The sequence below is a fragment of the Nansenia antarctica genome (genome assembly GCF_963989245.1).
Source record: "Nansenia antarctica genome assembly, chromosome: 4".
NCBI lineage: Eukaryota > Metazoa > Chordata > Actinopteri > Argentiniformes > Microstomatidae > Nansenia > Nansenia antarctica.
The window spans coordinates 69,671,043-69,742,621 of record NC_137689.1 but is presented as its reverse complement, the minus strand read 5'-3'; the positions used below and the strand labels follow the sequence as shown (position 1 = coordinate 69,742,621).

At 43.5% G+C, this 71,579-nt stretch overlaps 7 protein-coding genes across 8 annotated transcripts in view; 2 read left to right on the top strand and 5 right to left on the bottom strand.

Moving 5' to 3' along the window:
• sptan1 (spectrin alpha, non-erythrocytic 1) overlaps nt 1-13,969 on the bottom strand; it is a 45,169-nt gene extending 31,200 nt beyond the window's left edge. For both annotated transcript variants that reach the window (XM_080528356.1, XM_080528357.1), the window contains exons 1-3: nt 13,915-13,969; nt 3,099-3,338; nt 2,138-2,263 (exon numbers count right to left, since the gene is read on the bottom strand). In XM_080528356.1, the coding sequence (XP_080384482.1) occupies nt 2,138-2,263; nt 3,099-3,335 (363 nt within the window). In that variant the 5' untranslated portion in view covers nt 3,336-3,338; nt 13,915-13,969. The remainder of the gene's footprint in view (nt 1-2,137; nt 2,264-3,098; nt 3,339-13,914) is intronic.
• Nucleotides 13,970-23,384: 9,415 nt separating this feature from the next.
• Nucleotides 23,385-30,245, bottom strand: LOC308156698 (protein SET-like). The gene is made up of 8 exons (XM_080530107.1): nt 30,011-30,245; nt 28,975-29,032; nt 28,052-28,194; nt 27,283-27,386; nt 25,935-26,048; nt 25,170-25,340; nt 24,408-24,524; nt 23,385-24,207 (listed from the first exon to the last, which is right to left on the bottom strand). The coding sequence occupies exons 1-8, from the start codon at nt 30,081-30,083 to the stop codon at nt 24,187-24,189; spliced, it is 801 nt and encodes a 266-aa protein (XP_080386233.1). The 5' UTR covers nt 30,084-30,245; the 3' UTR covers nt 23,385-24,186.
• Nucleotides 30,246-32,697: 2,452 nt separating this feature from the next.
• Nucleotides 32,698-48,204, top strand: pkn3 (protein kinase N3; the record flags this gene model as incomplete). Its single annotated transcript, XM_080529658.1, has 22 exons — nt 32,698-32,769; nt 34,064-34,340; nt 34,685-34,839; nt 35,420-35,549; nt 36,059-36,216; nt 36,900-37,122; nt 37,265-37,447; nt 37,699-37,808; nt 38,295-38,438; nt 39,000-39,075; nt 39,600-39,798; nt 40,278-40,380; nt 40,754-40,824; nt 40,975-41,044; nt 41,142-41,233; nt 42,710-42,886; nt 43,413-43,475; nt 43,559-43,635; nt 44,202-44,344; nt 44,946-45,053; nt 46,994-47,074; nt 48,004-48,204. The coding sequence occupies 22 exons, from the start codon at nt 32,698-32,700 to the stop codon at nt 48,202-48,204; spliced, it is 2,913 nt and encodes a 970-aa protein (XP_080385784.1).
• Nucleotides 48,205-51,052: 2,848 nt separating this feature from the next.
• Nucleotides 51,053-55,074, bottom strand: zdhhc12b (zDHHC palmitoyltransferase 12b; the record flags this gene model as incomplete). Its single annotated transcript, XM_080528390.1, has 5 exons — nt 54,939-55,074; nt 53,733-53,872; nt 52,494-52,586; nt 52,066-52,232; nt 51,053-51,368 (listed from the first exon to the last, which is right to left on the bottom strand). Exons 1-5 carry the CDS (start codon nt 55,033-55,035, stop codon nt 51,053-51,055), a joined length of 813 nt encoding a protein of 270 aa, XP_080384516.1. The 5' UTR covers nt 55,036-55,074.
• Nucleotides 55,075-56,393: 1,319 nt separating this feature from the next.
• Nucleotides 56,394-63,441, bottom strand: uap1l1 (UDP-N-acetylglucosamine pyrophosphorylase 1 like 1; the record flags this gene model as incomplete). Its single annotated transcript, XM_080529992.1, has 9 exons — nt 56,394-56,501; nt 56,951-57,017; nt 57,846-58,034; nt 58,338-58,478; nt 59,037-59,230; nt 60,283-60,455; nt 60,928-61,103; nt 61,538-61,742; nt 63,162-63,441. 9 exons carry the CDS (start codon nt 63,439-63,441, stop codon nt 56,412-56,414), a joined length of 1,515 nt encoding a protein of 504 aa, XP_080386118.1. The 3' UTR covers nt 56,394-56,411.
• A 995-nt stretch (nt 63,442-64,436) lies between these two features.
• Nucleotides 64,437-66,956, bottom strand: LOC308156678 (tubulin beta chain-like; the record flags this gene model as incomplete). Its single annotated transcript, XM_080530079.1, has 4 exons — nt 64,437-65,494; nt 65,722-65,832; nt 66,298-66,406; nt 66,900-66,956. 4 exons carry the CDS (start codon nt 66,954-66,956, stop codon nt 64,437-64,439), a joined length of 1,335 nt encoding a protein of 444 aa, XP_080386205.1.
• Nucleotides 66,957-70,728: 3,772 nt separating this feature from the next.
• Nucleotides 70,729-71,579, top strand: part of LOC308156318 (NACHT, LRR and PYD domains-containing protein 3-like) — a 7,948-nt gene continuing 7,097 nt past the window's right edge. The window contains exons 1-4 of the mRNA XM_080529657.1: nt 70,729-70,846; nt 70,948-71,031; nt 71,156-71,263; nt 71,503-71,579. The exon at nt 71,503-71,579 is cut by the window's right edge and continues 37 nt beyond it. Of these exons, the coding sequence (XP_080385783.1) occupies nt 71,021-71,031; nt 71,156-71,263; nt 71,503-71,579 (196 nt within the window). The 5' untranslated portion in view covers nt 70,729-70,846; nt 70,948-71,020. The remainder of the gene's footprint in view (nt 70,847-70,947; nt 71,032-71,155; nt 71,264-71,502) is intronic.

Below are 71,579 nucleotides of genomic sequence, written 5' to 3'. Positions count from 1 at the left end.
TTGTTTTGGAGTGTTGGAGTGTTTTTAACACAGGGACAATGTTCCCAATTCACTTGAAGCAGCAGAATGTAAGATTTTAGCTTTAAAAACCTCTAAATGCCAATGATGAATCAGTAGGATGAAGAGAAGGAGATTCAGTGGGAGAAACGTATAGAAATGTCTATAATCCCATCATCATCACATACTCGTATAGCCCTAAGGCCCCTGACTAACAGTCTTAATTTTGCAGTGTGGCCATAGAGAGGAACAAAACTACGTTCTAGACCTTTAAATGACTTCCCTTCTTGGCCATATTTTAGAGTGACTCGATTTACTCAAGAGAAACTGTTACATGGTAAAGACCATGTTCATAATGGGGGCTAATTAACTGTTAACTAACAATTAGTTTTAACTAATTAATCAAACAAGGCTTAAAATGTTGAATCCTTCAGTACGGTATTATCATCATTGCTTTTACTTTGGGTTCTTCTTCTTCTCAGCAAATTAGATTTGTTTCTTTTTTTTTAGCCGCTAGCATGCGCACTGCTGAGTATTGCCAGATCAGCACACCGGTAGTGTTGCAGTATGGTGTGTGTGTGTGTGTGTGTGTGTGTGTCAGGGTTTCCGTTAACCGGTAATTACCGGTCTTTGTCCGGTAAAATTTATGGAAGTCCGACAAAATGAAAACTCGTCGGACATTTATGTCCGGTGAAAATAATTCCCTCTAAGCACAATTTGAATACAATTCGCTAAAGTTCACATTCTGATTCCTTCTATTTTAAAAAAGACGAATATATAGGCTATGTATTTCTTTTATTATGATATGATTTGACACCGGCATGATGATGTCTCCTAATGTGTAGGCTGCCTATGCGAAACAGCGGTTGTTTCCGGTGTGCGCTATAACTCGTGCACAATCGAGTCGAGGCAGAGAGGAGGATAGCGATGTTTCTCTCTGTGATAGTGTGATTATGCAAGCCTTTTCTGAAAGGGATGAGAACCCGATTGTTTCAGCTTCTCCCAGGGAGAAAGTGGTAGAGTTACCATCCTCCCCGAGTCCTACCATACCATCCGCTGACAGCCTATCTCTCCCGGTAACCGGCGAGCGATTGCGTGTCGCTCAAGTAGCTGATCAGTCATTAAACAAATGTTTTTTACATGCAGCTAGTGAGGAATCTGAAATAGGGGGCAACGTAGTTTATTTCCTTAACGATGGGATATTAATGCGTAAATGGTCTCCTCCTAATGCAAATGGTTGTGAGTGGAATACTGTAAAACAAGTGGTTGTGCCTGTGGGTTATAGACAACAGGTGTTATCTGTAGCACATGAGAGCCAGTGGTCAGGACATTTAGGTATAACTAAAACTTATCAGCTGATATTGAAACATTTCTTTTGGCCCGGACTGAAGGCGGATGTTGCCAAGCACTGCCGCTGTTGCCATACTTGTCAGATGGCGGGTAAGCCTAATCAATCCATTCCACCCGCACCATTGCATCCCATTCCTGCTATAGGGGAGCCATTTGAACGTGTAATAATTGATTGTGTTGGACCTTTGCCTAGGACTAAAAGTGGAAGTCAGTATTTGCTCACTACTATGTGCGCTGCTACTCGTTTTCCCGAAGCTGTTCGGTTGCGTAACATATCAGCTAAACGAAATGCGTTCCCAACCAGCGAGACCTGGTTATAGAAATGACGTTGTTTTATTGATAAAAAAAGGGTCAAACTGGAAAGAGAAAATAGAAAACTCACATTAATCCCAAACAATTTAACAAACTTCAGTTAACGTAATGTGGAGTCCGTTCATTGATCGATGCTGTCTGTTCAGTTCCCAGAGGCGCCCGTTCAGCGCTGGACATATAGCGCGCATGCGAATCATGTTATATTATTATATATTATATAGCTCGCATCTAATCGTATCGGATGAGAAATAGACATTAAATGGCATATATAGGCCGCTACACAACAGTAATCACTGCGACAAACAGCTATATTAGATTTGGGAAAAAAAATATATAATTTTGCAAAAAATTATTTTTATTATATTTTAATATGTCCGGAATATATCACGTTTGTCCGGTAAATCGAAATCTTCCCGGACACGATGTCCGGCGGCAATTTTTTCTAACGGAAACCCTGGTGTGTGTGTGTGTATCTTACGCGGATGGTCTCTGAGGCGAAGTGGCCCTCTACGATCATGAGGTTGCCAGTGTCATCCAGCTTGATGATGGCGCCAGCATTGGCCTGCACCTCCGCCTCAAAGGCCTGGTGTTTCTGGAGCTTGCCCTGCGGAGAGGAAGAGGTAGCAGGTTGGCATGGGGGACAACAACAACAGCAGGCGTAGGGGCACACCTAGCCAACGGTCAAGGCATTTAACTCACCAACTGCCAAAGCATTCCGGAACACTCACCACCTAGAGTGCCGAGTGTTTTATGTGATATCTACCTAGCAACAACACTTTGATTGGCTACAAAATGAAGCATCATAATTTATACACTTTTGGTGAATTAAGTCACCGTTGGCAGGGTAAAAGGGTTTAGTAAAAGGGTTTACTACAAACAATTTTACATGAGTTTAATGGCCATGCAGCTAGGCAAAATGGTGAAACCAGTGCAGTATATAAGGCAGCCAATTCAGCCAAAGGAGTGGCTCAAATATCATAAAAAAGCTTTTACTACTCTCTTTCATAGTAACCTTACAGCCCCAGTACGGACTATGTGAGAACGGTTAGGATTCATCAGCATTTTAAGCAAAACCCAAGTCTAGCCAAAGACCTTAAGTAAAGACCTTAAGTAAACTTATGTCAAGTTTATTCTGACGTCATAGAAACCTGAGACGTTCCTCAGTAACCCTAACTCTCAACTGCCAAAGAGTTCCGGTACACTCACCACCTAGGGTGCTGAGTGTTTTATGGTTCTTGCTTTCTGAAGTTGTTTTTCACTAATTGCAAATGTGAAATATAATGTGAAATATAATGTTTGTGAATATATTTCAAAATTATACTTCCAACCCACTATTGATATGCACTAATGGCAGACTGGAGGATTAGAAACAAGAACCCTAAAATCTAAAGGGGGGTGCCCCCCCAGTGGCAGGAAGACTGCCAGACGGACGGACGGACCTGCAGATTGGTGGGGTCCTTGTAGTTCTCATCAGAGGCAATCTGCAGCTTCTCCTGGATCCACTTCTCCAGCTCATCGGCATCTCGGCGGAAGAACTGGAAGCGGTAGGAGTCCTCCAACTTCTGCCGACGCACCCCTGACAACTCTTTGAACCGCCGGTACCGGTCCAGCACCTGCTGCCGACGCTCCTGGATGTCGTCAGCAGACTCAAGCACTTTCACCCCACTGGTATCCATTCTCTGAAACAAAGAAAGACAAAACAATGAGATAAAGACTTAGTAGTCTTTGTAACCTTTGTAGTGTATCTTTTCTATTTATTACAGCCACTGTGAAGGGCTCGTAGATAACATTTCCAAATCTTTTTTCCTATTTATCATTAAGCCATGAGTCCAAACACAAAGGACGAGCAAATCTGGGCGGCCATCTTGGCAGATGCATGCATGTTTCCAAGATGGCTGTATGGTAGACACTGAATGGTCCCTCTCATAGTCACACACTGCTATGGCTACTTAGCATCACATTTTGGTATTTCGTCTTGGCCATGTTCCCATTTCTCTGAATTTGACTGCTTTGAGGCCTTAAACAAGGGGCCACTGTGGATGAGTTCCAAAAAAGGTCTGTGTAGCCTAGTTGTTGTAACCTAGTTATTCTACAACTCCGCCTTCTCCGCTCTCTAAGGGCATTTTAACACAGCAGGCTCTACTCAGCCATCCCTCAGAAGAATCTCAAGAAGTCAGACAGCACGGAGAATAGAAGACTATCAACTATCAAGAGAGGGGTGGGGAGGGGGGGGTGGGGGTTGTGGGGGGGGGGAACAGACCCTCTCCAGCTGACTAGCCATGGGGCCCGCAGCAGCTGGGAACATGTGAATGCTGGGGTCCTGGCGGAAATTCCACACAGCTCTGAACAAACAGTCGCTAGTCCCAACAGTACAATGCTATTGCTGCCGTCAGCCTACCACAAATAAAACTGGGGGGGGGAGGGGGAGAGGGGGGGGGGGACGGGGGCATGTGGTGGCCAGCAGGGAAAGGGAGGAGTAGGGTGAGGTAACCAGAGTCAGTGGACTTTTTCTCAATTGTTAGAAACTCGATTCCTCGATGGCTTTTTCCAGAAGGAAGTGAGTGGAGGATACAAGGAATCGAGTTTCTAACGACTCTGAAATGGCCAGCGTCTCTGCCCCCCCCCCCTCCCCCCCAGCCTCTCCTAACACAGTAGTGGGCACCACCTGGTGACCACCGTTAAACTGGCATAGCCAGAATGCTCCTCTCTCACACCCACCCTAGAACATGTCTGGACTGCTGGGAATGTGGGCTACAGATGTGGGGCTATTTATGATCGTCAGAGAGTCGGGGGTGGGGGAATATGTGACACAAGTTTCTTTATAAGCCTACTGTAAAAGAGGGGCTTTCAAGATGATACGACACAGAACTGTAGGCTATGAGCTGCAGAGTATTAAACATCAAGTTGGGCGACTCCACTGTGAGGCCGCCTCCAAATCCCCACGAGGCTATGAGTTCAGCGTTTGTACCGACACTGCACAAGCACATCCCACGCATGCGGACCACCTAAGCTTAAGCTCACAGTCACTTTACTACTGTCACTTATGTCCTGTACTATCGGCACTTTTTATTGAATTATGCCTTTACTGCCTTATTGTCTACAAATTGCAAGATACTACTAATTGTAAATAATGTTTACATTTTTTTAATTACCTTCAATCATGCCTATTGCCTTGTGCTGCAATGTCAGGAATCAAAGCCTAAGAATTTGACTCTCTTACACTTGTATGATGTGACAATGTAACAATAAACATGAAACTTGAAACACGTCGGGTGCAGCAATGTGATGCGTCCTCCTCTGGTTAAGGCTGAGCATGTGGAGTCAATTTTCAGGGTGGTACGACCACAACATTATAAAACCACTTAAACAGTATGTAGGCTCCAGAAACACACCATGTCGGTCAGCAATTAATTAGAAAAGTAGCCTAGATAAACCTCAGCTAGATGGGAGTCGGAAATAACCAAGAGACTATATTACAGTTTGAAAAAGGCTACTCTGTACAGTTGCGTTAAACTGTTACATTCAAAAAAGGTACATTCAGCTAGGTGCTGTCCATTTAGGTTGGCCTAATTCCTCCTCCCTGCATTTTTCCGCAGACCTTTACTAGGCCTAATCAACATCAGCAGTCACACTACATTCCTGTATATTGAAATCTATTGATCAGTCTAGTCAACCAGGGGTCACAATCAGCCCATGAGGAGAGAGCGAGCTCCAGAGTCAATGCCCCAAGGGGGGGACCGCTAGAGCGTATGAAAAAATAAACTATTGTTAGTCCTGGGCCAGTACCGGTCCCATTCAGGGAGAAAGAAAGAGAACGAAAGATGGACAGAGGGATGGGTGGATGGAAAGAGAGTGAGATGGTGCATCTATCACAGTAGGATCAGTGGAGTCAGCACAGCAATGGCATCCAATTCAGCAGATTCAGGAGAGACAGGCTGGTCTATACAGGCGCCGCTGTCTCACATGTGCAACCAATAGGCTGGACACTCAGCACAACATCAACACAAACAAACAACTAACTGGCTGGAGGATACTAAGCATAACATCAACACAACCAACCAACAGTCTGGATACTAAGCATAACATCAACACAACCAACTAACCAACCAACCAACCGGCTGGATACTAAGCATAACATCAACACAACTAACCAACCAACCAACCAACAGGCTGGACACTAAGCACAGCATCAACACAAAAAAACAACCAACCAACAGGCAGGACACTAAGCACAACACCAACACAACCAACTAACCAACCAACAGGCAGGACACTAAGCACAACACCAACACAACCAACTAACCAACCAACTAACCAACCGGATGGCGACTAAGCACAACATCAACACAAACACCGCAAAAGCCTGAATACACACCAAACACCAACATCTACAAAACACCAATCAATGTGCTTATCGCCAACCTAACCCATCTTAATTTAATCTAGGGATCAATTTCTTGTTCAGAAATTAAAATTACATCATGAAAAACAACACAAGAGTGCAGCACTAGTCATAAGCCGATTACTAACATCTAAACTGCTCTAAATCATCCAGCAAGCAGATAGCTCCCCCTCCCCCTCCCAGATCCATTCCCTAATACCACTCTCATTTCACTTAGGGCTTAGCCTGAATCACCCTGGGATCTGTCAAACCATGTAATGTCAGGCTGAGAGAAAGGCGGTACAGTGCAAACCCTGAGACGAGACACACAAGTCAGTGTTATTGAAGAAGAAGAAAAATGACGCAGCAAATTTTTACAGCCGCATGAGATATCATCACCCCAAAGTGTGATCCTGGAGTCAGCAGACCGTGCCGAGCCAAGATGTAGGTGAGGTAACTAGCAACGAGAACAGCATTTATAAATTGAGATTAATGAATGCGGAACGGATCGGGGAGTTCACAGGTCACAACGAACCAGGAAGTTCTGTCGTCGACTGAGGACCCAAGTACAGTGCATCTGCAATAGCAGATAGGGCATTTGACTATTTCAGTGCAAGTTATAGATAACACTAACTCCCTCTCCCTCCATCTCACCCTCCTTCTTACAGGCAGTCCTTCCCTCCCTCGCACACTCACTCACTCTCTCTCTCTCTCCCACACAAAGTGACACTAAAGCAGCAGAGCTGGATCCTTCTCTCTCCAGCAGGCTCACTCTATTTTAACTCATCCAATGCCGAGGGTGAATAAAGAAATCGCCCAAATTGTCAACATTCTACAGTGCCAGGGGTGACTTTATTCACCTAAATTGCATAAATGATGATGCTTAATTTTGTAGACAATCAAAGTATTGTTGCTAGGTAGACACCACATAAAACAGTTGGCACTCTGGTTGGTGAGTGTTGCGGAATGCTTTGGCAGTTGGTGTGTTAACGCTGAGGAGGTAACTCTTGATAGCTCCCATTACAAAAGCTTTGGCTGGTCAAGGTCTAACCACCTGGGTTCACATGATGCAACCATAAATGTGTAACAAATGCTGACCTGGGGGGTATTCCATCATCGTCGCTAAAGGAAAAATAAGCCTGGATTTTCCTTTACACATTGATGGAATACTGCTCGTCTCTTGTTTTTAATGATTAAATACAATTGAGCGGGTGTTGTCAGGAGGGACGCTGTGGATTGAGGTGGTGTTTTGTGTTGACTACAAAATGTCGACCAGTAGTAGACCACATTACGGGTAGTCTTAACTACAGAACTTAAGATATGACACTGAGTTGTGCATGTAAAATACTGACACTCGAGCAACAGTGACGCCTCAGTTCCCATCTACTCAGATCGAGGTCTATGTAGGATAGAGACGCCTCATATTCGTATGACCCATTCCGACTCTCTCTTCCTTTAATCAGGTTTTTCATAAATGCCACAGATTCCATTGGAAGAGGGCAGGGATATTTATAGAGACCTCTCAGGCAACCATCGCTGCATAACTATGCCGAGTGAACCAGCTCTGCTGAGAGAGAATGCGACACAAGTGGGCGGATGTGTGGGGGAGGGAAGGAGGAGAGGGAGGGGAGGAGGAGGAGAGGGAGGGAGGAGGAGGAGGAGAGGGAGGGAGGAGGAGGAGAGGGAGGGGAGGAGGAGGAGAGGGAGGGGAGGAGGAGAGGGAGGGGAGGAGGAGAGGGAGGGGAGGAGGAGAGGGAGGGAGAGAAGGAAGAGAGGGAGAGAAGAAGGAGACAGAGGAAAGGAGGAGAGGGAAGGAAGGTAGAGAACAGGAAGGCTATCGATTTGCTCCATTAGTATTACTGGCCACCCTTCTCCATTACAACCTGTATTATTCATTGAACAGTTTTAAAAAGAATTCTGCTTACCAATACAAAAACTAAAACCCTCAGCTGATTCTGAATGTCCTACGTGTAGCATGGTAATGCCCTACTATGAGATGGGAGTCACAAAGGTTACAGAAGGATTAAACATTAGGCCCAACTTATTCAGGGGGACCTGAATTGCCTGAAAAGCCTCTTGCTATCCAGATATCATCAGGCCCAGTATAGAGAGAGACAGTGGGAAACGGACGAGGCCCCGCAAACAACCGCCTCACAGTTACCACGGCAACACATCTGTTCAAGATGACGCCATACTGGGAGGATGCAGGCCGGAGGAATTTACAGGAAATGGGAGGTGGGCCTATGTCCCAAGTGAGAAGGGGCGTAGCGAGGAAATCGATAAGGTCAACAACGCTTCGTCTCCCTTTCTTCGGAGTGAATATACAGTAAATCATTTTTCGCGGACATCGCCAGCAACGATGAATCTGAGCTAACAGCTAGTGAAAGTACAAACCTAGACGCTGCGGAATTTGTATACCGCGACATTGAAATTAGATATGACACACAGAAACGTCACAAAGACAATGATGTATGGGATTAAATCAACTGTTGAACACCGGTCCATGACGCACATTGGGAAAACTGCACATCCGAGAGGCTCGGTTGACCTCTGAACGTACTACCTAAATAGTCCTTTCATTTGTTTAGGATAAATAATAGGACTAATCAAGAGCTTGATTTAATCCACCTCAGTTCAATCAACAACAAAAATAACTCAGTTTCATGCAACCCTCCAGTTTCCTACCCCCCCCCCCCCCCCCCCCCCCACACACACACACACACACACACACACACACACACACACACACACACACACACACACACACACACAAACACAAACACAAACAATAAGCAGGCCTGAATTCAGTGATTCAATCACCAAGGAATTAAGAAATTATAAAATGACCTGTATGATTAGACAAGACTCAGCCAAGTCAATAAAATAACCATAGTAATTTGTTTTCACAGACACGCAGTGCATGCAATACGTTCAAGCCTGAATTCAGTTAGATCTCTCTAAAAACATTAAATCAAAACATATAAAATAACAACTTCTAAATTAGGTAGTAACTCTACAGCCAATACTTATTATAATTAGCCTACTTACAGCCTGTGAAAGGAGAAAGTACACCACCACCTACATAAACCTGATGTTAACCAACACCATACCCTACAAAGCCACACCCTACACCGGTGACTCAGGAGATTCTGGTCTCCTTATTCAGCCCCTGGGTTCCATCTATACCTGTGGTGGAGAGGATGCAGCCAGCAGCCGTCAGTCCAGTCTAGGCTCCAGGAAAAGACTCAGCTGATAAAGGAAGAATGTGAAACGCCTCTCTCCCTCGTTCTCTCCCTCCTCTCTGCAGCACAGACAGACGCAGCAGACTGCAGTGACTAGGCCACTTGGGGAGCAAGCCAAGCTTCAATCCAGCCCTGCGTATCTCACTTTGTACCTCTTTCTCCCTCCCTCCCTCCCTCCCTCCCTCCCTCCCCTCCTCCTCCTCCTCAACCTCTATTCAGCAAAACAACATTACCATGTCCTTCTCTCAAAATACCAGAACCTTCCGTGCATCCGATGAACACCCGACACACACAACCCTTCAGAAGAAAAACACACAGAGATGCATACGAGGCATGGGCATGAGTACTCGAATGAATGGATGGATGGGAGTAATAGTGTTGTCACCAAATGTAATCAGCATACCAGTTTGTATTCAGTGATTCAAAGACATAATAACTGCCATGTCACGCCGGGCCATAGTGAGGGATCTGAAGGTGAAAACTGGCAGTTGCAAAGGTATTGAATAGGCCCTTATCTATATCTCCCTTGTTTTGCCTTTTCTCTGCTCAAGGGCCCCATATGTGTGCTGTTCCTACCTCCTGACAGAGTCAGTTATGCTCAAATTGATTGGGCTTCTGACTAGCAGTCAGAACAGACACTAGCGTGAGTCTAACTAGCGTGAGTCTAACTAGCGTGAGTCTAACCGTTAGTGTGTGTTCTGATTCGGTTTAGCAGCTTGGTTAAGTAGCTTCTATTAGGCTACAAATGAGGCAAATTAGTTATTTGGATACATGTTTTGATAAGACTAATTCATTAATTACTCATTAATTCCCATATTCGGCTGATTGCTGAAACCAGGTCATATTTTCTTTCATCTCCGCTCTGTCTGTCCGTTGGATACACACATCGCCACAGTGCTGGCGCGCTAACGCTGGCGCTGGCCTGCTAAGCAGAGGTGCTAAAGCTGCAGTTAAGTGTTATTGTTTTTTTCTTTTAGGCCTAATAGAAAAAATAGCATGCGAGTACTTGAACAGTTAGAACCATTCAAATGCCCATCCCTAATGCATACACACCATACCACCACAAACCACAACCATGACACACGTTACCTACTGGGACATGATGGAAGGTGCCTGTGCTGGCTGGCTACAGGGCAACATTGAGCACACACCAGTCAGTCAGTGTTTAATGTCAATGTGTTATTGTCAAAAAAAAAAAAAATTTAAATCTGTGAAACCTAACTAGTAGAATTGAGTGACGATTGTGAGATTACTTTGAATGAAATACGTGATCATACGTGATCACATCACCATGAGAACAAAACTATCAACAGGCCACGTTGATGGAATACCCCCCTGGAAGCAAGCAAAGCTTGTATTCTAATTCCCATAGAAGACTAGTGAATATAGCTATTTTAGCTATATAGTTTATTGAGCAATATTATAATTTGACATTGACATGTGTACGGAAAAATGGCTAATGTGACCAGGTGCTATTATGACAGAAAACCGAATGTCTAAAATAAATCGAAATTTCTTCCCTCTGTCGTTGTTTCTGAGATGGTGCGGAGCAAGTTTAGCTGACAAATATCAACATTTCAATATATATTATATATATATTTATAGCACTTCACCCTTGTTTGTGTGTAGAGTTGGCACGGTAATCATAAGAGCCTGAAAATGCTGCTAAAATTCTTAGCAACGCATGCTAATAGGTTGTTTTTCTCACTTGCAAAAAAAACAACACTGTCTTAGTATTCTGAACTGTCTTGCTGCATTTTACCACAACATCCTACATGGCCAACTTCATCTAGCCGCGGCTGCTATCAGCTGTACGGCCTGGTCTCCATTTCTAGACACTTTCACCGGCTAGCCGCAGGCCACACTACTTTGGTAGTTTTGGTGTAGTCTGACGGACCATACAGCTTCCACAACTCACAGTGAGTTAACCCACGCTACGGTGTGGGCCGTGTCACCCATAACTCAAACTAGCATGATGACTGTTTCTCTGTTCTCCAGTGTCTTAAAAAATAAATAAAAATAAAAAACGTTTTCCTTCTAGCACGGAGACTGCCAATGGCCCCGGGCCTGAGCTAGATTACTCTTCCTGCTACGACTGGTGGTGGATTGATGATTCACTTGCTTAGTCAAATGTATTGATTGTAAGTCGCTTTGGAATAAGGCGTCTGCTAAATGCCAAAAATGTCAATGTAAATAATGACTGAGGAGAAAGGCTAGAACCCCTGCGACGCCAGAGACGGATCTGTCCAAGGTCCCTCGCTGAGGAGGAAGTTGCAGGTCTAATTCAGCTGAACACAGGCCTTGCATGCTAATCTTTGAGGATAAAAGGTCTGCGCTTGTTGCCTGGATCCCTCCTTGAGAATCCAGACGGCTTTTGGCATGTCAACAATTTGGCTAGCCAGAGCATCCGCCCCTGGGGTCAGGAAATCTGTGACCTTGCAGTGTGATTGTTTTAAACGTCGTGTCCCGAATGGAATAAAGGAATTTATAGACTTAAAAACAGATATTGCATAAAACCATTGCTGAAAGCTAGATATTTCTATCTTCTTCAGTGGTTTGACAACATCCTGTACTGTTGCCACAAGGCAAAGTTGAAAGATGAAACCATAGATAGTATGGATATGGATGAAACCATCTAAAGCAGGCCGGACGCAACGCAGAGGCTCTGACCACCCCCAATGGACTGAATGACTTCCGCCGCAACGACGTCCGTTTGACCGCACATGGTGTACACAGGGCGTATGTCTAAAGCTTGAGGGTGGAGTAGTACTGTTGTTTTTCTCAATAAATTGAGAGCAGCTGTTGCATGATCCACCCTTATGTGCTAATGCAACTGGAGACAAGCGCAGACATTCACAGTGTGTCATTCTGTTAGTTTGGCTCCAATTTAGTGAATTCGAATCGTGGACTCGTATAAAGCAACGCGCCAGACAGAGGATGATCAGCCGTAGCAAGGCGCACCTAGCCCGGATGAAGCTAGCCTCCTATCCTGGGCTATTTATACATGTATAAATATATAAGAAATTTATATATAAGCAAACAAACAAACCGATATAAACCTTAGATATAAGAACTAAATGGCACTCCTCAAATTGAGAAAGTGAGAAGACAAAACCATTGGTTGTCCAACAATACTGATGATGGGGTGGGTAAAAAAAAAAAAAGAATCAATGAACAGACTGATGTAGCCTAGGGCAGGGCAGGGAAGCAGCACCCACTAGTCAAGTAGGGCTGGGTATCGCCACTGATTTCCCAAAACGATTCGATTCCGATTCACAGCTTGATTCACAGCCCGATTCGATTCGATTCACGATTCGATTCGATTCGATTCGATTCCGATTCGATCTAGTTACAATATACATTTTTTGCTTGAATATGAAAGAGATTCTCTGAACTAATGCTATAAATGGTTCAAGGAACCCTATAACATGTAGCATTGTTAAACATATCAATGAATTGACTCCAAAGCAGTTACATGAATGTACTTTTTATTTACATATGACTTTGCTTTTGTCCAGCTCATCTCTATCGTCACATTTTTTAAATCCAAAATGCACCCAGACATCTGACTTTAAGCCTGGTGGTGACTTGAGTGTCCCTGCCATCGCCATGTTTTTAGATTTTAGTGTTGAGACCTCACGTTGCGTGAGATATGATAAATTCTTGTAGCGCGAGATCTGGCCACGAGATCTCGTTGCGGGTTGAAGCTGCAAGCAAAAAAAAAAAAAAAAAAAAAAAAATCGATCTCGGGATTTATGAATCGATAATCGCTCATTTTAATGAAGATCGATTCAGAATCGGGAAATCGATTTTTTGAACCCAGCCCTATAGTCAAGGTTAACCTTGTAATGTTGAGCATGCTACGGTGCTTAGCTAGGAATAGGAGAGGTGTTCAGTTGTCTATTATATTTATGCTTCGACTATAGCAGCTGATCTGATGCCATTAGTGTCGAGGGAAGTGGTGTAACATTGTGTTGTGTGTAAACGGCAAAATTATTGTGTGTCCAGGCGGGTGGGTCCTGCTTCCTCCATGGCCGCCGACATCTCTGCTGTCCACAACAACAGACTGACTACTGCAAAACCACTGATTTTTATTCAAAAGCACTTATTTCTCGTAAACCTTTGCGTGAAATTGCGTGACGAAATGTATATCGAATAACATAATTAAAGAATGGACAGCTTGCTTTTTTAAATAATAGATAATATTATCTTTAGATCTGTGTTAACTGTGCTCACTGGACCCTGCCCTGCTTTTTGCGTCTGAGTCTGGGCGCTCGAGCAAACGCCTTGCTAGCTATCTAGCTAGCCTCCTGAAGCTACAATTCTTTGGCTCTGGTAGTGTAATATCGACCTGGCATCGATATTGTCAAACATACAGATGTACAGGGACACTGTGAAATGTTTCCTAATTGCAATATCATTAGTATGCGATTAATGTAGCACACAATCGGTGGGTAATTGCACGCAGCTTAGCTAGCTCCTGGAGTGAACACGGCTATGCAAAAATGCTTAGTTTAACAAACTAACTAGCTCACTAACTAGCTGAAACAAACCAGTGCATGGTGGGATAATTAGTCGTTGTTATTCGTACAACATTCGTAATCATCTAGTTTTAGAATAAATAGCACTTACCGCTGTTTTCGCAGTTAGCGCTGGTCGGTTTCTAGAATGAGCTACGAGCCCCTCGACGGTTCGCTGGAGTGTGGGCTCCTCCTGACAGATGCGGTGACATCATCACGCCCTGTAGCAGCAAAACGAGGAGTGGCGGAAATTACCGAGCCTTGAAATTAGATAATCTATAGAATAAAAGTTTATATTTTTCTTTATACATTACTCATATCAATAACTGACGGTACAACTAAGCGCATCAAAATGCTTAGGACGGTAGGATAGTTCAAATGTATTGTTAATTTATTATAGAATAACTTTGGTGATGGGAGTAATGTGGGATGTATCAAAATGTATTTGTGTCTGTAGATAACAGATCAACACATCCATGTGTTGTGTGTAGTGAGCTGCGTATAAAGGATGGCCACATATCTATGGAGGGAGGGCCGTGAATGGCAAAACATATGTTTAAGTGTTATCCAATGCTTCTAGTTGCATTACGTATTATTCGTTTTACAATAACCAATGTGCTATACATTCTACATTGCTCAATACATTTGGCTCTGCAATATGATTTGTCATTTGAATTGCATTGCAATGTGATCTGCGACTTGAATTGCAATATGATTTGCGACTTGCTTTGTATGATTTTGGACAATAAATGTGTCTGTGTGGTTACATTATTGTAACCTACTTTGTGATTTGTAAAGTAGTGTAATTTGCCTTTCCACCATGTCTTCGTGCAAATGATCTTGTCCAGTCTTTCACGACTTTTCGTCTTTAATTGTAACTGGTCCAGTGGACGCTCCTCAGAGCTCAGTGATTTCAGAAATTAATTTCACCAAATACCTGATTAAAACATACTGTTTTGCAGTGAAGGTCTGAAGTAGTGTCAACAGCACCCTCTAGAGTGGCACCATGGAGCAGACGGATTACAGCTATGTTGAATGAATGAATGAATGAATGAATGAATGAATGAATGAATGAATGAATGAATGAATGAATGAATGAATGGACTTTATTGTCATTGCTACAGTACAGGTACCAAACAACGAAATTTAGGAGGGGTGGCTCACCTGGTGTTAGGAAAGGGAAAAAAAAAAAAAAACTTTTAGAAAAAGAATAAAATCACAAGAAGGTATAGGAGCTGGTTTACATAAATAAAGGCTATGTACACAATCCACTGTACTATACTGCACAGATAGTCAACTAGGGTTGTCATATTGCACAAAAGTATTTTTTCACGTTATTTAAAGTGTCACAGTTTGCAGGCTTGAAATGTACATGTTTGTGCCTCAGCACTAGCTGCCATACAATCCGTCCAGACTGTCCTGGGCCCAGAACTTAGGCCTTTGCTGTGTTCAGGGCCTTGACGGCCCTGTGGTAGAAGCAGTTCTTCAGTCTGTTTGTCTTAGCGGCCGGGGTCCTGTACCTCCTTTTCGAGGGCAGCCTGATAAAGTGTACGTGCCCAGGGTGGGTCGGGTCCCTGGAGATCTTGGAGGCCTTCCTGAGACAGCGTGTGTTGTACAGCTCTTCCAGAGAGTTCGATGTTCCAAACTCCTCAGGCTACAATGACTTCAACACAATTCTAGGAGGCCTGTGGTTCTCCCCGTTCCATAGACTTATGATGACTTCTGGAGAACGTTCTCCAACCTGACAGAGCTCTTGCAGTATGAATGAACATATCCCCCATTAAACAAATAATCAGACAGTGAATCTAGTAAAATAAAAGCATAAGGAACCGCTAACACTGTTAGTGCACAAAATAAGACAAAAGTTGAACACAGTTTTGAAGAAATGTATTTATTTTGAAAATTAGGGAGACGGTACAAAAAAAGAGAGAGAGAGAGAGAGAGAGAGAGAGAGAGAGAGAGAGAGAGAGAGAGAGAGAGAGAGAGAGAGAGAGAGAGAGAGAGAGAGCGATAGATAGCTACAGTATATTTCATTGTATTTATTTTCTTCTTCTGAGTTTACCTTTCCTATTAGGGTAATTTTTTTATACGGTGCCATTTGGACTTCATAACATAATAAATTGTTGATTCATCTATATTTTAATGTTCTATTATATAAAGGACATATCTAGCTTGCTGAAAAACATAGTGGTCGAGCTCAGGCACCTACATTTTATTTTATTTAGAATACCCTCTGTAGTTGAATAGGGCGAGTGTCTCCAGAACAGAGTGGACACATAACAGAGTGGACATGTTGAGTTAAAGTTAGCCTTTAGCCTGCCTGTGTTAGCATAATGCCTAGAATGACCATGAATACTTGATGAGGAATCTATTTTGCACTAAATACTTTTTTTTGAAATTATTCAATTTGATTGATCTCCTCAATATTTAGGCATAACAGGGTGGACACGTTATGGTCAACCACATTAAACTCACTGGATAAAAACATAAAAATCAGATGGTAAAAGAGGTAGAAAATCACACAGCTTACCACATTTGAAATCCCCTCCACTGATGTGATGTCACCTCATGAGAGTGATGTGATTGAGAAATATGGTTTTCTTTTAAAAGGGACATTAACACAGCATAACAGGGTGGACAGTGATCGCAGGGGCAAGCAATATTGTAAGCAAAACCTTAATTTTTTGTACAAAATAAATTTAAAAATGGATAAAAACTATATTTCATTTCAATAGATATTGATCAGGAAAATGAAATAATAATAACATATTTGGAAATGTATATGTTTTTAATGATGGGAGAATGCGATTGAGAGGAAGGTGACCTGGGCTGAGCTTTGGAAAGCCGAGCCTCACCGCATCAAATTCCTCATCCAGGCAGTCTATGATGTGCTTCCAAGCCCGTCAAATCTGCACACATGGGGCATAGCAGAGACACCAGCATGCCAACTGTGTTCCAAGCGAGGAACCCTGGAACACATCCTCAGCTGCTGTACAAGGGCCCTTGGAGATGGACGGTACAGGTGGAGGCATGACCAAGTCCTGAAGACCATTGCTGAAGCCATCAGCGCAGGACTTGTGTGGGCAAAGCAGTTCCGACCCTCCAAGAAAACCATCGCCTTTGTCAGAGCTGGGGAGCAGCCAACCCCTGCCAGGAAAACATCTGCAGGCATCTTGACCTCTGCAAGAGACTGGCAGCAAGTACGCGGGACTGGTCAGTGACTGCCAGCAGGCTGGTTGGAGAGCGAGGTGTTTCCCAGTAGAGGTTGGTTGCAGAGGATTTGCAGCCCGTTCCTTGGCCAGAGCCTTCAGCAGTTTGGGCATCGATAGAGAGAAAAAGAGGAGAGCCATCCGCAGTACCACCAATGCGGCAGAGAGAGCCTCTAGATGGCTGTGGCTCAAAAGAGGAGAGCCATGGAGTCATGGTAGCTAGTTAGCCATCTGGACACAAGCTGGGGTCTGATCAGCCCCGGCTGGGTCACCTGGAGGAGGGTGTATGATGTTGAAAGACCCGAAACGCCCGATGATTCCAGGAACATCACTGAAGATGTGTCCAGAGGCATCAGTAGATGTATGTACACAGTTAATAGTTATTTTTGGGATTGAAGTTGAATGAACAACACTGGGGACATCCCAAATCCCATGCAAAATCAAATTTACATCTTTAACCAAAGCTTTTAAAATGTAGAAAACAACAACTTAGAAGCCCATATCATTGTATTCATAATAAATAACAATTGACTATACATGAAAAACCTAATGGAATTAGTATTTGTCCAAATTTAGACAAAATACAACATGATTTAGTACTGGGGACGGAAAAGGCACCGTATTAAAAAAAAAAGACCCATTAGCTGATGCAGCTAATTTACCCTACCCAACAACCTGACTCAAAGAGAGAGGAATGCTTTTTAGGAATGCTATCCAACACTGCAACTCCTTCGAATCGTCAGTGTAACTGCTAAACTGTAAACTTGGATTGGAATTGCAGGTTACGCACGTCAGTTCTACGTCTTTATTAATGTATGTATGGTCACAACGTAGGCTATGTAGCGGTTATGGTATATAGATTTAGCTTGGAGAGTTTTTTTTCCTGGTCACCCACATGTCGTGCATTGAAGTCTCCTGGCGAATGGAAAGATGAGAGGAGGAAAGCGAGTGAAGGAGAGAAGGAATTAGGGTAACCCTAACACTAACCCTAACCAGCAAAGTTATGCTGTAAGTGTGGCTGCTATGAAAGTGAACTGTGTGGGTGGGTGATCAGATCAGATAGATCAAGGCAAGAGTTATCAATGTTACATCGAGCTTGGTAAATGTACTGTAATAGAAATAAGGCCATGCATGCTCATAAATAATAAATGTTTGATCGGCACCAGCACCCATTGAACTGGACTGTTTATGGTTGTTTTTGTAATTAAAACATGCTATAATCATCATTCTCAAACTATTACTGTCTTATTGAACACATGTTATATTTATATATGTTTATAAAGCGTGGACAATAAATAAGTTGCATTAATTAGAGTCTGGACAACTGTCTTTGACAATGTCTGTCTCTGTATGTCAATGTATGTCTCCCCCTCTCTTTCCCCATTCTCACCCCACCTCTCTGGGTCTTTACCCATCCTGACTCCCTCTTCTCCTGGTTCTGGAGCAATGCCATGATACAAATCAAAATCAGCCATGATTGTCTGAAGATTACATTGTGCCTTAATTGTATTCATTTAGATTGTGCTGAATTTGGGAAGAATAGTGTTTTTTGAGGACGAGTCCAATTCCATTTAGTCAAATCTAATTTTACAGCTAAATAATGTAGTTTTGATCATCAAGAAGAAGGTATCATTTGAATTCAACTGAACAATTTACCGTAAGTGCATATCTGCACAAGGACCAATCAACGTAATCATATTGGCCTAATTGTTCTAATTTGGACGAAGAGCCGCTTGAGAACTCAACTCACTGAAAATACTCAAAATAACCATCACTTTTTATTTGTATTATGAATCGATTACAATGTACATTAGGCCTACAATAACAGGACCACACGGGGCAGAAGCTAACAACTCCTTGTGAAGTTGGTTAATCATTTATGCATTTTTGGTGAATAAAGTCACCCTTGGTGGTTGGCACTGATTATTCACCCTCGGCACTGAATGAGTTAACGTTGTGTCAATTAGCTCTCTTTCGTGCAGGGTTAGGGTTTGGGGTTAGTTAGTTGCCATGTAAAACATCATATCTGGACTCCAGCTACTATAATAATATATCACCATGCGTTCTCTGCAAACTCCTTATGTAAAAGTATATTAATGGTGGACAAGTATAACGACTGATGATCTTTGTGGGCAGTGGCGCATTACTGGTGTCCAAAACAAGGCTGCACTCGCAAGCCCGCAAAATGTATTTTATCTGTGACGGCACAAAGAGCGAAATATTGTGACGTAATGCTGTAAATTATGATACTTCATGTCACTCCTGTAATAATTTTCAGATGCTGCTTACCCTTCATCGAAGAAACATTGTGCTGTGATTTACAAGTGTGTTTCTTCGGCAAATACAGCCAACCACCCCATTTCGTTTTTCTGTTGGCAAATTCTCTTACTTTTCTCTTTCTGTTAATCCAGGAGTGAATAATGGAGGAACAATCTAAATATGGGGAGAAAAACGACCATCATGAACATGTGAGTGTAGAAGGTTATGTGAATAATAATAATAATAATAATAATTTGCTATTGTTATTATTATTAATAATATTATTATTATTATTGTTATTATAATGCAAGTATAATTCTTATTATACTTCTTCAGGGAAGAATCTCAAACTGTTGAAAAGCTATGGAGAAATTGCAAAGATAATATTACATTTTAGCCCAACAATCGACACATATACTATATGCAGGCTAAACAAACAGCAGCTCAACATGTAACCACCACAATAATCTGGTAATAATTCATTCACCAATAAAAACCACTAGTCCTACTTGTAGCGTAAACCTGGCGATAGCTAGGCTAGTCCAGGCCACTGAATAATAGCGTGTCTATGATTTAGCCCTGAAGTCACACTTCACATGTGAATGATCATGTATCTTCAGGCTTCAGAGTCCATGTCACCAGAGAGTGTGGATTCCTCCCAGGGTGCGAGAGCCAGTCGCCAACCGCCACCAAGCCCCGCCGAGTCACCTGACAGGGGTGAGAACTTCTGGCACCCGGCGTTCTTCCTGTCCGACGAGCACATCCGCCGCATTTGCTCAGATGCAGTGAACCTCGCCTATGACAAGGCAGAATTGTCAGTGCTGGAGGACAGGGATCTGGGCTTCTTTGGTGATGTCACCACATCTCCTCCACGTCTGAGCCGCCCGGGCAGTGTGACTGCTGGGGAGGAGACGTCAGGAAGTCCTGTCTCTGGGCGAAGTGCTTCTTCCCCTTGCGGAACTGCTCTCTCTGTGCGTGGAAGGAGGTCATCTTCCTCCCGAAGCAGCCAGACATCCTCAGGCAGTAGGAGAGCACGTGAGGCCAGACAGAGGATAAACCTGGCCCTCGATGAGATCGTCGCAGCGGGCAGCGATGGAACCCCTGCTGGATCCATCGACCTCACCGAGGCGTCTCCATCCCCAGCCTCATCCTCATCCTCATCCTCTCGCCGCTCCACCCCAACAGCCCACATGGTCGCCATTAACATCGTGGCCTTCCTCCTGGACGACACCAAGTTGAGCCTGGAGGCGGAGAAGGCGGACATCCGAAGCTTCGTGGACTCTCTGGAAGAGAGCGTCGAGTGTCTGCTGACTCTGGATGCTCTGGTCCCTGTGGTCGTAGACGAGAGGGTTCACGACCCCACCGCCTCCCACACAGACCTGATCCCAGGTGTGAACATGGACCCGGGCTGCTCCTCAGACATCAGTGAGGAGGTGGTAACAGATGAGCTGGTGGTCACAGAGGCCAACGCCCCAACCAGCAGTCCCAGCTCATCCAGAGGGGGCTCTTCTCCCTGCCCCATGCGTGCCTTCCTGGCCTCCAAGGACCTGAAGGGGTTCCTCCACGGCGCTAATGTCCGCGGCTTCTCCGAGCAGCTCATCTCGCACTCCGCGCAGATCCTCCTGGGATGCAGGGAAGCCAAGACCACCCTGGTGAGGGGATGCTCCTCCGACACCGCCGTGGACAGCATGGGGGGGCGGGTAGAGAGCACCGCCGACCAGTTCCACACGGAGCTGATACATAGCTTTGTGGAGGGGGCAGTAAAGAACCTGCTGGAGACCTTCCTGAGTCTCCCACACAGCCCCCCAGCCGAGACCTACATGGAGGATTACAGCTTCATGGAGGAGAAGAACTGGGTGGCCTCCCCCAACTCCTCCTCCTGTGACAGTCGTCCATGTGAGGAAGCAGAAATTAATGACGAGGAGTCCCTTACAGAAATGAATGTTGAGGAGTCCCTTACAGAAATGAATGTTGAGGAGTCCCTTACAGAAATGAATGTTGAGGAGTCCCTTACAGACACGTACAAGTCCTCCTCCTCCGCTGCCTTGGAGGTCATCCCCATTCTGACAGCGTCTATGACTGATGTGAGTTCATATGTCACCACCACCACCTTTAGCTCCAGCTCCACCATGTCCACCAGCAGTGCCACCACCCCAGAGACCCAGACCAGGGCTGAGAGCACGGAGGCGGGCTGCTGCCACATATTCTGCCGACGTCCCCGGCAGAGGAAGGATGTTGGGCCTACTGTTAAGGTATTGCTTTCTTCTCAGAATACCATAGAAGTCAGATGTCAAATGATGTCAAAATGTCATTGCTGTCCTGGACTAATATTGTTGCTTCTGTGATTCTCAGGAGCTGAAGATTTTTCTGCAGAACTCAGTAGCACCAATGCCTGGTAAGATAACACTCTTCCATAAGAACAGCAGACATATGAAAGATGCAAATTCAGCAGCTAGAGAATGGAGGCGATATATATATATATATATATATATATATATATATATATATATATATATATATATATATATATACTGTATACTGTATATGTTACGGTACATGTGGGAATACGGTACATATGGGAAAACTAGGGTTAGGGTTAGGTGCTACGTCGACTTGGTACGTGCTGGCATGTCTAACCCTAACCCTAATCTTAACCCTAACCCTAACCCTACCCCTAACCCTAACCTTAACCCTAGCACCCTAGCACCTAACCCTAGTTTTCCCACATGTACCGTATTCCCACATGTACCATAACATAAATATATATATATTGGAATATCAGAGTGGCCTAATCATCACCCCTTGTCACCATCGTTTCAGCTGACGCTCCAGCTGCTCAGAAGTCCAAGGAGCCTGGCTATGTACGCTTTCTTTCAGCTTTCGCTGCTGTCGCCTGCCAAGCCTTCTGTTTCAGATGCTGCACAAAGGAGGTCTGATCATTGATAATAAAATCTGATCATTTGAGCTCAGGTTTGCTGTCATTACTGCTTGTTTACTGATTGATGTTATGCACACAGACATCTACTACCCCCAGCACTGTGTCTCCTGAGACACACGCTTTTCCCCTTTACTGTGTCCCCCAAGACTTCCACTGCCCCCACTGTACTGTTTCTCTATTTCTCCAGTGTCTATACAAAACATTTTTTTATTTTGTCTTTTTGTTCCTTCTATCAAGGAGACTGCCAATGGCCCCAGGCCTGAGCTAGATTACTCTTGCTGCTACAACTGGTGGATTGATGATTCAATTGCTTAGTCAAATGTATTAATTGTAAGTCACTTTGGAATAAGGCATCTGCTAAATGCCAAAAATGTAAATGTAAATGTAATGTAAGCAATGAAAACAGATTCATCAAATAGAAACACCACTTGTCAGTACATTACATTAAATGCTTTAATGATGGATATAAAACAAACTTGAATCAGAGCAACTTCTTCCCTTACTTTTCTATCTCTGTAATTTTGTAAATAATGCATCTGTATGGCAAGACACATTATTCACACGTTGGGAAAATGTATTTTTAGGGTAACAGGAAATCTACTGATTAGGAAATAGCAATATAACGTTGCCCTGTTACTCTTTCTTCAAGCAAAAATGCTACAGCGTTGTGGGAGATACATGTTAGCAATGATGGAACTAATCTGCCCATGTCTGCCGCTATCCACAAACAGGAAAGAGAAGAACAATGTGTGGCCACCCAAGTACAGAGACCAAAATGCATCACTGTGTCATTACTTACACATGGCACTGAATATCATAATTAAAAGTCCCAAAATGTATTACTCAATTAGAGTAGACTGTACACATGCCACTTAAATGTAAAGTGTTACGACTTCCATTGCCAAGTATGGTAGACAATAGGCTAATCGTGTGTGCATATTAAGTATTGCTTAGTATATACTTCATTAATTGAACAGAATTAAATTCCACTAAAATCAAAAACATTTACAAGAGGCTGATCTCAGATCTGAAGCTCAACCTAGTTGTTCTATTACTATTCAGAAACTACTCAACACATTTGTTTATATTCTTATTTATTGTAACAAAGCAACTGGTACACTTAAATGTTAACGTGAACAGTTTTCCAGTGGAAAAGATGAAGAAAAACACAAATGTGGATTCCCCTCCCCCCACCGCCCCCGTAAAAGATTCTACCCTTAATTTATTGTTGTTAAATTTGTAAATTAGCAACGCTCAAAATTACAAGGACATTTTTGTGTGTTTTGTTTTTATTAAAAATGTACATTTCAAACCTCATGGGTGTCTGTAAAACATTACAATGAAAATTCAAATCAACATCAATGCTGAACACTGATGTGTCAAATGCCCACTTGCCCCACCAAAACCATTTTGACTGTCTACAATAACAACCGTATCATACCAAGATATAGACCCCAAAACATTTACATTAGTTGACAGGAGCAAGCTGGTACTTTCGGTACAATGAATCACAAAAAGAAAAACTGTGTCAACTCAAGTAGCCCGCCCCCTACCCCTGCATCAAAGTACATGTATACAGTGTATAAAAAGTGGCTAGTGATGCTATGACTAAGTTATCACTGCACCATGGCTTCTTATTCTTATTCAACTCACAACTTCAAAACAGAAACTTCACTTATATATTGTAAATATAAATTGCTATATATCTTAACTTTAGTCTATAGGAGATGACGTGCAGATTGCTAGTATTTCGCTTTTGTTGGTCTTTGGAGAGACGTGCTGCGGTTAAACGACACGCGAGACTTCAGAGATGTCCTGGGAGTTAATGTGTGTTGAGACTTGGTATGGACAGGCAGCTTCAGTAGACAGCATAAAATAATAAAAAAATAAAAACAAAGCATCTTGCTCCCAAGGGTTGAAGGATGAATAAAGAGAAAGGACATGAGGAAGAGTAGGTTGGAATATGTCAGTTTCACGCTTAGTCGTCCTCACCGTCATCCTGTCAAAGAAGAAGACACAGTTTATATTGACCGTTTTAACAACAGCAGACACGAGCCAGGCAAGTACTCAAAAACACCCGTCAAATATATCCAAAGTCCATATCTTATATCCAAGTCCAAATAACAGTGATTTCCGCATCCACTACAATAGTGAACCTACAAGGTCTGAAATACAGAGCTGTTGAGAAATAGATCATACCTCCCCATCTTCATCGTCATCTTCTCCTTCCTCTTCATCTCCCTCTTCGTCAATATCCTCCAAGCCCTCTTCGTCATCATCGTCATCCTCACCTTCCTCGTCATCCATGTCAGGGACCTTGAGGAGATGAGAGATTCCTGGTCAGTTCCACACCATTGTAAACATATGGATCAGGGTTTTAGGGGTTGTCTACTATTTGTTAAGATCACGAGAGAGAGAGAGTATTCATCGGCCTTCTCTCAGCTGTCAGTCACAGCCAATTCTTCACTCATGATTTCATTCCATTCAATAAATTAAATGATGGCCAAATGAAATGCAGCAGTAAAGTAAGTCAATCTTTAGTTAGATGCCTAGTACACTCCACTCTCTTAACCTTGAGCTCCCCCTTGTGGCTCTCTGGAACATTACACTCCTGTAGCACATGACATCACTGTAAACACATCGTGGTGGATGATCATGTGTGGGAGTGAGTAGGTAGTAGATAGTAGGGCTGACTATTGCATACTCGCCACAATTGTCCACATTTTTGGAAGTGTAGACAGCTGCTGCACGTCTTACACTGTGAATTTCAGCTAGCCGACACTATTTCAAGACGGAGAGGTTTCAGTGTGAAGCTAGCAGCAATAAACAATAGCATGAGAGGCACGATCCCCTTTCATAAATAATACTTATGGCCAAACATAAAGCTGTGCTACAGTTTTTGGGCGGGCACGCACCCCCGACTCCCGGCCCGTCAAATGCCATGACCTAGCCAGCCCTTACCAAGTAGTACTGCAGGGGGTTGGGCCAGATGTCGTCCTTGATGACCTCTCCCAGCTCGTCAGCGCCGGCGTCTGAGTGGTCCGTGAACCAGGTGAAGAAGCTCTCAGGTTCTTCGTGTAGCCTCTTCTTCCCAGCTTTGTTCTGCGTTTGACCCGCACGCTTCGTCAGGTCCTGAGGTCAGGTTAGGCAAACACAAAGGAAATGAATACACAATGCTAATAACCGCACACGTTTTTTTCTCCACAGGGCAGCAACAGAATACATGGGAAAAATTACCGTCACATGTTTTGAGTGACCGATATAAAATTCGGTCTATAGGCCTGAAACTTAATAGAACCTCATTGCATTTGGAAAAGTCTGAGAAGTGCAGACGACTCCTTCTATTGTGTTGTTTTGAAGATGGGGTGTGGACTCTGGGGCTCTACCATCATGCAAAACTTGCTATGGCCCCTATGGCTTGACATGTATAAGTTATTGCTGTGTTAAAATGCAGCATCTAAAGTCAGAGAATAATAATAAACGTAGCTGCAGATAGTCATGCACAGCGCCACCATGTGGCCTGGAGCGTAACTCCCATCTGGGCTTTTCCATGTTAAACACATTGCTTCTTTCTTTTTAAATTAAAACTGCAGGAAGGAAAATAATAACCAACAGCAACCATTTTAAGAGGGTTCTAGTTTCTATCAAACTACTGTTTGCATCTCTGCAGCATGTTTGGAGGATTAATGTTTAAAAGCTGATCTAAATGTACAAGTCCAAACAAACCTTTCCACCCTTCCATTTGATTTCACTGGACTTTGAAGACGGATCCCCACTTTCATTCAAGTGAAACTCTTTGGAGAGGATTTTGTTCTCGAAGTAGGGGTTTTCATCAAAGTACTAAACCAAAAAAAGAAGCAGAATCAGGTTAGTCTATGCCCAAATTTTTTTTTTACTTATAGATGCATTTTGAAACTACTTTAGATGATTGATTGTAAGTCGCTTTGGAATAAGGCGTCTGCTAAATGCCAATATGTAAAATGTAGATGAAAGCATCAAGTCACAATCAGAATTGAATGTGAAAGTCCATGACAAAAATGTGAAATATTGTCTGCAGCCTGGTGATTGAATTCCACTACAATATTGCATTAACAAAATATAAACAGTGGAGAAAAAAAAAGTGTCATGCAAACAGCACTCAATTTACAATAATGACATTCCATGAGAACAGCATTTCATTTTCAAACAAGTTTGTTTTGCTTTCACAAGCCATGAAATGTTCACTAACTCTCACAACATGACTTTCACAACATGCACATATTCATCAGCGTGTTTATAAAGCAGGTTCTGCGGGTCTCCTGTTTTTTTTTTATGAGTTGGACATTTCCACAGCAGTCACAGTAAGAATGTTGGCCTAAATCAACATCCCACCATGTTAACAGAGGGAGTAGTTACAAAAAGCCGAATTTAATAGTTTAAAATGTATGAGTTTGAAAAAGATATAAATGTAAGCAACTGAAGTTCCTCTCTGCAGGTGTTAACGTTGGATTGGTGTGAATATCTTAAGTTGTAGGAGTAGCAGCGCTCAGAACATCTGAGAATAGCATCAAGAATAATTATAAGCAAAAACAAAATCATGCGCATTTCCACAAACAGAACCCTGTTTGGTCAGGCAGAACAGGACTGGTGAATGACACTGAAGGCTTAAAATAGTGTATTCGGATAAATAGGCCATCATGCTAATTAGGAGGTTTTTTTGGTATGAGAAAGATAGCTGTTCATTCAAATGTATTACATTGATCTCCTTTAAGATGTTGGTTTTATATGTTAATTTTTAAAGAAATACATAATGTTGGTTCCATTATGTTTTCTCAGTGTCATGACCGCAACACCCGACTTAAATTCTCCTAAATTTCGTTGTTTGGTACCTGTACTGTAACAATGACAAATAAAGTCTATCTATCTATCTATCTATCTTAGCAATAATAATAATAATTTTATTATTTATGAAAAGGTCAGAAAGTGGTTCCATGCTGATTGAAGTATTCAGTAGTCACATTTATCATAAACACAGGGTACATAAAAGAAATACAGTGGACCTTATGCTTGATTGCTTGGACAGCTGGACACTTACAAAATCTATTCTGTAACCAGACTTGATGTCCTCAAACTCGGTCACTTCCACTCTGGTGAGGTAATGCAGGGCCTCCTCATCCTCCTCACCGAGAAGGGCTGACACTGGAGACAACAGGACACAAGAATTCAGTCACAACTATGGAAATGTGTACACTATGTTATCTGTTGTAGGGAAACCTGCTGTCTGAGAGGAATTACTTTCTGTTGCATGTCTACTTTATCTCAGAGGAACAACAATGTTGAACATACTCAATTTCAACCGTATTTCAAAGTTAATTAAAGGGGCAATCTGAGACTCAAATAGCAAAGCGAAGCGCTCAGTCCGCCACTTGGTTTTGGTGAACCGCTGAAGGAAAGGGCCGGAGGTGGAACCACTCAGATTCATAGACAGAGCTGTGGCTGCATGACCGAATATCCATGAGATCAGAATTACAGTTTTTAAACAATGTTTTGAAGCTATACTGTGTTTGTTTACAATTTCATCATTTACAAATGGAGTAAACCAAGCTTAGTGCCTATAGAAAGTCTACACCCCATATCAAAATGTTCATTCTTTGTGGCCCAAATCCACAATTGTGTTTGCAACAATGAATTAAAGTGATACATAAAAGAAAAATGGCTGGAAATGTGTTTCTACAGTATCAACTAGATCAACCAGATAGTTATTATTATTATTTATTTTTTTAAAGATGTGGAACACATTTAAACTGATGTGAAGTCTACGTTCGCTTGGAATACATACAAATAATAATTTCTGAAAGTATTACCTTGTGGATGGTTGACGAATGTTGTGACCCAGAAGTTGGGGATTTTTGCTATGAGTTCCGACCGCTTCTGGAAGAACGGCTGGCGTAATTTATTGTACTTCTGCTCTACTTTTAAGATCTCCTCACTGGCCTGTTCGTTCAATCTGGAGGGGAGATAGACATGAACAGTAGAATTTAAATGGGGTAAAATGGGAACAATAGCACGTCATAAAAACAAGGCACTCACTAAAAGTTGGCTGGCAGTTAAAAAGCCTTTACCATGGATTTGGATCCATATATAAATATATACTTATAAATATAAGAATAATATATTTTTTATTTACAGTAGAGAAACTTTACAGGGGAGCAGAGGGGATGAAGAGCTTTATTAAATCATTAGTGGTATTTGTGTATAACTGATATGATAAATACCATCCTGAGGTTGCAGGCTATACCCAGAGGAAGGCTGTCTGAAGCCTAAATGCACCGGCAGTAGCCTGCATGCAGCTCATGTTTCTAACTTTATATATATTCTTATATTCTATACTCTTCCTTCTTCTAGCATTATGACTGCTTGGCCATAGATTACTTTTTCCTTGCGATGACTGATGGACAGATGATTCACTTACTTAGACAAATGTATTTGTTGCTTTGTATAAAAGGTGTCTGCTAAATGCCAAAAATGTTTAAGTAAAATAAAGACTACAGTTAATATCAACTATGACATTTATACCGAAATAACTTTGTTAAGAGTGCCTTAGTGTTGGGGGACAACCTACCTACTTGCTATTGTCAGGGAACTGTGGGAACTAAAGAGCGCCTTACTGGCTTAGCCATAGACAATACTGGGCTTAGCTGCGCTAACAGAAGAGCACACATTAGTTTTTTTTCTTTTAAAATAGTCTATTGTTAACTCAGGACAGTTGTCGATGAATGAACTCTACCTGTCAATCTCGTTCTGTACTTCATCAATGTGCTCGATAGCTTCCTGCTGCTCTTTTTCTAGAAAAGGGGATCAAATTTGAATGTTAGAACACACACAAAAAAGCAAAGGCAAAAAAAGCAATCATGACGATATACGTGTCTGTACGGTAGACCGTGGCGTGTTACTACCCTAGTCTAGTGGCTTAGAAACGGCACCACGATTCATACGTTAAATCACACATTGAGATCACATTTAATCAACTTAAAAACAGGTTGTAACACCACATCGTGCAGTAGCAAGCTAGCTAAGCTAGCCAGCCAGCCCAGACCATGCTTAAAGCAGAACCCAGCTTCCTGCAGCTCCTCATGGCCGCGGGGTTTGAATGAAGTGTGATATCGAGATATTTCTTGTCGAAGCAGCTTTAACTTTTAGATCGCTAAGCCATAGTAGTGAGCGATGATTTCATTGACGGGGGCTGATAAATACGCCAGATCGATGAGCTGCTAGACAATAACATGGACGTCGTTTACTAATTAGTATGTGTTTTACGCTCCTCAACGAGGCAAATCCCCGATGGTGGGGCAACAATGAGGCCGTTGAACAGACAACGGACCGGCTAGTCGCTCACTCATCAGCTTTACTTCGTTAAGACGAATCATGCAACCGACAATAATTAACTAAATACGTGCAGGAGAGAGTAGTAAGATATCACAAATGTGCAAATCGTAGACTTGAGTCCAGGCTCATAATCGAAGCGATCGCTTACGGGTCCCTTTCAAACACGCGTTGCACAATGAGGAGCTCGTTACATCGCGTTGGGTTATAACATGGCCTCCTCCGCTAGCTAACTAGCATTAGCATGCTAACACGCTAGGCCACTCTAGCTTCAGCATCGCCAACAACAAAGCTGCCACACGACTCCCAACCCGCAGCTCTTTGCAGAATAGTATATTTAGAGTAAATTGTGACAGAAATGCATGCGTGACGGTGAATTAAAAGTGAGATTGCATGCAGGCTAACGCTAGGTGTATCAGGAGGCCGCTGTGTTCAGTTACCAGAGGTCTCGTCTCCACAGTCATGGTTTGAGTTCTGCTCCTTCCTGCTGACTTTCGCCGCCGAGGCCGACATTGTGTTCGGAAAGCTCTTAGCTATTTAACCAGAATAAGTATTCCTTGTTGTTTGCACGTCTTCTTGGGGAGAGAAACGGTAGTCCCACTTTGTAGAGAGGGAGAATATATCTTTGTGTGTTCAGGGTTCACCTCCGCAACAACGAGACGCGCGTTACCACCAGTGCGAACCTCGTCTGGCTCGAGCTGCCGTTTCTTCTTCTTCTCCTCCAGTAGGGTTTTACGACCGTGGAAATCCAACAGGAACTGAGCATTAGCGCCCCCTACTGTGTGGTGTTGTTTTCTCGTGTCCTCTCCCGGCGTGCTCCCATCCCGTCCTCCCCCCCCAAAAAAAACGTCACAGGGAAAGGAGGATGAAAGAAGGGACATGTCTTGAATGAATGAATGGTCTTTATTGTCATTAATACAGTACAGGTACCATACAACGAAATTTAGGAGGGGGGGGGGGGGGGGGCTCCCCTGGTGCTAGGTAAACAATACAAAAAAAAAAGAGCTGGTTTACATAAATAAAGGCTATATCCACTATCCACTATACTATACTACTATACTATACAAATAAAACACTGTGCTGTACTCTATGCTATGCTATAAATATCCTAATATCTTGTCCCGCTCCTTCCACCAAGATATAGATAGTACATTTAATTGGTCTGGCACAAACTGTGATGCTTTGGTGAATGTTTTATAAGCCTGGAATGTTATGACAGAAAACCTGTAGACTGATAAATCCCCCTAATTTTTGGGTTAGATAACTGCACAAGTACTATCGACCTCATGACTCACAATAATAGTGCAATTTACCCACTGATAGTAAATAATAATATTTTTTTAAAAGAATGTTTAATTTGACATGCAATCGACGTGTCAATCAATTGACCTGTCGCTAAGCCACGCCCCTTTTGAAAACTCGGACAAACTAACAACGCTTCAAAACAAAACAAAACAAGACTACCACCTTGGGAAATGAATGTGGAAACTATATTTATCGCAATTTCCCCACTCAACAGAGCACACAATTGTTTTGGGGTTTTAATGTGACCGTATGAATGAGACAGATGGTCTGATGAGGAACAGATGACAGGTACTTCATAAATAAACCTGTATTGTTGGACTTAATGCTCAAAGCCATCTCCTGACCTCAAATCCAGATTGGGACGTATCTACATATTCCCTTAAAAGGTAAAGTGTAATATTATAGCAGCAATCACGTTTGAGATAAAGACATGTTTAACACGACATGAAATAATATGACGGGAACTGATTGGGTTGTTTGTCCTCATCTTCTCTCTCCCCCTACCTGTGTGTCATTACAAAGTGGTACAGGTGCAAGTAGCCTACAGACGGAATTCATCAGTGATGAAACTGCACCCAGGGCTCTACCTGTAGGCTACTAAGAATAGAAAAAAAGAAATATTATATCACATTGATTGCATAAAAGATATATTTCCATAGCTTCTGCGGATATTAACATAGATAGCTAACCAGGTACTAGTTGGTTTCGTTAGCCCTTATCAATGAAGATAAATTCCCACATTCCCACGCTGATAATGAGGGAATGTGTTTCAAACCTTTCTGCGCCGACTGTGATTAATAACAGACTCAGGGTCACGGGATGGTAACACTCGCTTTGGATTGGTTAACAAGTTAGTAATGCCCCCCGTTTGCCTGATTGTAGAAGCAAAAGTGTTTAAAGTTTTTTTTTATTTTTTAAACGTGTAAGAATAGACATTGCCAACACAAGAAAATGTGTTGATTTTTGTAACATGTAACTGGCCCCTCCCAGGTCCCTGCCTTTAGGTGCCGCCGCCTTTAGTGGACCCGCCAGCCAAGCCACCAGTCCTCACATGGCTGGGTTCACCTTACAGGTAAGCGCTGGAGTAGCAAACATTACACTTTGATATCGGCTAGTGACGGTGGCCTTGTTATGATGATTACATTTGCAACCTAATTTAGCTACCTAGGAAATGTTCACAACTAGCTTGACGTGGACAAGCAAGATCAACGGTGTCTTTAAAACTGTTGTTCCAATTTTGAGCAGCCAGGTCCATAGTATTCCACGAATTGGAAACATTTCAGAAACATTTAAGACAATTATGCGCACTTTCTTGAAACAATAACCACATTGTCAACTTTGTTATGGATCCATTCTCATTTTAATCCGAGATGTATTCAATTGCATGTTTCTGATGAATGCTACATTTTTAGATACATTAAACGTTTTTTAATCTAAATATGACAATGATCCAAATGACTAGTTCTAGAAATGCTAGAATCTTTATATTGACAAATGGAGCTCAGATTTCTCTACAAACATGCATGGGGATATACTTGTAACAGCTAAACAAGGACTTTTAAGCAACATTTTTGCAGGGAACAGAGTTGACACTTGGGTAACACATGCCATGAGATAAAGGCTGGCCGGAGCGATTTAATTCAGCATTCTGTGACCTTACCTGTTTCGGTATCACTTATCCTAGCTTTGTCCACGTAGCCTACTCTCAATCATCTGAGATTTTCTCCGGCACCACGAAATATCCAAAGAGTTGCTTTAATATCCATACAGATTAACTTAATCGTCCTTAAACGAAGCCACAAAAACTCCAAACATGGCAAACATGGCACTCGGGTCGCAATTCCACTTGCGCTTCGTCGTCACGGTGTTCAGCCAACCACACCCTGGGGTGCAGGTGCCGATGTCTCTCCGCAGATTCTCCCGACGAGAGCATTGAGTTTGTCCTGACCTAACGTGTACACTGTACAGCCTAAAATATACGATCGCTTGTTCTCTGTTTTAACTACAAGCATGTGCTTTCTAATGTACCAAGAGGTTGTCCAAATTATTATTATTATTATTATCAAGTCATATGATACATAATGTATTACTGTAAACTATTAAGTATTTAAGTGCTGTCGTGGATGTTATAGCGTACATTATTAGTATGATGATGATGATGATGATTATTATTAAATAATATAATACCTTTTTTTCACAATATTTTTATTATCATTTTTATATAGGCTACCAACATCAAAGAAAAAACAACAAAAGACAAAGAAAGAGAAACATAGAATAACAAAGATCACACACATAGACACACACAACCTGCATCAATTTTGGATTGAATAAAAAACAAAACAAAAACAAAACTTTCCTCCACTTTTTATAAAGTATTCTATCCTACATGTTCTTCATGTATGGTTCCCACAGCTTGTCAAAGCCTTTCCGCTTGCCTTTAATAATGTAGGTTAATCTTTCCAGACCAATACATTCCAAGAGCAAATAATATAATACCTAAATGTATTACTGTAAACTATTGTATTGAAAGGAAGCGAGGGGAGTGAGAATTCGGCACAACACCAGCGTGCAGACATGCAGAAATACAGAGTGCCATGAGAGCAGAAGCAATACGTTCTCTGGGACTCAACCCTAGGCGGATTGACAAGTGCCAGTGTGAACGTCTCTCCTATATCTCACACCAGACGTAAAGTCTCTGGAAAGATTTGATCACTGCTTTTGCCTTTTTTTTTTTTTTAAAACAACAGTGGAGAGTGATGCTACCCCATTCCCATTTTGGGCTGGAGACTTTAAGTTGCTGCTGTGTTGTCGGGAGCAACGTCTGTCTGTCATGGCCCAGGTTTTGCCATGGTCAGTCATGTGTACGTTAATTTGGAATACAATAAATGTTGTAAAAGGCGATTTTTACTAAAGTACTAAAAGTACATGTATTGGCGCTCACAAGAACATCTACCCAAAAGCCAGTCTTTCTGTGTCCTGTTGATATTGTTGTACTCCTGTTGTCTGTTATTTTGTTCTTATTTTCACTTGTTTTGCCTATTTTAACCTGCTATGACTTTCGCTCTTTTATTACGTTTATTATGTTTTTTCTTTATTATGTTCTCAATCTCTACTATGTAAAGCACTTACTTATCCCATGATTCACAGTACTCCAAAAGTCGATATTTAACCGTCTTCTCCCGCAGAACGCGGGCGTGCGGGGCCTGGCGGAGCGGGACATCCTGGACCCGGTGTTCCAGCAGCAGCTGGAGGACGCCCGCACCCTGCTGAGGCAGGAGATCCAGCGGGAGCTCAAGATCAAGGAGGCGGCCGAGAGGCTGCGGCGGGCCCTCACCAACCGCAAGGGCGCGGCCGACGTGGAGAGCCAGCTGAGGGTGTCCAGCCGCAAGCTGGAGCAGCTGCACTGGGAGCTGCAGGAGCTCAACGCCCGGGCCATGGCCACGGAGAGGGAGAGCCCCACAGGTGGTTATAACCATGGTGACGATAAACACTGACGCCGATGGTGATGGTCGGGGTCATGGTTGTGGTGACATGATGAGTGTTTGCAAGGGATTCTTCTACACATTTTAATAGATCACTGAATAGGCCATGTTGAGAAAGCTCCACTTTGCTCATTGGAGGACAAGGGACATACCGTAGTGGAGCTGTTTGCATATTGGACATCGCTTCGTCCCTCCACCCCTCCATGCCTCCACCCCTCCTTCCTCCCTTCCCCCATCTCTCATCCCTCCTCCCCCCCCCCATCCCTCCACCACCCTCCCTCCCCATTCATTGGCCTGTTATATTTTGCTGTTGCTGTAAACTAGATGACACTACGTCACCTGATCCGTGTCAGTGGAAGGAGTGCACTTCCCCGCGAGCAGGCCGTGTCCGAACATTGAAGAAGCAGCTCACCATGGAGACCAAGGTGAAGCAGGGGGCGGAGAACATCATACAGACCTACACCAACAACTCTGTCAAGGTTTGGACCCCCCCCCCCCCCCTGTATGTTCTGTCTAGCCTAACGTAACTTTATTTTTTAGTGGATATAGGTTACGGTACCTGTGGGAATACGGTTTATGTTGGCATTTCCAGGGACACGGCAGCATAAAACATCGACTTGGTACATGCTGGCATGTCTAACCCTACCCCTAACCCCAACCCTAACCGTAGCACCCTAGCACCTAACTCTAACCCTAGTTTTCCCACATGTACCGTATTCCCACATGTACCATAACATACATACTGTATATACAGCATGACACATGGTGTGAAGTACTGCCGAAAGCCACCACAAGGTGGCGACAACACACCCATATCGGCCCTGTCCGCCCTCTTAAAAATGACCCAAGAATCTGGAGGTGTCAAAGTTTGGCGTCAGTTGGTGACCAGTGCCACCATAACTTAAACAATTAATACAATGTAAATAATGCTGAAATCAGCAAGATATATAAAATGTTCGTATCGCTAATAACAATAATATCATAATTTCACCTAGCCCTAGTCATGAGAAAGAAGGTTTATTGAGCCACGTCGCCTGTGCTGTGCTCGTCTCCTCCCAGGATCGTAAAATGCTATCCACGGCCCAGCAGATGTTACAGGACAGCCGCACCAAGATCGAGCTGCTCCGCATGCAAATAGTTAAAGTCACCCAGGCCAGAGAAGGGCAACGGGAAGCCACAGATCAAGAGGGTGAGGCACAGATGAGATGTTAACAGGTGTTGAAACTCCCCGTATGGAAGATTTGACAGCCCTAGTGGATATGTAACTGCTCACATGTAGTCTCTCTTCCTCCCCCTGTCTCTCTCCCTCCCCCTGTCCCTCTCCCTGTTTCCCTCCCCCCCTCTCTCTCCCTCCCCCTGTCTCCCTCCCTCCCCCTGTCTCCCTCCCTCCCTCTGTCTCCCTCCCTGCCTCTGTCTCCCTCCCTCTCTCCCTCTGTCTCTCTCCCTCCCCCTGACCCTCTCCCTCCTCCTGTCTCTCTCCCTCCCTCCCTCCCTCGGTCTCCCTCCCTCCCTCCCTCTGTCTCCCTTCCTCTCTCTCCCTCCCCCTGTCTCCCTCCCTCCCCCTGTCTCTTTCCCTCCCTGCCCCCCTTTCCCTGTCTCCCTCCCTCCCTCTCTTCCCCTGTCTCCCTCCCTCCCTCTCTCCCCCTATCTACCTCCCTCCCCTTGTCTCCCCCTATCTCCCTCCCTCCCCCTCTCCAGGCCGCCCCTCTGAGACCGTCAGCCCCGTGGATCTGCGTCTGGCTGAGCTGAGTCATCACCTGCAGATCGAGGCGGCCGTTGCCGACGGCGCCAAGAACGTGGTTAGGCAGCTGGGGGGACGGAAGGTGCCGGACCGCCACCGCCGCGCTCTGGCAGAGGTGGGAACCGGCCGCTGGTGCACTGGGGGGGGGGGGAGAGGGAGAGAGACAGGAGGAGACAGGGGAAGAGAGGGAGGGATGGAGGGAGGGAAGGAGACAGGGGGAGGGAGGGAAGGAGACAGGGGGAGGGAGGGAAGGAGACAGGGGGAGGGAGGGAAGGAGACAGGGGGAGGGAGGGAGGGAGACAGGGGGAGGGAGGGAAGGAGACAGGGGGAGGGAGGAAAGGAGACAGGGGGAGGGAGGGAAGGAGACAGGGGGAGGGAGGGAGGGAGACAGGGGGAGGGAGGGAAGGAGACAGGGGGAGGGAGGGAAGGAGACAGGGGGAGGGAGGAAAGGAGACAGGGGGAGGGAAGGAGACAGGGGGAGGGAGAGAGACAGGGGGAGGGAGGAAAGGAGACAGAGGGAGGGAGGGAGGGAGAGAGACAGGGGGAGCGGGAGAGACAAGGGGAGGGAGGGAGACAGAGGGAGGGAGGGAGGGAGGGAGAGGGACGGGTACCTTTTTGTTTTTACACAAGGCAAGCTGTTAAGGCTGCAACATAGCGGTACATTCTTTCCTAGTGTTTGTGTGAGATGTGAAACATTTGTATCGAAACGGTGAATTCAATCGCTGTATTTATCTTCATCTTCGAGCTAAAAAGCAATGAATGTGTGAGTGTGTCTCTCTCTCTCTCCATATTCCACAGGCCCAGGGGCGCCTACAGGAGTCCTCTGAGAAGCTGGACCTGCTACATCTGTCTCTGGAGCAGCGGCTGAGCGAGCTTCCCCTGGACCATCCCAGACGGGCGGCCATCAGAGAGGAGCTCACCCCCGGGCTCACCTCGCCCTCCGCCGGCCTGCAGAGAGAAGCCCGCTTCACCTCCGCCTGCTCCCGCTCCTCCTCCTTCTTCAAGCCTGCCAGCCTCACAGGTAACTAACAAACAACCCTGTGACTCGGCGTCGCCGCGGTGATGTCTCCAGGCGGCGGCGTTTTATTGTATTTAAGGTTTAAATTAGACGTTTTAAATGGAATTGACCCCAACCCGTCAACCCCCCTCCCCCCCCCCGTCAGGTCGGTTGGAGGTGCGTCTGATGGGCTGCCAGGAGCTGCTGGAGGCGGTGCCGGGCCGGTGTCGCGTGGCGAGCGTCACCTCCACGCCCAGCAGCCCCGTGGAGGGCAAGGCTCTGAGGATCAGGACCGGACTATCAGGACGCAGCACCAACGGGAAGGCACATAAGGCGGAGGAGCTCTCCAGTGAGTCTTTTCAAACTTTTCCCTAGATTTGTGATTTACTCACCAATGTGTCCTTACTTGAAATATGCATAGATAGATAGATAGAGGTCAACGGAGTATTTGGTGTGAATTTGGGTTTTGTATGCAAAAATAAGCATAAATATGTCCAAATATTGTGTGTATTTCCTGTTTGAGATTAAGAGACACAAGGGAATGAAGGGGTAGTTGGAAAATCTCAGGTTTGACACACCATAACTGTGCCTTTCTCTTAGCTGAGATCAGCGCTGTGCTGAAGGTGGACAGCAGGATGGTGGGCTGCACACCCTGGAGGTCCCTGGGCAAGGAGGCCTGGAACCACAGCTTCAGCATCGAGCTGGAGCGGGTCAGTGGCTCTTCCTCTGCTCTAATGCCGTACTTTTCCCCTGAAAAGTGGATCATTGTGCTCATGATTCAAGTTTAAGACTGCTGTCAGCCCCGAACGTTTAGCCTCCAGGGTTTCTGGTGTGAATCTCGAAAGATCAAAGCGGATTTGTACTGCGCTTGTTTTTGGGCTGCACTTAAACCATGGGATGAAACCACGGGCTGGGGGTTTGGAGCAGAGAAAAAGGTTGTTTTTTTTTCTTGTTGAGGGAAGAGAGGGCATTTGTTTGGAATCAATTCGAGACAGTCCCTTATCCCATCAAATCTGTCTCCATCTCTTCTGATGCTCAAAACATCAGAGTTTTGAAAGTGTGTGTGTTGTGGAGGAGGGGGGTGGGGGTGGTGGTGGGGGTGGAAGTATGAGTGTGTGTGTGTGTGTGTGTGTGTGTGTGTGTGTGTGTGTGTGTGTGTGCGTCTGTGTAACATCTGATGCCCTGCCCCTTCCTAGTCCAGAGAGCTGGAAGTCGGGGTGTTCTGGAGGGACTGGAGGTCGCTGTGCGCCGTCAAGTTCCTGCGTCTGGAGGACTTCCTGGACAACCAGCGCCACAGCATGTGTCTGGCCCTGGAGCCCCAGGGCATGCTCTTCACAGAGGTCAGAGGTCACTGGGGGACACAACCATCCTATTAATCACAAACTGTGTGTGTTCATTGCAGAAAGCCGTGGCGCTAGAATAATAGATGCTAGAATAATAGATGCTAGAATAATAGATGCTAGAATAATAGATGCTAGAATAATAGATGCTTGGCGATTAGAAGAGATGCTGCAGGCTTGACCTCTGACCTCTCTGACTGTGGAGCAGCGTGGGAGATACACACTGCACACGCTGCTCACATCTCCCAAAAATTTCACTACGAACCTTCACTTTTCAGGGTTGTCGTGTTAATGGGGTGCCAGAAGCCCTGCTCTCTCCCAACACCATGTTAACATCAAGTATAATACCGTATCACAGTCAGTCACCATATAATGTGACAGCAACTGGTGAAAGTGGGAACGAGTCGCCAACCGTACATTTTTCTGAATAAAAGTCTGAACATTTAGTCGGTTTCTTTAGTCGGACGACTTGGTCCCGCTTTCACCAGCTGCTGTCACACACATGCAATATCGATGTTCTACAATAACACAATCACCATTATTGTGTCAATGTATTTGTAGGTGACCTTCATCAACCCTATAATTGAGCGGCAGCCGAAACTGCAACGTCAAAAGCGTATTTTCCCTAAAGAAAAAGGTACGCTCCCAACCAACCACTGCATTTTTGGCTTTTTTTGTTGGGCTTACTACTGTATGTTATTAGAAAAAAGTGCATATCTAACTACTCACAGACAAATCACTCAATAGGCTAATAGTTATCACTCACAGGGGAAGTGAAATCCTGACTGTTGGAACACATGAAACTGTGTCTCAGGATTAATATAATAATATATGCCATTTAGCTGATGCTTTTATCCAAAGCGACTTGCATTGCAGTAAGTGCATACATGTTTCAGTATATATGGTCCCAGTGAGAATCGAACCCACAACCTAAGCGGTTCCCTCCCTGTAACAACAGTTAACAGTTCACTCTGCCATGGGTTTGTTGTCTGTTCCAAAACCTCAGTAAATGACTACCTACTTCCTGTCTGCTCTGTAAATGACTACCTACTTCCTGTCTCCTCAGTAAATGACTACCTACTTCCTGTCTCCTCAGTAAATGACTACCTACTTCCTGTCTCCTCTGTAAACGACTACCTATTGTACTTCCTGTCTCCTCAGGGAAGAACTTCCTGCGGGCGACTCAGATGAACATTAACTTCGCCACATGGGGTCGTCTGATGATGAGCGTCCTGCCTCCCTGTAGCTCCGTAGCGACCATGAGCCCCCCGCTGATGAGCCCCCCTCCCGCAGGCCTGGGAGTCACCTCCCCCCCTCCCATGGAGAAGAAGGCAGCCATGTCCACGCCTCATCTGCTAGGGTGAGGTGTCACTCAGGTTCATTAACTCATTCAGCGCAGAGGGTGAATAAAGCCCGGATTGTCAACATTCTACAGTGCCATGCAGTGGCTGACTTTATTCACGAAAAATGCATAAATTATGACGCTTCATTTTGTAGCCAATCAAAGTGTTGTTGCTAGGTAGACACCACATAAAACACTTGGCACTCTAGGTGGTGAGTGTTCCAGAACTTTTTGACAGTTGGTGAGTTGAAGAGATGAACACTCAAGGCCAAGAAACGGCCATTTCATGGATGTGAGCAATTTTTGTAAACATTCTGGACACCCATCTTTTCATGCAGTAAATAATGTGTGATAAATAGTGAAAGCAACAGTTAAATATACTGTAGGTCTTGTGACCCAATCTTGATAGAATAGAGTGTAGTTCAGATCGATACAATGCAACTGTGAACATGTTTTATATGTTTGTTTTGTATTTGTTCATGATTTGAATATTATAGACCGTCGCCGGTGGTGAAACTCAACTTCAGTGAAGAACGTCCAACCAAACCCCCGCGCCACAACATGGGCAAGACCCCCACACCAGAAACCCCTCTCTCTGTGGTAAGTTCTACATAGGAAATTCTTTGAACATATTGCTGCTCACTTTAATGGCAGACATGTTTATTTGTATAAATGTTTTTCCAAATAATATTATTATTAATAGTTAATTAATAATTAGTAATATTATTACAAAAATCCCACTTCCCCAGTTTCCTTTCCTTGGAGTCACACTTCTACAATATTCAGAGACTTTTCTGTTGTTCTACTCAGAGGAGTATCAGATATAATAATAATAATTATTTATTTATTAATTATTTATTTAAAAGTGTGTTTTTCAAACTCAAGTTAATTAATTAATAAAGATGTTAGTGTATATATACTTCCGTGGAAGTGTTTGACCTGTCTCTCTCCCTTCTACGCTCCCATTGGTCAGTTCTCGAAAGGCCATTCAAAGGATTACAGCAGCCAATTCTCCAAGGGGAGACCTACTGACCTTACTCCGAAGTAAGTCGACCCACCTCCACCCTGTGCATGTAACCAGTATTCACTCATTATTTAAGCCCCCCCAGGACTAGAGGTGGTGTTGGTTACCTTACCCTAACCCCTCTCCTCATCTTTCATGCGCCCTCCTCCTCTTTTTTTGCTCTCTGTCAGGAGGAAAGAAGGAATGCAGATGAAAGATTTTACCTGCATCTCAGTTCTTGGACGAGGGCACTTTGGAAAGGTATAGTCACGAGGGGACCTCTTACCTCAGCGGGAAAACCTTCCATCAGATCCACCTGGTCAATCCTTCTTCCTCCTCCCCTCCTACCCTCCCCAAGGTTCTCCTGGCGGAGTTCAGGAAGTCAGGCCAACTGTACGCCATTAAAGCCCTGAAGAAAGGCGACATAGTCACGCGGGACGAAGTGGACAGGTGAGAGGTCAGATCAGAGGTGAAGTGGACAGGTCAGAGGTCAGAGGTCAGATTAGAGGTGAAGTGGACAGGCGAGAGGTCAGAGGTCAGATCAGAGGTGAAGTGGACAGGTCAGAGGTCAGATTAGAGGTGAAGTGGACAGGTCAGAGGTCAGATTAGAGGTGAAGTGGACAGGTGAGAGGTGAGAGGTCAGATCAGAGGTGAAGTGGACAGGTGAGAGGTGAGAGGTCAGATCAGAGGTGAAGTGGACAGGTGAGAGGTCAGAGGTGAAGTGGACAGGTCAGAGGTCAGAGGTCAGATCAGAGGTGAAGTGGACAGGTCAGAGGTCAGATCAGAGGTTAATTGTTAATTGTTCATTTTATTTATAATGCGCCCCCCATCCACCTTTTACATCGGCCCGGGGCGCAGCCCGGGTAAAGGAACAGATAAAGACAAAGACAAGGAACACAGAAAGCAATCAGACACAGACGACTTAAACGTAAATCTCAGGCATACAATTCACAACAAATAGGGAGTAGACTTAGGGAATATCATTTTGGAAGAGGTGGGTTTTTAACTTGGCTCTAAAGGAGTCCAGAGTGGGGGCAAACTCGATGGCAGAAGGGAGCGCGTTCCACAGGGTCGGTGCTATCACCGCAAAGGCACGGTCACCCTTCCTCTTGAGGTTGGTACGTGGGACCCTCAGGCTGAGTTGGGCGTCGGACCTGAGCCTGGGTCTAGGCCTTGAGGAGGTAGACTGGTCCAGGAGGTCCTTGATGTAGGGTGGGGCGAGACTGTTGAGAGCTTTAAAAACAAAGGTGCAGATTTTGAACTTCACTCTTCTTCACTGGGAGCCAGTGAAGGGAGATGAGGACAGGGAAGATGAGGACAGGTCAGAGGTCAGATCAGAGGTGAAGTGGACAGGTGAGAGGTCAGATCAGAGGTGAAGTGGACAGGTCAGAGGTCAGAGGTCAGAGGTGAAGTGGACAGGTGAGAGGTCAGAGGTCAGATCAGAGGTGAAGTGGACAGGCGAGAGGTCAGAGGTCAGATTAGAGGTGAAGTGGACAGGCGAGAGGTCAGAGGTCAGATTAGAGCTGAAGTGGACAGGCGACAGGTCAGATCAGAGACCGGATTTAAACATTTACATTTTTGTCATTTAGCAGACGCCTTTGTCCAAAGCGACTTACAACAAATACATTTGACTAAGTAAGTGAATCATGTATCCACCATTCATAGCAGGGAAAAGTCATCTATGTTCAGGCCTGGGGCCATTTGCGGTCGTCGTGCTAGAAGAAGGACGTTTTCTTTCTTTTTTTACAGACTAGTCTAATCAGTGGACTTTAAAGTTACACTATAGAACCTCTATGGGAGGTGAGATGAGTCCCCCCCACATGTACACATGATCCAATGTACCTATTCCTGCCCTTGTCCACTGATCGTGTGTGTGTGTGTGTGTGTGTGTGTGTGTGTGTGTGTGTGTGTGTGTGTGTCATACAGTCTGATGTGTGAGAAGAGGATCTTAGAGATGATCAATGCGTCCAGGCATCCCTTCCTAGTGAACCTGCATGGTTGTTTCCAGACAGCCGACCACATGTGCTTCGTAATGGAATACTCCCCTGGGGGGGACCTCATGACCCACATACACACCAGCATCTTCACTGAGACGCAGGCTCGGTAAGCTTACACACACACACACACATACACACATACACACATATACATATACACACACATGCATAAATACATACACTCTCATTGTTCCACACCACAGCCGTGCAGATATTGCGCAGTAACCCAACAGCAATCTGCTTGGTTGTACACCTTCACAGGTACGTTAGAGAACTGTGTTTACAACCTGGAACAACTCAGAGAGTTGTTGTCGGTCTTCATGACATTCAACAAGTTCTAAAGCATTTAATGGGTGATATTCTCACATTCTAGATGCAACCTTTCACACTATGTAACAAATTATGTATTTCAATTCCTTGGCCTATAATATTAAACAACTTGTGGTCCTAAAAATAGTAAAATAGTTTTGTCAACACAACAACACGTGATATTACCACTCAGAAAACAATTTTTAATTATTGGTATGACCAGAGGAAAAAAACTGAGAAAATCAACATAAAAAAAATCGAAAACTTTTATTCACAAAGAGAGCCATCAATATAATCATAGACCATTTTGTTTCCTTGCTTAGGTTTTACGCCTCCTGTGTGCTGCTTGGACTGGAGTTTCTGCACCAGAACAAAATAGTTTACTGGTGAGGTCTGGTCTTCAAATAATCTGTCACTTCAATAACACTTCATGTTATTTCATCCTTTCATTTTTCCTCTTCTGTCTCAGCGATTTGAAGCTGGACAACCTGCTTATGGACGCAGACGGCTTTGTGAGGATAGCAGACTTTGGGCTGTGTAAGGAAGGTAAATGGTTTACCAGTTACCAGTCCTATCTACCAATTCCCTGGTTGATTCCAAGTGAGATCTATAGTACATATATAGGGCCTATATAGGATCTATTTGTTTTGCTTGGTTTTCTGTTTTTTTGCACTTATTCATGTCAAATTACACAAAAACGTAGCTGCTTATATAAAACAATTCGGTTGTTAAGTCGTGACGTGTTTCCGGGTCCAACGTTGGCTGAGGCGCTCTCTTCGAAATGCTGCAGTGCTGTGTCCCTTGTTGTATGAATAGATCCGAGTCTAAAAAATTATTGAACTGTCATTCTACCGCTTTAGTACACTGGTACTCTGGATTTGTTTTATTTGCACCCGGAAATTGCTAAACGTCACGTGTGACGTCAGACTTAACAACCGAATAGGGCGGGGAGGTGACTGCTTTGTTGTCGTTCGAATCCCATATCGCCTTTAATTCAGCCTACAGGAAGACACTTCTGAAGGGTAATATTTGGCATGGGTTTTGCTTTGTTTAATTGATGCTACACAGTGAGGCTTTTGTTTCCATTTGTTCCCGTCTCCCTGGGCCTCCAGGCATGGGCCACGGGGACCGCACCTCCACCTTCTGTGGGACGCCAGAGTTCCTGGCCCCCGAGGTCCTGACGGACAGCAACTACACCAGCTCTGTGGACTGGTGGGGGCTCGGAATCCTCATCTACGAGATGCTGGTGGGAGAGGTCAGTACCGTAGACCAGGAGGCAGAGGTCAGGGGTCAGTACCGTAGAACTGAATACAGGACCAGGAGGGAGGGGTCAGAGGTCAGGACCATAGACATGAATACAGAACCAGGAGGACATCTGGTCTGGACTACCTTCACCTTCAGAGCAGAAATGGTAAACACACCAAATAGTGTGTGTTCAATGACAACAGTTTTGGTTCAAATATGATTGGTAGGTTGAAAATGTTTTTGTTGCGTTTCTTTCTATTGCACAGGTACTGAATTTGGTCATGAGACAATTCCCCCAGGAATGACTTAAAAAGTATAGGTGGTCATGGATATGGTTATAGTTACCTGAATTTGTCATTAACTCACCACCTAGAGTGCCACGTGTTTTATGTGGTATTTACCTAGCAACAATGCTTTGATTGGCTACAAAATGAAGCATAATAATTGATGGATTTTTGGTGAATAAAGCCACCCGTGGCAATGTTGACAATTTGGGCAACTTTATTCACCCTAAATGAGTTAAATGGATGTTTGTAATTCCGGGGTATGGACACAAGTGAATGTTTAGTGTTGTTTTGGCCTTTATCTCTCTCACCTCATGATTGTGGCAGTCTCCGTTCCCTGGTGACGATGAGGAGGAGGTGTTTGACAGCATTGTGAATGATGATGTGAGCTACCCCAGGTTCCTGTCGCCTGAGGCTGTGTCCATCATCCAGAAGGTACATGCCCCTGCTGCCTTAGTACAAGTGTGTCAAACTCCCATAGAAGTAGTACAAGTGTGTCAAACTCCCATAGAAGTATTACAGGTGTGTCAAACTCCCATAGAAGTAGTACAGGTGTGTCAAACTCCCATAGAAGTAGTACAGGTGTGTCAAACTCCCATAGAAGTAGAACGGGTGTGTCAAACTCCCATGGAAGTAGGACCGGTGTGTCAAACTCCCATAGAAGTAGGACAGGTGTGTCAAACTCCCATAGAAGTATTACAAGTGTGTCAGACTCCCATAGACGTAGTACAGCTGTGTCAAACTCCCATAGAAGTAGTACAGGTGTGTCAAACTCCCATAGAAGTAGGACAGGTGTGTCAAACTCCCATAGAAGTAGGACAGGTGTGTCAGACTCCCATAGACGTAGTACAGCTGTGTCAAACTCCCATAGAAGTAGGACAGGTGTGTCAGACTCCCATAGACGTAGTACAGCTGTGTCAAACTCCCATAGAAGTAGTACAGGTGTGTCAAACTCCCATAGAAGTAGGACAGGTGTGTCAAACTCCCATAGAAGTAGGACAGGTGTGTCAGACTCCCATAGACGTAGTACAGCTGTGTCAGACTCCCATAGAAGTAGAACGGGTGTGTCAAACTCCCATAGACGTAGGACAGGTGTGTCAGACTCCCATAGAAGTAGGACGGGTGTGTCAGACTCCCATAGAAGTAGTACAGCTGTGTCAAACTCCCATAGACGTAGGACAGGTGTGTCAGACTCCCATAGACGTAGGACAGGTGTGTCAAACTCCCATAGACGTAGTACAGGTGTGTCAAACTCCCATAGAAGTAATACAGGTGTGTCAAACTCCCATAGAAGTAGTACAAGTGTGTCAAACTCCCATAGAAGTAGTACAGGTGTGTCAAACTCCCATAGAAGTAGTACAGGTGTGTCAAACTCCCATAGAAGTAGAACGGGTGTGTCAAACTCCCATAGAAGTAGGACAGGTGTGTCAAACTCCCATAGAAGTAGGACAGGTGTGTCAGACTCCCATAGACGTAGTACAGCTGTGTCAAACTCCCATAGAAGTAGTACAGGTGTGTCAAACTCCCATAGAAGTAGAACGGGTGTGTCAAACTCCCATAGAAGTAGGACAGGTGTGTCAAACTCCCATAGAAGTAGGACAGGTGTGTCAAACTCCCATAGAAGTAGTACGGGTGTGTCAGACTCCCATAGACGTAGGACAGGTGTGTCAAACTCCCATAGAAGTAGTACAGGTGTGTCAAACTCCCATAGAAGTAGAACGGGTGTGTCAAACTCCCATAGAAGTAGGACAGGTGTGTCAGACTCCCATAGAAGTAGTACAGGTGTGTCAAACTCCCATAGAAGTAGAACGGGTGTGTCAAACTCCCATAGAAGTAGGACAGGTGTGTCAAACTCCCATAGAAGTAGGACAGGTGTGTCAAACTCCCATAGAAGTAGGACAGGTGTGTCAAACTCCCATAGAAGTAGGACGGGTGTGTCAGACTCCCATAGAAGTAGGACAGGTGTGTCAGACTCCCATAGACGTAGTACAGGTGTGTCAAACTCCCATAGAAGTAGAACGGGTGTGTCAGACTCCCATAGAAGTAGGACGGGTGTGTCAAACTCCCATAGACGTAGGACAGGTGTGTCAGACTCCCATAGACGTAGTACAGGTGTGTCAGACTCCCATAGACGTAGTACAGGTGTGTCAGACTCCCATAGAAGTAGGACAGGTGTGTCAGACTCCCATAGAAGTAGGACAGGTGTGTCAGACTCCCATAGAAGTAGGACAGGTGTGTCAGACTCCCATAGACGTAGTACAGGTGTGTCAGACTCCCATAGAAGTAGGACAGGTGTGTCAGACTCCCATAGAAGTAGTACAGGTGTGTCAGACTCCCATAGACGTAGTACAGGTGTGTCAAACTCTATGTTGTAGCTGCTGCAGAAGAACCCAGAGAGGAGACTGGGAGCAGGAGAGCAGGATGCCAATGAAGTGAAGAAACACAGATTCTTCCAGGTAACTCTCTCTCCCTCACACTCTCTCTCTCTCTCTCTCTCTCTCTCTCTCTCTCTCTCTGTCTCTCTCTCTGTCTGTCTCTCTTTCATTCTCTCTCTCTCTCTCTGTCACTCTTTCTCATCTTAAAGAAAGAGGACACTGCTGTACTTACAAGATCCTTTCATAGAAATAGCATGTGTAGAACGGACATGCCCATTCAAATCTCGTGGTGTACCATTTGGAGGTTTTAGCTCACAGCCTTATGAACAACCACTCAACTGACATTGGAATGTTCAGTCGAAATGATGCTTAGTTGCTATGGTGCCGTACATTGTCTACATGGTAAGCTGGTGCGCACCACTTCACTTTTATGTTGTTGTTTTGATGCCATGTAGAAAAGGCACAGGCATAACGGGTCAGAAGGCAGCTGTATTCTGTCTGGCCATTCGGTCATGTCAAACACCCAGGGATTTACAGTAGTTTATTAAGATAATAAAGGTTCGTTAACCACATACGTATGTACATCGGTTAGAGCCGGCAACTCTGATTGGTACAATCTGATTGATTTAAAAGGTGCGTTCAGCCATGCTGAAATTATATACAACGTCAATAGCCGTTTACCGCAAACAAAACGTCAGAAGAGGCGTAGCAAAATAATTACAAATGGAATTGCACTATTCGCCTATGCCTATTGATTTCAATATTTAGAAAAATAGTGTTTTTGTGGCCTGGGGTGGTCCAGTGGTCTAGCACCGCAGCCTACAGTGCACACACATATGCCCATGTCGGCATGGGTTCGAATCCGGCCCATGCCCTGCTGACATGCCCTCCCTTCTTCTCCTTACTTTCCTGTCTGTCTTCATTATATCTGTCCAATAAAATGAAAAATATGAGTGGGACTGCCCCACTCAGAAAAAAATGTGTTTAATGTTACATGTTCTTCAACGCAGGGCATGGACTGGAAGGCTCTGCTGGCCAAGGAGGTGAAGCCGCCGTTCTACCCGTCCATCAAGGCCCCGGCGGACGTCGGCAACTTCGACCAGGAGTTCACGTCTCTGAAGCCGGTCCTCACCCCCCCGCAGACGCCCTACTTCCTCACCGCCGACCAGCAGGAGATCTTTGCAGACTTTGATTTCTCCTCAGTGTCCTAACTGCAAACACCGACTGATGGACAGACAGACGGGCAGACTGGAGGGCAGGACAGACAGACAGGCAGACTGGAGGGCAGGACAGGAGCTCGACACAACTGAAGTTGGTTCCTTACTCCCTTTGCTGCGTTGTAAACAGGTTTGTATGGTTGAATGAACACCGGTCAGCTCCATTGAAGCCTCCTGGTGTTCCTAGGTAAGGCTCAGGCTCACCAGTCCCAGTTGTTGAAGGACCGTCTGCTGCCATTTTGAACTATGCACTATTTAGACCGATGAAAACGTCTGCCATTTTGAACTATGCACTATTTAGACCGAGGAAAACGTCTGCCATTTTGAACTATGCACTATTTAGACCGATGAAAACGTCTGCCATTTTGAACTATGCACTGTTTAGACCGATGAAAACATCTGCCATTTTGAACTATGCACTTTAGACCGAACTACCACTTTAGACTATGCACTTTAGACCGATGAAAACGTCTGTTATACGGTGCTGAAGAAAGGATCAGTTGTCTTTGTGTCAACCAGAATATTGTCTCCCATTTGTCTTCCTGATGTAAGTTAATGTGTTCACATTGCAAGCTGTAAGTTAGGAGATGAATGCAGATCAATCCATAGAGTAATGAGGGATGTGTCAGCCATGTTGACTTGAGCAGCCATTGAGACCAGCATCACCACCTGACATACTACCTGTCATACTATGCACTTGTCTTAAACAATGAAAAGTTGTCGTAAACCATGAAACAGTAAAATACATTTGTCATAGCATGTGTTGCGAAATGTCATCGATGGGAAATGATGATGAAGTTTTGATAGGCCTAAAGTTTGATTGTAATGTTTGATTTAGTTACACATGGCATATTTTATATAAAATGCAATATTTTATTAATGATGCCTTCACTCAATTGTGGTCTAGTAATTGGGGGATTTGAAGATACCGGTAATAAAAATGTATGCATTTCTAAAATCGCCTTTTTTTATCCTTATGCACAAGCGTTGATATCGCCATGGTTTTAGACAATCATAGCATAAGGGAGGGAGTCTTGATTTGATTGGTCAAAAGCATGTGACTTGAGTTGTTGCCATAGTTTCTGATAGCTTCTCCTAAAAAGCTTTCTGGATGATTGAAGATAATGTACATCTGCTGGGACAATTAAACTACCTCTGATTACAGGTTACAGGTTAGGTGGTTCAAAACACTGCCCGTTTACTGTAATCAACCCATTGCTAGTGACCATCTGTTTGTCTGTAATCAACTCATTGCTAGTGACCATCTGTTTGTGTGTAATCAACCCATTGCTAGTCTAATCTTGTGCTGTTGAAAGACAGTGAATGGCATGAGGAAGTTTATTATGAGGTAATACAAAAGGAACTAGGACACAAATGTTTGCCAGTAAAGTAAAAAGAGTATTCATAAGGCGAATTTTGCATTCCATCACAGTGAGTATGATGCTATCCATATATTGTATGTAAAATAAATAAAGTGTTTTACTACTAGGTAAGTTACGGTGTGAATTACTATGACAACACTGTCGAAAGATGAGACCAATCCTTATTTCTTTACACTACCTAAAGGACTATATAAATGCATGCATTTACTGGACTGGAATGATGTGAATGGATGCATTTAAAAATAAAACCATTTGTAATACAGAACATTGAATTCAATTGATTTAATACTACAGTTTAAAAAACATATTGCATGACAGAATACTATTGCATTTATTACTTTGTTCAAAAACAGCTCACACTGAAGTCAACACTTTTACAAGACCGAACATATCATTTTTATAAAATCAAAAGTCACTGATTTTTAAATCTCACACCTGGAAGCAATAAAGATTTTCCAATACTAAAATATAAATTGATATTACAATTATTGCTCTCTCTTGCACACGTGACAAGCTAACCATTTAGTTAGGGAATACACCTTTTTATTCATTTATATATCTCTGCTATAAAGTTCTGTACAATATTCCTAAGATACCAAAAACTAGAAATGTAAGGTGAGAATCTATTTTAACCTCATAGTAATTGTTTGATTTCAAATAGAAATCTCTGGAGTATAGAACCCAAAATGTTTTTAAAAAAATGCTTCCCTGTCCCACTACTTACGCAGAGCAATAAGTATTGATTGTTCATAACGGATGTGCTTTGCTTTCATGTAAACCCTGTAGACATTGGCTCAAAAGGCAGCTTTGAGCTGTAATGGACACTTACAAACCTGGCAAATTTTTTTGTACAGATTCAAATAAGGTTTCCCTATTACAATAATCAGACATTGAAAATGTGGAATTGGTTACACTATTTCAAGTTACCAAACATGACATGTAACTAGTAAAGAGGAATGTGCTTCTTGACCAAGGTGTCGATTAGTTTCTTTGTTGCTCCTCTGGTCCATGCGGTCAATATTGCGGGAATACACCAACAAGGCAACAAACAAGTTTCCAAACATGCTTTCAAGGATATTTCAAGGATTCTTTTTTTTACCAATGGTGTATAAAAGAGGTACCTTCGTTCCTCTACATAACAACAGTTCGCTTGTAACGCCTTAGTAGACTGGAGTACAACAGCTCAGAAGGGAATAGTGTACGTTACTTCCAAAACCTATTCTGTTCAACAAATGGTTCAGTAATTGTGTACTTACTCTTGTATCAAGACTCCCTTCACATTGCTTCAAAACCGAGTACATGCCAGTGATGGGGGGGGGGGCAGTCTTAGTTTCAAGGGGGGTAAGTCGCCAGGACAGTCAATACAGCAATAAGGACGTTTTATGCACAGAAGGATCAGGAAAGTCCTAGCCTAGTTGGCTAGGAAGGTATGTCTAAGGATGGAGAGTGAACTTTGCTAGCTAGACGGGGTCGTTGCCCTCCCTGAAGTAAACCTGCTCCCACACCACCGTCCCCCACACGCAGAAGAAGCCCCAGAGGTTGCGTAGAACGCCGCGGTCGAACGGGTTCTCGTCTGCACCGCAGTGCTTGAGGTAGGAGATGCGGTGGCGCGACATGAACTCCCAGGTGGTGGTGTTGAGGGAGACCAGGTACAGGTGGGACCCCAGGAGCAGCAGCACGGTCAGGGACAGAACGGACACCACCACGGACGCCCCCAGCAACACCCCGTTACCACGCAGCCACAGCTGCCAGGAGGGGGCGTACGTGAACCCTGACCTGTGAGGAAAGACATGAAGTACACATGAAACAGACGTCAAGTTGTTGCGAACAGTCGCCCCGAAATTTAAGTCGCTTGCCTTGAACGTGCAACATCTGACTTGCCAACACACGTGATCGTTTCCTCAAGTACCCGATGCTAACCAGCTATGCTAACAATTGCACAGCAAAGGTGCCACGGGTATTTGAACTTGCAAACAAGTGTCCATGCTACTTTCCGAGGTAGTGTGAGAGTCATCTGTAAAACAAAACTTCTGAGTTGCTGTGTACAAAGACAAACGTCCCCACACTCGTAATTCCCTGATGCAAGTACAACAGCTACAGAAGATGAATAATAATTCATTCATTAGATATGTGTATTTAGCGTCTGCTAAATGGCAAAATTATAATTAAATTAAATTTAAAATTACCATGAAATTGATGGAATCAATCATAACAGGAAATGTATACAGTGTATCTTCCATGGAAATAGACCTGGTGAAAACATTCAGGACGCAGCTAAACCATGAATAACTGGGTCAGAGACATCTGAACCATGTTAAAACTGGATCAGACACACCTGAACTATTTGTAAATTGAATCAGACATCTGAAATGGATCAGACACATCTGGCCCCAGTTATTCCTGGATATGAGAAAAGAATCGGGATCATTCTGATCCAGATTAAAAGTTTTGAACAACTGGGCCCTGAACTCACCAGGCCATGTGCAGACTCCAGAACAGGACCAGCAGCTGGACGGCCAGGTAGAGCACAAACCAGCGGTGGTTCCTCTCACCGACACAGTTCTCGATCCAGGGGCAGTGGTGGTCATAGCGACGGACGCAGTGCTGACACGTCTGACAGTGCTTGGATCTCATTGGCTGCTGCTCAAGAGAAAGGAGGTCACATAAGATCTCTTACCGGTCACTGACTCATCACTTGCTAATCGGCTCCAACAGATTTACGCGCCACTCGTATCATGACACTCATTACATTTGATACCATGGAAACAATCTGCTCCATAGATGCATCTCTTTCTTGCGGCTCAGATAAGTTAAAGATACAGTTATAACGTTTGACAGCCATCCCCATACCTGCACAATCTAGAACATAACACAGGCAAGGAGGTGGGTGTCGCTACGTACCTGCAGCAGGCAATGTCCACAGCGGCGCTGTCGCAGAGCCTTGATGGTGTGGGGTATCATGTCCTGCTGCTCCTCGGTGATGCCCAGCGTGAACTGAAAACAGGGTGCAGAGGACCTTTAACTGTCTGCTGAACGCCCCATCTAATTTCTGCCAAAACCCAGACCCAAACTATAACATTTTTGATCACATCACAAGATGATCACATGCAGAAGCAGGATGCCATTTGATAGGTAACATATTGAAGGTATGAGTGGATAGGCTCCGATCATAGTTCATACTACACATGACAATGAGATAAAGTAATCAATAATCAAATGAAAGCAGAATTATGAACAGGTCCTTAAGTTTAGGTATTATCAGTGCGTCCTGTATACGAAACCGAGGTCCTGACAAAAAATGCCATGGCAGTTAGTGCAAGGATCCTTGCTAAATTCCCAACCTGGCCTGCATAGAGCTTCCTATTTACCCCCTGATTCCTACCAGGCATTAATCACTCCTCACCTCTCCACTGATAATGTGTGGTGAGTTTTCTGGCACAAAATGGCTGGTGTGGAATCACCAAGATGGGTGCTCCAAATGTATAGTGGGCAAGGTAATGTCACCTGCCTATCAGACTATATAAAATCTATGGAGTATCTGACCGTGAGGCTATGTAAACCCAATCCATTATGAGAAATCACATGATTAACTCACTAAACTGACAAAGAATTCCGGAACATTCACCACCTAGAGTGCCACGTCTTGTATAGTGCTGTTTACCTAGAAACAATACTTTGATTGGCTACAAAATGAAGCATCATCATTTATGCATTTCTGGTGAAGTCACCCGTGGCACTGTAGAATGTTGACAATTTGGGCGACTTTATTCACCCTCAGCACTAAATGAGTGAAGGCTTTCATGTGTAGAATAGCAGGACCTCATGCTTAACACTAAAACACTATAACAGAAACATTTTATATCTTTGCAAAATTTCTAATTTCAGGACCCTCCTTTCATGACTTTTACTAGATATGTGCGTTCTACCAACCAGTATCCTTACATTTTCAAAATCGCATCAGGATAAGCTAGTAAATCTATTAAATCTATTTTGCCGTTTTTCTGTGTTGGAATCAGGCTAATTTACAAGTGGCCAACTAGTGGTCAATGTGTGTAAATAGCAGTTTGAGCATTGTAAAGAAGGTGTCATTTGACCCCAGAGGCAGCTCTTTTAGGAGGTTGTTCTAGTGTTAACACACACCTGCACATCGCCCTCGTCAGACAGGACGAAGCCTGGGTCCATGAGGGAGACTGCGAAATACAGCAACACTGAAACCAGGACCAGCAAGACATACAGCACAGGAAGTACCAGCTCGCCCGTCTCCTCTTGCTTCCGCAGATCTGCAATGCAAAAAGTCACAGAGTGTTCAAGGCGTAGGTCAGAGGTTAACAGGCGTAGGTCTTATTCACACTGGCCCTCCCCCAGATTTTAAATTTAAAGCTAATTTCCTACAATTCTACATAATTTAACAAATGGCACCTAGGTGGACTGACTAATATAGCGCCTTATTCCAAAGCGCTTTACAACAGCCTCTCCTTCACCCATTCACACACGGCGGCAAGCTACCATGCAAGGCGTCGGGCCGCCCGTTGGGAGCAATTTAGCCACACCTCAACATGTGGCCAGCCGGGGTTCGAACCGCCGATCTGCCGACCTTGCGATCATTAGACGCCGGCTCTACCTCCTGCACCACAGCCGCCACCTCTAGCAGGTAATTTAGAGGACAGCAGACACAATCAAAATGTGGGTCAGTGACAGCAGACATTGCATTGTAATGCATGGAATGGAATAAGGATGGAATGGTGTCAAACCATGGTGTGTTTGACGTGTTTGATACCATTCCATATTTACTCAATTGTTTCTCATATGGTGGTCCTTCTACTGGCAAGGTCCATAGATTCTATCATATATATATATATATCATATAATTTGGATTCTAAATGCAATCTCTTCAATGAAATGTGGAGGAACATAAATGCAATCAATTTTGTGTTTTTTTACTGTGTTTTCTTTTCCTACATCATGTATTACAACATGTAAGAGAAAAGGTCCTAAGGAAATTACCCTCCTATCATGTCAGTAGGGGTAAAAACAGACCACTGAATATCATATATTATTACATTATGGTGCTGGAGATAATTAACAAAATAAATATAGAGATGGTAACAAATAAGAAGCGATGTGCATGTTGTGCATAAGAGAGAGCTGTGTCTATCCAACTGAAAGCATGTGCATGTAATGCATAAACACATTCATTATGTAATGGGTAAACACAGCTCTCTCTCTTAATGCTCAGGCTTGAAATACAAAAGAAAAACCCACAGAGCTTATGATGGCAAATGATACAAATTCCAGTTAGGCTTCATTAATGAAAATGGAAAATAACCAAATATATGATGGATTTACCTGTGTCATGTAGGAAGAGTATTAACGTTATCACCCATGTCAGGATAACATGAGCGGTCCTTACAAGAAATCCTGACCCGAACACATTTTTGAACATTCTAGCATTCTAGAACATGCATACTGTAGCCATAAACACAACGAGCTAGCTGATCGCTACAGGAACGTGTATGCATTAAGTGATCTGAGTGCATTCAGCTGCCTACATCCTAACCATCGTCCCACATCCCTCCTCCCAGCTATCCAGCTCACTACTGGACTGGTCGCTCAGTAACGCTTTTACTACCAGTCAGCTGACATTGTAACACGCTAGCTGCACAATTAATACAGCTCCGGGCTATCTTGCTAGCTAGTTCCCTCTGGTGGAATTGCACTTCCAATGGCGAATGCTCCCCCAAAAATATTTCCTTAAGTTTTAAATAAAGAAAGCAGACGGGAGAAAATAACGCATTCAATAACGCAAGACAAATGAGCCGCTGGACTCCGAGGCTGTGCTGCGCTCGTGTTGTTTTTGTATGTATCAAAATGGCAATGACCACGTGACAATGACGTCCTCGTTTGGTCACGTGATGTGTGGGCCATGTGATGTGTCAAATGCAAGGGAATGTCACTGTCACTGCTGAATGTCAGAAAGGGATTCCGTCACATTTAATCCGAACCACATCAACTGATCTAAAATTCTCTAGACCTCGAAAGGAGGCGTGAGAACAACGTGATTTGGAGACTAGATGAGACGTGTTATTATTTGCACGCAAACTACCCATTGACGCACAAAACCCACACATTTGTGCCTCTATTAAAATGAGAAAATGTAAATAATGAATCAACATTATCATCATGTCAGTATTGCAGCGCTGCACGCTTGTTTGGGTGTCTCCAGTGAGTGCGCGTTATACGCTGGTGAAGGCTGACAGGAGTCTGTCTCAGGTGTTCACAAAGGCAGAGAGGGTGTGTTTTTGTTGTATGGCCCCACCCATTTTAAATAATGTAGATGCAAGAAGTCAATTCAGTGTGGATTAAATTCGTTTTTCTAGCACTCCATGCAACATAATGTTGGAACACAAAAGGAAGCCGTCAATCTTATTAGAACTGAGCACATGTGACATTTTATTGCTTTCAGTGAAATGAGAATTATCAACACATTTAAAAATATATCTATATATAACAAATTGCCTTACACATTTTTAGAAAAAGTTTTTTGGCCGCAGATATCACAAAAAAAATATTGTGAGGAACTGCTTCATGTATCAAAAACACCATTTAGGAATAAACATGCACCGTTTGTCAATCGAGACACGGCATCTTTTTTTAATTCCCTTTGATTCCTCTGTCATTGCTGACATCTGAGATCTGATCAGCACTCGTGGAATGCCTCTTGTCCAATCAAATGACTTGGTCCCTCTATGATATTGAACCCAGTGTGCGCTCCGGCGCTCTCATAGCGAATTTACGAATGCACCCTATGTAAGAGTAGAGCTACGGAGCCTGAAGGAGCCCCGCTGCGCTGCTCTCATCCAGAAGGAAAGGAGACGTCAACGCCTTCTGTTTCAGCAGCTGCCCCAAACCCTGAGGAAGACACACAGACTGGGAAATGAGTGTGTGTGTGTGTGTGTGTGTGTGTGTGTGTGTGTGTGTGTGTGTGTGTGTGTGTGTGTGTGTGTGTGTGTTGAGCAGTTCTGACAGTTTGTGAAAGGGGAACATCATGGGATCAACGTGTCGCAGACGTCAGGCAGTTTTCGCATGCAAAAGATACGAGACCAAATACTAAACATGAGTGCTTATTTTTGGGACATAATGTTAATCTGTCCAAATACTTTTGGTGCCCTGAGATTGCAGTCTATGTATAACACTGTCGTTGATTCTAAATGGTGAAACCAACGGGTATGAAACAACCTCAAATAATAGCTCACAATCTGAACTTCAACCTCATTTTTATATATTAATATAATATAATTAATATAATATATACAGTATATATTTAGTATATGATAATAATGTATTCCCAGTGGGGTCACCTCTCCTGAGTAGGACACCAGCGGGGAGATCTCACAGACTGCTGGGGGTTCTTTATCCTGTGTCACCCTACAAAAAAACAACATGGAGAAATGGTCACCCTCTATCAAGTACCATCCACACAGCTCACTGGTGGTCAGGCATTGGTCAACCCCATGGTGAAACATAGCTCACTGACGGGCACAGGGTTGCATGGTGAAGTATTGAATAATTATCCCAAATTATATAATATTGCTTAGTGGTGCAAGGTCAGGAATACCACAGAATTACTACTTTAGTTCACGATCAATTCTAAAAGAATTACACAAGTGTTTATCCAAAATGGAAGTATGTGAGAGTCTCGAGACTCAGGGCGTGCCACAGAATCCCACTGTAACCAGAGTAATGTTTTCTTCGCTGAGGCCATGCACAACCCATAGAGGGTCAGGAGAAATCCTTTCCCAGGATTTGTTGTTTATTTATTTATTTATTTATTTATACACTAGACAGGTAGAGGCAAATGAGTGCACATTTCACCAAGAACACTGGTAGTTGGAAGAGTATGGACGCTCCATCATTGAGAATGTGGAAGAAGGGGGCTCTTGGAATGTATTGGTCTGGAAAGATTAACCTACATTATTAAAGGCAAGCGGAAAGACTTTGACAAGCTGTGGGAACCATACATGAAGAACATGTAGGATGGAATATTTTATACAAAGTGGAGGAAAGTTTTGTTTTTGTTTTGTTTTTATTCAATCCCAAATTGATGCAGGTTGTGTGTGTCTATGTTTGTGATCTTTGTTATTGTATGTTTCTCTTTCTTTGTTTTTTCTGTTGTTTTTTCTTTGGTGTTGGTATATGAAAATGATAATAAAAAATATTGTGGAAAAAAAGAAAACACTGGTAGTTAGTAGTTACCTCTCACTGGGTGTAGGTATGGCATTCCGCTCAGCATCCAGGAAGCAGCCTCCAGCCGCCAGGGCCCAGCGGTAGTGCTGGGCCAGTAAAGCTCGCCTGGCTGTGGTTGGGGTATCCAGGGGTGCCCCGTCAGCGTTTTTCAGCGGTGAGAATTCCTCGTCTCGAAGTACCTCAAATGCAACAAATTTCCTGCCAATGGAAAGTGGGAAATGACTCGATGATATCTGGTGTATAGTTAGAGAAAGGGTCTTCCTGTTGGACATTATTCAACAGTTCACTGTTCTAAAGATGTTTTAAAAATCAACAGTCATTTCGTGGGAATAACTTTGGGTTTTAGATACCATGTGCTGTGTCTACGTGTATAATGTATGACATGAACAACAGGAAATGAGAATTGTGTAATTACACACCTCCGTTCAAGGAGCAGATGATTAGAGAATCAGAATCTTTCCTGTTATGTTACAGTGTAATAACAAAGAGAGAAAAGGTCACCTTGAAAACTGAAAGACGTCAAAAACGAATTTCTCCATTTTGATTCCGTTGGGTTTGGTGGGTGTCACACGATTGCCTTCTCTGTCCACAAAAGGGACTTTCTTGATCGCCACATGCTGCTTCATCTGACCCTGAAATGACCTTTAGATAATACAACGCTTAAGCATGTTTGTTTGTCAAAAAAGAGACAAAAAGACGAAACTCCTAATTGTGGGTTGAGTTCAAGATTAATAAAGAGAGAGAATTACTCTCAGTTAGGACTTTCTAAAAGTAACATTTCAAGCTAATGATGTTCACTATTTTGACAATTACATTTTTTTTTAAATATCTGTCATGTTAAGTCTCTGAAAGTAGGGCAACAGCGGTGGTGTTCAAACCGAATAACTGCTTTTCTCCAGCTCATAAAACAACTTTTTAAATTACCAACACACAGTGTAATACACTGTTTTCATCAAACTATCGTATCAATTTCTGATGTCGAACTTGAACCTGCTTGAAATAAAACATTCAATGATGAAAGCCCTAATCAGCAGGTAGATGTGATCTGATAATCACAGCTGCCCCCCATGCAAGGGACGGGATATCAAAAATATCAAAACAGTGAACCAGCCTTTTAACAAGAACGAACAGGCCCCCCAACCTACTGTGCAGAGGACTTATTAGCACTAAGCCACATCACAGTGTTTCTCTCTCACTCACTGTGCCACCTCCTTGAGGAAGGTCCGGGTGAAGAAGTGGTTGCAGATGTTCCCTGCGCTGTACAGGAGCTCTCCCCCCGGACCCCGGAGCTCAGCCGTCTCCGGCTGGACCTCGCTGTACTCCACCACCTGGTGGACCCCCTCCACTCTGCACACCACCCCCACCGGCTCTGCAGGGTAGGCCTTCTCAACAACCTGGAAATGTCACACGTATGAATGTGTAAAAACACCATCTGAAATAGAGCAGACGCTCTAACAAGTCATAACTTCAGAGCAGCTCCTTTGATTGCTCATGCAAGAGAGAATCACACAACATTATAATTCCAGACACAATGTGATGCAGTGAAGCATGCTGAGCATTGCTGCTATATTTATATGCATATTATTTATCTGGATCTATACTTATTGTTGACTGTTATTACTATTGATTGTATATTGGTACTGTATTGTTATTTACTCTATTACTATAGTATAGTATTCCTATCTTTGTGTTTCTCTGCACTGTTGAGAGGCTCGTGAATAAGCATTTCATTGTACTGTCTACAGCTGTATCCTGTGTGTATGTTATATAAACTTTGATTTGATTTGAGGAGGACTTAATGCCACCATGAATCCAATGGGAAGTTCAAGCCTTTAGATTATTCCTGGTGTGTATATAGAGAACCAGTCAAAAGTTAGTCATTAAATTGAATGGGGAAGTGTATCCAAACGTTTGATTGGTACTGTATATATACTATTACTATATAACTATAAAAGTAGTTTAGTTAGTTGAAATCACAAAAATACATACGAACCAAACGTAGTGGCATCATAGCACCACATAGTAGTAGTTATATAATAATATCATATAGCAGTGTGTGTGTGTTAGTACAGGCAAACTTAATATGGCTGTACTATCAGCCCCAACCAAAATACCTATGGATAGCCATCGTTAGGTCCCTGGCTTTTATTGTTTTATTATAGGTCCCTGGCTTTTATTGTTTTATTGTTTTTAGTCCTTTTATCTTCTCTTCTTTTAAATGTTATCATATCTTGTATTGTGTTGCATTTTATTTAATATCCTGCACTTTACCTGTTCTACACCTGTGAAGCACTTTGGTTCAGCTGCTGCAGTATGTAAATGTGCTATATAAATAAAGCTGACTTGACTTGACTTGACATGGATAGCCTGATGTGGTTCCTAGCAGGCACACTCAGTACATTTCATTTCTGTGTCTACACAATATCTCCTTTCATACACCATGTACCTTGGCGCCGCAGTCTGCCTCCTTGCTCACACAGAACCCAATAAAGGTGGGGTCAGCCATTTTGACCAGTATGTTGTCAACACAGTACACGTGGAGGTACTCCACCCCCCTCTCCTCCATATCTTCCAGGACTCTGTTATCCACCAGAGCTCGGTAGAGGCCACCATTACCATCTGAGAATGATGGGTAGAGTTTACAGAAGTTACATGGGCAGTGTCTGAAAGCTCTCAATAATTTCAAAGGTGAGCTGTGTGCCTTCCAACATGGATATCTCTTAAACGTGCAATTGTGCGACCTTGACAACAGGCCTACTAAACAGTTTGTAGCATGAGCTTTTAGACATGGAGACAGGCCTAGTCTCCAATGCACAAGAGAAGTTGACATAGTGAGATGCATTTACAGGTGTATTTAAAGATGTATTTACAGATGTATTTACTGATGTATTTACATTTGACACTGCTTTCCATTTAAAGTTGCTGAGGCACTTTTGCATTTCTAGCAAATAAAGGCTTCATTCATTCACCGGTGGTACAGTTTTAAAAGGAGATCTACAGTTTTTTTTAACTGACTTACAAGCAGGACACAAACATAATATAATCCCGCCACACTTCCCTTTCCCAATCCTCCCCATGCCTCTGTTCTTACCTGGGGCCATGGCTATCTTTCCTTTGTTCTTCAAGATGACCTTTCCATCAAAGGTCACTGCTGGGATCATCCTTTGCTCGAACATGACCACATCAGATGGCTCCAGACCAAAGTACTCATTGTCCTTGAAGAACTTCACAGTGGGATCCAGGGTGAACTCACTTGTCATGATGTACCTGACACCAGAGCAATGACAGAGGCACACTCTCTAACCAAGGTGACGCTTTGTACAAAGGGGAATTTAGATCAAATACAACTGTGAAATGAAGTGTAGTGTCGGGCTGGGAGGTATGGCCTGAGAATCATATCGCTGTATTTACACATTTTAGCAGAACTGTGTATAAAAAAACGTGTTGTCATTTCTAAATGGTGAATGCAAATACAGTATGTACACTGGTGTTGAAGGTATAATCAAAATCTAGCCTATATCACAGTACTGGTATAACAAAAATAATAATAATTAAAAAAAAAACAGTATAAAGCCAAGCTCTAGTGTAGTTTATTGGCTTTATTAATTATGTTAAGGATCATTTAGGATGCATAGGCTCATTCTGTATAGAATTGACGTCTTGCAGACTTGTAAGAGATTGTAGTACCGTCACCATCTTACCATGGTACTGTGCACTGTGATCCATGCTTTCCGTTAGCCAGCTCCTGAACCTTGCGGATGCGTTCAGCCTGGATCTGGTACAGGGTTTTGCCACTTGGGAGTCCAACGCTGTACATCCCTTTAGGGTACGGCACACCAAGTCGGGTCCCCTGACCGCCTGCCAACAGCAGCACAGCCACTCGGTTCTCTGAAATGTGCAGAAACCCTGCAACAGAAGAGCATTATGGGAATTGTAGGATTATGAGAGAAGAAAGAAAGACACAAAGGGTTAGTCATTCATGTGAACGTGATTCCGTCTGATGTAAAAAAATCTGCGTCAGAAATGACCAAATGAGGAACAGGCATAAGGATAAATAATTTAAAATATCACATTCTTGTCTTTAATTTGATATCATTCAATCATTGATGACTCACCTCAAAGTGAATAAAAATAACACAAGAGGATAATAACATCATACTCTCCAAGCCCTTTACACTTCTTTACACCACTTTACAGCACCTGTATACCACTTTACAGCCCATTGCACCGAGTCCAAAGGAATTGTTGAATATCAAATGAATGCTCAAGGTCTGCTTTTTTAATTGAAGTGTGTAAAACAGAGGTGACTTGCACGACTTGCACTTCCAATGGGCTTTAATTACCCTCATCAGACTTCTCTCTTTCTCCCATTTATCCTGGATAAGTAGGGAACAGCGACGACTAGTGGCTGAAACTCAGGAGATGATCAGCAATAGAATTACTTATGTAGTTGTTACTTAGTGCATCTCATGTGGAAATTCTTACTTCTGGTACCAGGGTGTCATACTAGGGGACTTCGGCACTCCATTCACTTTGAATAACCACCATATAACAAAACCATTAACTGAGTATATTGTGCAATCTGCGTTAATGTCAAACAGCCGAATTGCTAAGCAAGTCAGATGCATAGGGCTTGTTTGACTTCAAAATTGAATCCGACTAGAATTCAGGCGAGGAGTGGCGGGGGCAGTGTATTTGTGCAGTCTCAAGTTTGTTTGACAATGAAGTGCAATTCTGACTGCACAGCTTGAAACATGTCGGTGTCGGCTATAGAAATCCTCAATAAAAGGTCTCATGAATTGTCACCACATAACACAACCACCAACTGAACATTAGCCATGAAAAGTGTCTCCCATAATGATGGAACTTGCTGCTTCATGCATTCTGTGTGATGTGACTGCAGGGACTCACTGGCTGCATCTTGCTCTAAACATTGTGAGCTTCCATCTCGGGACTTGTGAACCTCAAGCAGCCGATGCGTTTGAGCAAGTCCTACAGATGTCATTCTCATCATGCAGGTATGGGAAGGTTAACACAAGTTGCACATAGTTCGGAAACGGCTCACAATTGATCATTTCAAACACAGCTCATTGTATTCCCTTCATGCAACAGGTAGGCTATTTAAACGCGCTGATCGGCAACTGCTCAAAACATACGCTCTCGAACACGACCCATATCTATCGCGACATAACAGAAGAATAGGCTATAATCCGACCCAACATAATCAAATCAAATCGATGCATTGCATTGGACTCTGCAGTACGTCGACTTTGCGTAAACAAGTACATCACGCCACTTGCTCACACATTTCCACTATTACCATACCTTCATTTTCCCAGTTAGTTAAATTGTTTACGTCGCTTTTCCGAACACTTCCGATGAATTCGGGCGCCACTGGTTCCATGTGTCGGTCCACTCTGACTGACGACTGGGTCGCAGCCAACGCCGCAGCTCGGCAGTGTTCGCGTAGTCCGTGCAGGTCCAGCTGAGACAACTCGGCAAGGAAAGTCTTTCTCTCATCCTCAGAGAGTTCTGGCCAAAATTGCAGAACGTGAGATTGCCCCGCAGTTTCTAAACTAGACCTCACTTCCTCGATTGAAAGCATTTTTTAAAAAACGGTTATGTTTCCTAGATAACAAAGATACGGAGAGTTAACAACAACGTAAGACGAGATAAAGTGAGTAAATCCGTTGTGTATGTGATGTCACACCCGCCTGATCCCTGATGTTGAACTCGTGACTTGATTGGAGCGAAGGTAGATCCGTGGTCCCTTGTACCTTTAAATCAGCTGCTTGTTTATTCCATGTCTAAAGCTTCCAACTGGTAGTGGATACAGGTTTGTGAGCCATTGTTCATGTTGCTTTTTGTATACATGAAAAACGATATATATCATAATATAAAATGAAAAACGTTATGAATACTTTTTGTCCTTAAGTACCGCCTCCACCAGAGGTAATATCATAGGAAAAGAACAGTTAGATTGACACTGAGTTCACTACTTACTGTAAATAAGTACATAAAATCAATAAATCAATCTACAATATAAATTGGGATTTATTTAAAGACAAACATGGAGTAGACTTCATCACATGTAGTCAGAGCTGAGTCATCATAAAGGCTCATCTCTCCTTTCATAACCACTGCACAACATAACTACTGCATAACATAACATCTGCATAACATAACATCTGCATAACTACTGCATAACATCTAAACAAATTGTTATCAATAAACATCAGTGTGATTATTCAAAGAATTATGTGTCATTTAAAAATGACACAAAACTATTTTATTGTTACTTCACATAAAAGTTACAGGGACTTAAAACAGGATGAACAGAGTGAATAAGAGAACAGAACAGAACCTCAACCTCCCCCTCCTCCTCTCAGCCTTCCGCTTCCTCCTCCTCCTCAAACTCCTGAACAGAGTGAATAAGAGTGAATAAGAGAACAGAACAGAACACAATAAGAGTGAATAAGAGAACAGAACAGAACACAGGACAGGACAGGAAACGGTGGCGTCAGGATGTTCTCAGCCCTCCACCTACCCCTCCTCCTCAACCTCCCCCTCCTCTCAGCCCTCCACCTCCCCCTCCTCCTCTCAGCCCTCCGCTTCCTCCTCCTCCTCAAACTCCCCCTCCTCCTCGGCCGTGGCGTCCTGGTACTGCTGGTACTCTGACACCAGGTCGTTCATGTTGCTCTCCGCCTCGGTGAACTCCATCTCGTCCATGCCCTCGCCCGTGTACCAGTGGAGGAAGGCCTTGCGGCGGAACATGGCGGTGAACTGCTCGGAGATGCGCTTGAACAGCTCCTGGATGGCCGTGCTGTTGCCGATGAAGGTGGCGGCCATCTTGAGTCCGCGGGGCGGGATGTCGCACACGGCCGTCTTGACGTTGTTGGGGATCCACTCCACGAAGTAGCTGCTGTTCTTGTTCTGCACGTTCAGCATCTGCTCATCCACCTCCTTCATGGACATGCGGCCGCGGAAGATGGCCGCCACCGTCAGGTAGCGCCCGTGCCGCGGGTCGCACGCCGCCATCATGTTCTTGGCGTCGAACATCTGCTGCGTGAGCTCGGGGACGGTGAGGGCGCGGTACTGCTGACTTCCCCTGCTGGTGAGAGGGGCGAAGCCCGGCATGAAGAAGTGCAGGCGGGGGAAGGGAACCATGTTGACGGCCAGCTTGCGCAGATCGGCGTTCAGCTGGCCGGGGAAGCGCAGGCAGGTGGTGACGCCGCTCATGGTGGACGAGACCAGGTGGTTCAGGTCTCCGTACGTGGGGGTCGTGAGCTTCAGCGTGCGGAAGCAGATGTCGTACAGGGCCTCGTTGTCGATGCAGTAGGTCTCGTCCGTGTTCTCTACGAGTTGGTGCACTGACAGGGTGGCGTTGTACGGCTCCACCACAGTGTCTGACACTTTAGGAGAGGGCACCACGCTGAAGGTGCACATGATCCTGTCTGGGTATTCTTCACGGATCTTACTGATCAGCAGAGTTCCCATGCCGGACCCCGTGCCCCCACCCAGGGAGTGAGTCAGCTGGAACCCCTGAAGACAGTCGCAGCTCTCCGCCTCCTTCCGCAACACGTCCAGGACCGAGTCCACCAGCTCTGCTCCCTCTGTGTAATGGCCTTTGGCCCAGTTGTTGCCAGCACCACTCTGTCCTGTGAACAGGAAGCACACAAGACATTTTAAGAAATTAGGTAGAAGACAGCATTATCTGTTATTATTATTATTAGTCCTACAGATGTTATGTTATATTATTATATTACATGTTAAAAACATTGAACAATTTCTCCAGCTCAGCCTTTGTTTTCAACACAAACACTTGAAATGTAATATTTGTTTAGCTACATCAAATGCAGATCGAAAACCTATGAAATCTTCTTACCGAATACAAAATTATCTGGTCTAAATATCTGTCCAAAGGGACCTGAGCGAACAGAGTCCATAGTGCCCGGTTCCAGATCCACCAAGATGGCTCTGGGGACATATTTTCCTCCTGTTGGAACACAAATGTAATAGAATGAATGTCATCACTTTACTTATGACTGTCACTAGTAGCAGCACATTACAGCTATATAATAATAACAACCTTTATTTGTATAGCACATTTCCTGCAAACGTTGCAGCTCAAAGTGCTTTAACATATCCACACAGCATAAAAATAACAATAGAACAATAGTAATCAATAAAACACACAAAAGCAATCATATAAACTATAGAATAAAACAAGAATAAACCATACAATCCAAGGGGCATATAACAAAGATAAACAAAATAACTAAATAATAAAATAATTAGCCTACTATATGTATAAGATTCAAACAAGTCAATACAAATATATAGATTCATCTAACTAACATTAAAAGACGCATTTAGAAAATAATAGTCATTTAAAGGCAATAACATTAAAAAAAACTAGTTTTTAGTATTTTTTCCACAGATCCCTGTGTATGTCACCCACCTGTCGCCTCATTGTAATAGACGTTGATCCTCTCCAGCTGCAGGTCGCTGTCCCCGTGGTAGGTCCCTGTGGGGTCGATGCCGTGTTCATCACTGATCACCTCCCAGAACTGCAGCAGGTGAAGGAAGAAGGGTTCATGTTGTTTACATTAGTATTATTACTGAACCCCAAATTGCTCCCAGTGAGCGGGCCGGCGCCTTGCATGGTAGCTTGCCGCCATAGATTACTAGATTACTCTTCCTGCCACGAATGGTGGACTGATGATTCACATGCTTAGCATTCAAATGTATTGATTGTAAGTCGCTTTGGCGTCTGCTAAATGCCCAAAATGTAAATGTTTCCATGGTTGCAGCCAGTCAACATGCACGATAAGGCTTCATAACTTTTTTTCCATTTAATTAGGCGGGATATGACTTGCAAATTAACTAACAAATAATGCGCAACCTGATGTTGCTCTTTAATAAACACATAGGTGTATATTGGCTAACAACCCAGCTAATGTTTCTGTCAGACAGCTATACGGCGTTAGACAGACAGACAGACAGACAGACAGCTAGCTAGCATTATTCAACTAGCTGATTATGGCCTCGAACAAAACCCACCGTTGCGCCGATCTGATTTCCACATTGACCCACTTGTAAATGAACCAATTCCCTCATTTTACGATAAACAGTATTGTATTATTTTTTAAAGAATATACAACTCTTGATGTAAGCTCTGTCGAGGCTTGCTGTAGCTATTCGGAACGATGCTGTAGCGGTGGATGTCTCTGACACTAAACGGTTGTTCAGCGCGCTGCTCAGCCGGAACACATTTCTAGCGATTCTATTGGTTACACGAACAGCGCGTCATGGTGAATTAGATTGTACGATTGGTTGTTTCAAGAGATGCACTTGATTCTGATCTGATCTGATTTGATATTCAAATAAAGCTCGTGCATCGTGTGCTGTCAATCAATCACTGAATCACGTGTATTTGTAGAGCACATTTTACATTTTTAAATAATAAAATAATAGCCTTTATTTGTATAGCACATTTTTCACAGACAAATGTCACACAAAGTTCTTCACAAACAATCTTTGTGAACAATCTTCGCAAAACAATAAATACATAGCTATTCACCAGACAAATGTAGCTTTTCTCTAGACAAACCTGGTTATAGCTAGCTCACCAAAGGCGACATTATAAAGTAATAAGAAGTTAGACGCAGACAAAAAATAAGCTATTGTATTGAAGCTAAGAATTAGCTATTGTTGCTAGGTAGCTGGCTTCAGCAGGTTGGAGGGAAATGCTAGCTAGCTTCAGTTCTCGACTCTAGACTTCCAATATCAGACATTACACTGCCACAGAGTCAACATGTCTGTGTATCGCCAACCTTATATTGAGTGAATGAATATGTTCTGTGGCCAGCATGTAGTCAGCCTGGCAACTGATCACTAATCGGTCTGTAGTGTCAGGTAAGGTCAAGGTTAAGAAATGGTATGATCCACTTTAGGGATGTCTGACATCGTTTTACAAGATTTTTCCAGGCATGAATATGGGAAATATATTATATATACATGTTTCGACCCCTCCAACCTCTTGTTTTTACCTCTTTTAGGGGGGGTCCAAGTCTTAATTGGAGGGGTCAGACCCCATCCCACCCCCGTAATTGGAACCATGCATGTTCCCTAGTACAGTGTTTCTCAACCCTCTCCTCGGGGCGCCCCAGTGACCCAGCCGTACCACATATTTGATCTGTTCCACCACCAGCTCACCTGATTCAACTAATCAAGTACAAAGCAATTATGGTTTACAAAGCAATTATGGTTTGGTTCTTGATTAGTTGAATCAGGTGTGCTGGTGGTGGAACAGATATGTGGAGGCCCGAGGAGATGGTTGAGAAACACTGCTAGTAGTTTGTCATCATTGTTTCCAGCGGTGAGATTAGATGATCGAGTTGTGATAGTACATTAACATAACATTTTCTCTACCACTAGAGGGCAAAATAGAACTTATTATAGGATTGTCCAACAGCTCAACGGCGAGTGTTTGCGCAGGTCCAGGGATATTTCTGCACCGTGTGGTAAACAGGAACTAGGTGTCAAAGCTCTTACTTTATCACGGAATAATTGTGCATTCGGTAGACGTAGGGAACTGAGATATACGAGTTCCCTAGTGGGAAATAACCACTAGAACGACCCTCCAAGTCAGAGCTCCAACTGGGACACTCGGACCAGTATGAAGATCCCCGAGTTAACGAGTTGTGACATTCTACTGTCACCTTTCACCTTCTTGTCAGAAAACAGACGCTGATTTAGACATCAATGCTAAAACAATTAATTAAAAATAATAATACCTTAATTTGTATAGCGCCTTTCTTACAAAGTGCAACAAACAGTAGCCTATTCATCTTTCTGTAAAATTTCAAGATATTTAATTATTAACAATCACATGTATGTATGTTTGTAGTTTGTTAACGTTCATTATGGATTGCTCATTGGTTGAAGAATTGTTCCCACTTCAAAAGCAATCGAGTGCATGAATGTCGGAGTTCTATGACTGTTATTAACCGGTTGTATAAAACAAAACTGACATTTCTGGTGCCAAGATAAGTAATCATCATGTGACACCACGGTGAAGTTAGTTTCATTTTCGTTATTATTCCTATCGTCCATTTTACATTCTGGGTAGCTGTGTATAGAGAAGGAATAAACGATCCACAAAATGTAAGTTAATCTGTGTAGGCTATTTCTACGTATTCTGTGTAAGTTTGCGTATGTGTGTAGATAGGCTATTGTTATCACATCATAGGCGTAGCTCCAATTGCTGTATTTGATATTGGATGATTGTGTCAAATAATTAAGTGGAAAGGATGTGCGTATTTATTTAGTCGTACCTACGACCGAATCACAGCCGTAGGCTACTGATATTGAGTATAACAGCACTCGCTCTCGTATGATATTGCTTAATTATAGCTGTCTAGCACTAGTATTCGAAGTGGAATACAGCTATGTCACACATGAATATGGGAAATATATTATATATACATGTTTCGACCCCTCCAACCTCTTGTTTTTACCTCTTTTAGGGGGGGTCCAAGTCTTAATTGGAGGGGTCAGACCCCATCCCACCCCCGTAATTGGAACCATGCATGTTCCCTAGTACAGTGTTTCTCAACCCTCTCCTCGGGGCGCCCCAGTGACCCAGCCGTACCACATATTTGATCTGTTCCACCACCAGCTCACCTGATTCAACTAATCAAGTACAAAGCAATTATGGTTTACAAAGCAATTATGGTTTGGTTCTTGATTAGTTGAATCAGGTGTGCTGGTGGTGGAACAGATATGTGGAGGCCCGAGGAGATGGTTGAGAAACACTGCTAGTAGTTTGTCATCATTGTTTCCAGCGGTGAGATTAGATGATCGAGTTGTGATAGTACATTAACATAACATTTTCTCTACCACTAGAGGGCAAAATAGAACTTATTATAGGATTGTCCAACAGCTCAACGGCGAGTGTTTGCGCAGGTCCAGGGATATTTCTGCACCGTGTGGTAAACAGGAACTAGGTGTCAAAGCTCTTACTTTATCACGGAATAATTGTGCATTCGGTAGACGTAGGGAACTGAGATATACGAGTTCCCTAGTGGGAAATAACCACTAGAACGACCCTCCAAGTCAGAGCTCCAACTGGGACACTCGGACCAGTATGAAGATCCCCGAGTTAACGAGTTGTGACATTCTACTGTCACCTTTCACCTTCTTGTCAGAAAACAGACGCTGATTTAGACATCAATGCTAAAACAATTAATTAAAAATAATAATACCTTAATTTGTATAGCGCCTTTCTTACAAAGTGCAACAAACAGTAGCCTATTCATCTTTCTGTAAAATTTCAAGATATTTAATTATTAACAATCACATGTATGTATGTTTGTAGTTTGTTAACGTTCATTATGGATTGCTCATTGGTTGAAGAATTGTTCCCACTTCAAAAGCAATCGAGTGCATGAATGTCGGAGTTCTATGACTGTTATTAACCGGTTGTATAAAACAAAACTGACATTTCTGGTGCCAAGATAAGTAATCATCATGTGACACCACGGTGAAGTTAGTTTCATTTTCGTTATTATTCCTATCGTCCATTTTACATTCTGGGTAGCTGTGTATAGAGAAGGAATAAACGATCCACAAAATGTAAGTTAATCTGTGTAGGCTATTTCTACGTATTCTGTGTAAGTTTGCGTATGTGTGTAGATAGGCTATTGTTATCACATCATAGGCGTAGCTCCAATTGCTGTATTTGATATTGGATGATTGTGTCAAATAATTAAGTGGAAAGGATGTGCGTATTTATTTAGTCGTACCTACGACCGAATCACAGCCGTAGGCTACTGATATTGAGTATAACAGCACTCGCTCTCGTATGATATTGCTTAATTATAGCTGTCTAGCACTAGTATTCGAAGTGGAATACAGCTATGTCACACAACCCACAGAGATAGGAATCAGAAGGTTCGCTCGTCCCCATTCCGTCCGCCTTCTTTGGAAAAACACGCACCTGTTGTGTAAGAAATATTGAATCTTTTTTTATAAAGCTAACTGTGGCAAGCTAAATGTAACAATACCACACCCCACTACCACACTAACATGTTCTGTTAATTCACAGGCTGATGAAAACGTTTCCATGTGATCCAGGTAGTCAGATGTGTGGGACAGACTGTCACTAAAACCATTTGACCATGGAGCCCAGGTGAGAGAGAAGTGTGTGCGTGTGTGTGTATGTGTGTGCATGTGTGTGTGTGTGTGTGTGTGTGTGTGTGTGTGTGTGTGTGTGTTTTAACTCATAGAGTGAGTTATCTTTATTTGTATTACAGCTCAGATCAGCCTGGGTCCAGCTCCCCTGCCCCCAGCGGTGTATCCATTAAGAGAGATCGCTCCATGATTTATCCTACGACCTTACCTGAAGGAGACCCCGAGCGAAGGTAATATCACTCCTCACAACCACTAAAATCTCTTTTGAGTTGAGAGTAAAACGTGTATGTGTGTTTTTACTCACGGATTGAGGGTCTGTCTACATTTTGTATTACAGCTCAGATCAGTTGAGAAATGGACTGACTTATAGTTGAGAGATAGCTCCTTTGCCCCCAGCTGTGTATCCATGAAGAGTGGGGTGTGTGTGTGTGTATAAAGTCACAGATTGAAGGTCTGTCTTTTGTTACAGCACTGTCCAATCAGGATGCAGCTCCTCTGGACCCAGCTGTGTGTCCTTGAAGAGTGATCGGTCAATGAATCCTCCGA

Excerpts from the sequence above, each read along its gene's own strand:
- LOC308156698 (XM_080530107.1), bottom strand. The coding sequence starts at position 30,083 with ATGTCGGCCTCGGCGGCGAAAGTCAGCAGGAAGGAGCAGAACTCAAAC. Across the intron at positions 29,033-30,010 it reads CTGTGGAGACGAGACCTCTG|AAAAAGAGCAGCAGGAAGCT; the intron begins GTAACTGAACAC and ends CCCCTTTTCTAG. Across the intron at positions 24,208-24,407 it reads ATGACGATGAAGATGGGGAG|GATGACGGTGAGGACGACTA; the intron begins GTATGATCTATT and ends CTTCTTTGACAG.